This window comes from Amphiprion ocellaris, chromosome 12 (genome assembly GCF_022539595.1).
Source record: "Amphiprion ocellaris isolate individual 3 ecotype Okinawa chromosome 12, ASM2253959v1, whole genome shotgun sequence".
Classification (NCBI taxonomy): domain Eukaryota; kingdom Metazoa; phylum Chordata; class Actinopteri; family Pomacentridae; genus Amphiprion; species Amphiprion ocellaris.
In genome coordinates this window covers 5,494,194-5,557,902 of record NC_072777.1, presented here as the reverse complement: position 1 = coordinate 5,557,902, position 63,709 = coordinate 5,494,194, and the positions used below count along the sequence as shown (strand labels likewise).

General features: G+C 39.9%; 2 protein-coding genes across 2 annotated transcripts; both read right to left on the bottom strand.

Annotated features, from left to right (window-relative positions):
* Positions 1 to 4,153: 4,153 nt before the first annotated feature.
* Positions 4,154 to 28,053, bottom strand: chrna2b (cholinergic receptor, nicotinic, alpha 2b (neuronal)). The gene is made up of 6 exons (XM_023296987.3): positions 27,361 to 28,053; positions 15,884 to 16,035; positions 15,325 to 15,369; positions 15,046 to 15,155; positions 10,653 to 11,817; positions 4,154 to 9,646 (listed from the first exon to the last, which is right to left on the bottom strand). Exons 1-6 carry the CDS (start codon positions 27,425 to 27,427, stop codon positions 9,521 to 9,523), a joined length of 1,665 nt encoding a protein of 554 aa, XP_023152755.1. The 5' UTR covers positions 27,428 to 28,053; the 3' UTR covers positions 4,154 to 9,520.
* A 399-nt stretch (positions 28,054 to 28,452) lies between these two features.
* Positions 28,453 to 39,706, bottom strand: si:ch211-142k18.1 (uncharacterized). The gene is made up of 3 exons (XM_035942341.2): positions 39,506 to 39,706; positions 32,643 to 33,175; positions 28,453 to 29,434 (listed from the first exon to the last, which is right to left on the bottom strand). Exons 2-3 carry the CDS (start codon positions 33,167 to 33,169, stop codon positions 29,296 to 29,298), a joined length of 666 nt encoding a protein of 221 aa, XP_035798234.2. The 5' UTR covers positions 33,170 to 33,175; positions 39,506 to 39,706; the 3' UTR covers positions 28,453 to 29,295.
* Between the last annotated feature and the right edge of the window lie 24,003 nt (positions 39,707 to 63,709).

The following is a 63,709-nucleotide window of genomic DNA, read 5'->3' as shown; positions in this document are numbered from 1 at the left end:
GCTGATTCAAGATGGCCGACTTCCTGTTGGGTTTAGGGCGTGGTCATGATTGACTTTTTCGTGGGTCCTGATGTGCTGCATATGCATACACATTTTTGTAGCTGTGGATGAAACACGCTGCCAGTTGGCCTAATGACAACTTTTTGCAACTTTGTAGGGGGCGCTATGGAGCGATTTTGCCAGACACATGTGCAACTCCCACAAAAAATCAAATTTTTCGCCAGTCCTAATGTGCATGCCAAGTCTCACGTGTTTTGGGGTATGATAAGGCCACCAAAAATGCAATTCAAAAGTTCGCCAAAGAATAATAATAAACTAGAGAGGCGACACATTCACATAGAAAATCCAACAATTCCTTCTGTTTTTACAGTTTGTGACTCTGGTAAATGGTGTCATTTTTCAAAGCTGGTGGGTTTTGGGCTTCACAGATTGAACCTAAATGCTTTTCTTAAACAAACTGCTGAGCTGCTGCACAGTGAAATGTTTGAGTGGAGCTCAGGATGAAAGCATCAGAGCTGTTTTACATGTTTTTATGTTCAGCTAATATCATTTCCTCTGGACAATGTTTGTGGTGTTAGAAGTGGACGTTTGTAGGGAGTTTTCAGTTGTGATACTTTAATGCATAAATATTTGCAGTGGTGGTTTCACTGCAAGCATTTACTGATGTCACCAGGGAAGTAAATAAAAAAAGAACTTTGCGCTCTTTGCGCTCTTTGCGCTCTTTGCGCTCTTTGCGCTCTTTGCGCTCTTTGCGCTCTTTGCGCTCTTTGCGCTCTTTGCGCTCTTTGCGCGCTCTTTGCCTTTTTCAGGCAACTTCTGGGTTTTGCCAGGAACCACCCTTCAACTCCAATCCACTGACACTCCACACCACAGACCACAACCTTTCCACTCCGCTATCATCCTCCGCAAGGTTCCCAGTGGGGATTCGAACCATGACCCTCCACATGACAGACACACAACCTATGTGTGAGCTATCTTTCACACAAGATCCTTCATGGACTTTGTTGTAATGATGGTTGAAAGAGGTTGTCATACAGCCAAAGTATGTATATATTGTAAATAAAGCTGCTGTAACAATGTAAATTTCCCCTGGAGTGGGGAGAAATAAAGAACTTTATCTTATCTTTATCTTATCTTATAAAGTGTCAAAAGAGCCCTGGGCTGGATTCGAACCAAAAACCTCCTGGATGAGAGGCAGCTAACTTACCACTGCGCTATCCTTCCTACTGGGTGTAACTGTTAGTTTTCGTAAATGATGGTACACAAAACTATTAAGGAGGTGAAGATAATAAAGGTACTAAGGTGGATTTCAACCGGGGACCTTCAACATGCCAGGCAAAAAACTTACCTCTACACCACCTGTCCTACAAGATGCTGCTCTAACTTTGCTTAAATGATGCTAGCAATTAGTACTGGAGCATCCAAAGGACACATAAAAAGTGTGAGTGGGGATTTGAACCATGGACCTTCAACATGTGAGGCACAGAACTTACCTCTGCACCACATTTCCTACAACATGTTGTTGTAAATTGGCTTAAATGATGGCATCAATCAGTACTGGAGCAATCAAAGGACAAATAAAAGGTGTGAGTGGAAATTTGAATCATGTGAGGTACAGAACTTACATTGTAGGTTTGTTTCTGAGACTGAATACACCCAATCTCATCTGATCTGCAAAGCTAAGCAGGGTTGGGCCTGGTTAGTATTTGGATGGGAGACTACCTGGGAATACCAGCTGCTGTAAGCTTTTTACTTCTCCTCACAATCTGAACAAGACACTGCTGGTCATTCACTAGAGACAGCTATCAACTAAAACCTCTTGGTTTCTTTATTATACACTCTATGAGGTGGATAAGCTGCAGCTCATGCTGATTTATTGCTGGTTCTGGTTGGAGCCAAAGAACAAAGGCGTCACCTGTTGGAGCAGCTGATGTCCTGCAGCCTCTTCACCACAGAAAGCCTCTGACAGCTTCAATTCTTTACACTCTGACTGCAAGACACCAATCACATAGGAACATATACATGTGTGGAACAAAGAGCTGAACTGACACTCAACATGTGTTTGACCATTTATTGATAAAGACATTCAAACATGTCTAGAGATAGAACACCAACGCACGGTGTAAGAAAGGTCAGAACAGACTTCACCTGCTCAGGAAACTGAGGTCCTTCGGGGTGCAGGGAGCAATTCTGAGGACCTTTTATGGTTGTGTGGTGGTATCAGCCATCCTGTATGGAGTGGTCTGCTGGAGCAGCAGCATCACGGCTGCAGACAGGAAGAGACTAAAGAAACTGGTTAAGAAAGCAAGCTCTGTCCTGGGCTGGTGTTAGACAGGAGGATGATGACAAAGCTGTTGTCTATCATGGAGGACATCTCCCACCCCCTGCAGGAAACAGGACCATCACCGGCAGCTCCTTCAGGGACAGACTGCTTCACCCACAATGTTTGAAGGAGGTCCTTCCTTCCTGCAGCAGTCAGACTGTGTTCAATCAAGCCTGCTCCCAGTAGTTCAGATCACCCATGAAGTAACTGCAATAAAATGTAAATAAGTCAATATGTGCAATTTCACAAGGTTTTTTTTTTTACAAGCATTTCTATTTCTTCTCTAAGGAGAAAGCATCTATTTATATCTGTGCACTGAGTGCTGCTTTTCTTTTTACTTTTTTTCCTATCTGCTACTGCCACACTGAAAATTTCCCCACTGCAGAATCTACCTATCTATGGTCCATCTACCTCCCTACCTATCTATCCATCCATCCATCCATCCATCCATCCATCTCTCTCACAGGTGTGGGGGTTGATTCACCTGTTCTCAATCACCTTAATCCACGAAGGCCCGGTTCTTCATTCTTCCGCTCTCTGCCAGACCAGAGACTTTGAAACCAGAACCTTTCTCCTACAATTAGTCTGGTTTCCCCTTTTTGTTTTCACCTTGGTTTAGTTATCCTTTCTGTGTTGGTTTTAGTTTCATTCGTTAAATAAACTCCTTGTAATCTTTGACCTGTGTCTGCAGATGTCCTGTGACACCAATGATCCCATCTGATATTTAGCATGTTTTCAATTATTGGTCCCATTTCTTAAAAAAAAAAAAAAAAAAAAAAAAAAAGCCCCCTGAAATCTGATCAGATAAATGAATGTGAAACTACTTTGGGTCTGCTGCAGCTGCCTCCCTCTGATCTTGTTCCTGCCCACAGCACAATCTGATCAGTGAAACACTGAAGGACAACTTCAGCATGTAAAACATAAATAAGCAAAGGCTGCAACTCGTGATTATTTTAATTTTAACTTAACTTTATGTGCTGTTCAAAAACTTTATTTTTTCTGCAAATGTGTAGTGATTCCAAATCTTGGTTATTGATCTCCTTGATTACAAAAAAAAATCTGTATCGACCCGGAAAAAAAACAAACATGTCAGGCACCCTATGATGTTAACTGTTTGCCTGAATGTTTTTGTTTAAAATCCTCAGTAATAACCTTTGACTGGTTGCTCTTAACCCTGTAAAACTCACTGCTGCAAAAATACAACATCAGCTTATTTTTTAATTACTATTTTCTATTATATATATCTGAAATAAACCCTAATCTGGGGTCTGACAGCAGCGTGAGGTCAAAGAAGCTGCCATCAGCTGCTGCACTTCTGTCCGTCCAGCAGATGGAGCCATGGAGCTGCAGTGAAGTGAAGAGCAGCACAAGGCAACCACCACTTCCATCCACTGACGCATTCAATTTGACTGACGCTAATGTTTTATTGACTTCCAACCACTAAACCAATAAAAGCTGCAAGCAGCGTTGGACGGGTCCTCGCATCCGAGCGGCCCGACTGGCCCACGCATATCCACCAGGAGGCGCTGCAACTGAGAGAGTAAAGTTTCAGGCAGATTGGAGCATGTACAGGCTACTTACACAGCACTTCCTGTTTCATGGCGAGAAATTCAAAATGGCCGCCAAGTGGTGCAAAGATGTGATTAGGGCCGGACTCTGATCATACATGTAAAATTTCAGGCAGATTGGAGCATGTACAGGCTGGTTACACAGCACTTCCTGTTTCATGGCGAGAAATCCAAAATGGCCGCCAAGTGGCACAAAGATGTGATTAGGGCTGGACTCTGATCATACATGTAAAATTTCAGACAAATTGGAGCATGTACAGGCTAGTAAGACAGCACTTCCTGTTTAATGGCGAGGAATCCAAAATGGCCACCAAGTGCCACAAAGATGTGATTAGGGCCGGACTCTGATCATACATGTAAAATTTCAGACAAATTGGAGCATGTACAGGCTAGTTAGACATGACTTCCTGTTTCATGGCGAGAAATTCAAAATGGCCGCCAGGTGGTGCTATGACAGTGAGTCTATATCGACCTATGGATGTGATTAGGGCTGGACTCTGATCACACATGTAAAGTTTGAGGCAGATTGATGCATGTCCAGGCTAGTTAGACAGCACTTCCTGTTTCATGGCGAGACATCCAAAATGGCGGCATTCTGCTGGTCACCATGGCCACACCGTCAGACTGTTGCAGAGTATTTTGATAACCTTTGATCAACCATGACTGGTGTCCATCCTGACTAAATTTGAGCTCTCTCGTGGTTACGGTGTTTGAGTTAATAGCTTTTTAAAATGTCCAAAAATGACAAAATGTCCAAAATATGAATCATATTTCAAAATGGCCGCATTCCGTGGCTCGCCATTTCCACGCCTTCAGACTTTTGCAGAGCATTTTGATAACTTTTTATCACGTTGGGCTGTTGCATATACTGGCCAAATTTGGCGTCTCTCAGACTTACCCCTGCTGAGTTATTAATATCAAAAAAATTTACAGCTAATTCAAGATGGCCGACTTCCTGTTGGATTTACAGTATGGCCGTGATTGACTTTTTTGGGTTTCCTGATGTGCTGAATATGCATGCCAAATTTTGTAGCTGTAGATGAAACGTCGTGCAAGTTGGCCTAATGACCAAATTTTCAATTTTCCAGGGGGCGCTATGGAGCCATTTTGCCACACACATGCGCAACTTTCCTAAAATATCAAATTTTTCGCCAGTCCTGATGAGCATGCCAAGTTTCAAGCGTTTTGGGGTATGATAAGGCCGCCAAAAGTGCAATTCTTTTGGTCGGAGAAAAAATAAAAATAATAATAATAAACCCACGGGTTTCAATAGGGTCTTCGCACCATTCGGTGCTCGGACCCTAATGAAAGCTGCAAGCAGCGTTGGTCAGGTCCTCGCATCTTTGCTGGTCGCTGCAACTGAGAGTGTATTTTGGCCCATGGCTTATTTTGATGGTGACCTATCAAAACCGTCCACCAGGTGGCGCTGTCACTGTGAATGTATATCGGCCTATGTGTGGCTGGAGTCTAATCACACGTAAAGTTTGAGGCAGACTGGAGCATGTACAGGCCAGTTACACAGCACTTCCTGTTTCATGGCGAAACATCAAAATTCCGGGAGCTTCCGTTTCCACGCCCTCAGGCTTTTGCGGAGCATTTTGATAACTTTTGATCATCCATGCCTGCTGTACATCCTTGCCAAATTTGAGCTCTGTTGGGGTTACCCTGTTTGAGTTTATAGCTTTTGAAAATGTGCAAAAATTGGTCCAAAATTGTCCAAAATATGATACATAATTCAAAATGGCCGACTTCCTGTTGGATTTTGGGTATTTGTGCATGACGCTTTTTTGTGTGTCTTGATGTGCTACAGATGTGTACCAAATTTTGTAGCTGTAGGTAAAAAGTGGTTCAGGGGCTGAATTTTCATAGTATTGCAGAGGAGGCTAATGAGCCACTTTGCCACATACGTGTCTATTCCCCTTAACCCTTTGATGCATAACCTGGGTCAAAAGTCACCCAAATCCAATGGAAAATGGGTATCTCCTCATGTGGTCTATGCATCAAAGGGTTAAAACTAAAATAAAATGTTTTTTGCCGGTCCTGATGTGTTTGCAAATTTTCACGCATTTTCAAGTATTTTTCCGTCCAAAAGAGAAAGTATAAGGAAAAACCCATGCATTACAAGAGGTTCCTTGCCTCGTTGGTGCTCGGACCCTAAATATACTTCAGCTGACATATAAAACAGCCCATGGTCTCTATAATGAGGTAAGCTTAAAGCAGAGGGAAACATGAACGTGTCCAGTGTTGTCATTCCTACATTCCAATCTAGTTTGTTTATCTTTGCAAAATTAAACTGTTCATGTGAATGCCTTTAGGTCATTTTCACACATCAATAAATACCATATTGATAGGGTTTTCAAAGTTTTTTCCATGAGGGGATTTATTACATAGTACAATCATTCAAAAATAAGTGTAATCACCGCAGCATCGCCAGAAAGAAAAGCCTGTACAAACGCAACTTCCGTCCAAACCAAATGACTTCAGTTAGTACATCCAGTGTGTTCTACCATAATGCGGTAAAAGCCATCCCATCAAAAGCAGATGTCCAGATCTGTCGAAGCTTTTCCACCTGGCACAAACACAGGAAATGACTGCAGTTTTTCCACATTGGTGAGGTTTTTGCCACTGAGTCATTCACAGCATCATGAATTTGGTGCCTTCTTCAGCTCCAGAATCCTTCAGATAACTTTCTGACACCAACAGACTGAAATTTCCACTTGTGCAACATTCCGTTTCATGACCGATACCTCTGAAAGAACCAAATGAACTTCTGTCACTGACCAGTGTTGAGCTACATGGGAAACGTCTTTTGGATTTTGACTAAACTCTAAAGCTGCCTGTGTGGACCCAGGAGTCCCGTCTTCAAAGACTTATTCACAACCCCACATTTCTATAAAGTCATGTGGAAAAAGAAAAAAAATTCTTTGGGAACGGATAAATAATATTGGTATTAAAGCATTAAATAGCATGTGATCAAGATGTTCAGTCAGCTACAGTAGATGCTTTACGGGTGTCTGTTGACAGAATTAAGGTCAGGAAGATGAATCTTGTCAATCCAGCAGTCCATGCTCTTGGTTTGCTAATTTCAAGGTTTGGTTTATTAAGTCACACTCATATGAACAAACAACATGTAGAGAAGATAAATGTAAAGCTACAATAAAGTTGCTTCTCTCCAGGTTCAATTCAAAGTCATATAGGCAAGTCTCGCCACTTGGCAGTTATTTTGGGCAAACAGGACCAGAGGCATAAATAAAATGAATGGGGAGAGAGCCAAAACTGCAATTTCAATGTTTACCGGGGCACAAAAACTGCCTGTCTGGAATCACCAGTCAAATCTGATAAAAAACACTTTAGAAGTTTGGTGACTTTGCTCCAAAATAAGGTTAAAAAAAGCGTATTTTCAGACAGACTTATGCTTCACTGCGCATAAGACACAATTTGTTGGATATTTTGTAGTTTGGCTGTTACTGAGCAGATAATTGGCTTTTTGGAGGGGCTGGTCATGTGCTATACAGCTACCCTTAGATTTCTACTCAGGATTCTTTAAGTGGTGAGTCTTTCCCTTACACCTTCCCTGTTTAGGTCTCTTACAACAAGCTAACATCTGGATGACACTGATGTCCCACTATTATAGCAAGATCACAGTCACTACTAATCAGACTGCTACTAATAAATGTCATTTATTGGGTTTCTGATGTTTAAGTGGTAATCTCTGAAACCACAGAAACAGTAACTACTTCACTCCAACACCTCGGCCCACACCAGCGTTGGCACCACATCGTTTAACTGTCCTCAAAGTTTCATTTGGAAAGCAGCTTGACTTCTCTTTTTGGTTCTTTAAGATGTTCCAACATTTAGGGACGGCCTCTTCGTGTCTAACTGACTAGTGGGGAGTCTCAGAAATATATTCTCACCGCCAACTTACATGACTCACATGCCTTGAGGTGTGAAAAGTTGTTAAAGTCCCTATGGAGGGGTGATTCAAGGTGTTAATATTAGTAAACTGTTTGTGAGAGCTCTCAAGACTGCATTAGAAGTACCTGATAAGTGGTGTCATAGATCTATCTTAAACCATTGGTCTTCTCCGTCTACCATGTGGACTTTGCTGTCCACAAAGGAGTGTTTCTTTTCCTTGTCCTGAAGAGCTGCTCTCCTGTTTTAAGCCATGTGAAGCAGTTGTTGAGTTTCTCCAGTTGTTACAGCTTGGCTCAAAAACTGTAACAGGGAGACAGCAACTGTGTGGTGACTAAAACGGATTTATTTTAACACAAAAACAACCAAAACTACGCACTAAAGAACCCCAAACAGAAACACAAAACCATGCTGCTGGTGTTCCTGGAGAAAGCAGCTCCTGTCAGACAGAGCTTGAATGGAAAATGAGGGAGCTGAGCCATTGGATCCCAGGTGTGGCTCAATCAGCTGATGAAGCTCCCTCAGCTCTGGAAAAGAAAAGACAGGGACACCTAGTGTCCAGGTGGAGGTTCGTCACACTGTATGTGGGTCTATGCACTCCTTGCTGCAGTGAACTGCAAATATAACATTGCTTGGCTTTTGTTTGGCTATCTTTAACTTAGATTGAACCTGTTTTTGTCTGGTTCTGGGTCTGAAGTGCCCTGATAGGTCGTCTTCGGAAAAGATCCTTCTAAGTTCACACATCTGGCACTCCCCACCAGTCAGGTAGAGCTGAAGAAGCCTCTTGGATGCTGCTTTGTGGTAAAACACCTTCAAAAACCAAGGACAAAAGTCCTGCTGTCTTCTTCTGAAGCTCTTAGAATTACCTCAACATGGATGACTGAGAATCTGCATGAACTAATTGAAAATATCTAACTAGCATGTTATGCTAACTAACACACCAAAAAGATCATATAATTAACCCTGGCATGCTAGCATACTGGGGCTGGACAGTGGCTTGGTGGTCAGCACTTTCACCTTGAGGCTAGACGATCCCATCTGTCCTGGGATCTTTCTGTGTGGAGTTTCCATGTTCTCCCTGTGCATGGTTTTCTCCAGGTAGTCCGGCCTTCTCCCACAGTCCAAAAACATGCTCAGGTTAATTGGGGATTTTAAATTGTCCATAGGTATGAATGCGAGTGTGATTGTTTGTCTGTCTGTGTAGCCCTGCGATAGACTGGTGACCTGTCCATGGTGTCCCCTGCCTTCACCCTAAGTCAGCTGAGATAGACTCCAGGCCCCCCGAAAACCTAATGAGGATTAAGCGGTGTATGGATGGATGGATGTTAGCATACTAGCACACTAACATGTCAAATGTTACATCCAGTGGATGTTAACTTCCTTGTTAACTTGCTCAATCTGTGAATGTTAGCATGTAAATGTTAGCATTCAGATCAAGTACAACCTGAGCACAGGTGCAGTCTCGATAGCTGAGCCTGACATAAAATTACCACTCTTGCTACAAAGAAAAAATGAAGAATCTGAAAATAGCAATGTTCTCTTCAGTAGTCATAATTTTGGCTTGGCGACCGCGGCTTTTTGTGAGGCCACATGGGTTGTACTGTGTTACACAAACTTGAGTCACGCTGCCAGTTTTGAAGTTCAGCTACACTTTAAATGCCAAACAGCAAACTTGAGTTGAGGTGGGTGTGAATTTCTTAGTATTTTCCCACAAGCATTAAATCATGCCAGCGAGCCACGGGGGCAAGAAGAGGCCAATAGTCCCAAGCAGGCACACAATAATGAACATCCACAGGAAGATGCGGTCAATCACCATGGCGACATACTTCCAGTCCTCTTTCACCTGGGTGAAATGAAGAGCAACAGAGAGGAAAAAAGAGAAAAGAAAGAAGTCACAGTTATGAAATTCATACTATGAGAGGTATTGTTTGCTCTGCAGAAAACTTTCTCACACATGCTCTGTAATACTGTATATTCGTGCACATCTGTCAGATTGGTGTGATGTGCTAGAACCTGTCTGCAGCCAATCATTTAACTTTAGCCAAACTTAAGAAAAGTTCTGTCTGGGCGGCTCCCAACTGTAATTTCAATGCTACGTTAGGTGCATCATCTGACTCGGCCACAAAATGGGATTTGACTCCATGGATCACTGCTTCATTTTAAGATCTGTCTCCACAAAAAGCTTTCTTCAGTCACTTTATTGCCAAAGACTCTTTTTTTATATCTCCTCAGTAACTCCAAATGTATAAACATCAACAGATCAAAATAAAAAAAAAAAAATTCATTTTATGAATTATTGATCAGCAGATTGTTAGTCATTTCAGTGTAAAAAAAAAAAAAAAGGAAATTGCAAGAGCCCAAGGAGACAATTTCAAGTTGCTTGTTAAAGATTTGGTTGAGTAACTTCAGTACAAAGCAAAATCATAAAGCTGTTCTTCACTGCAGGAATTTTCAGATCGTTCTATGGCAACTTGAACTTTAGCTTGTGTTCTAATCACAAGAAGAAACAGTTTCGGGGCCATTTTCAGAGGATAAAGAAGTACTTACACTGGTGTAGGTACTCTTAAGCATCTATGAAATACTGCTGTGTGGATCTTGATGCTAATTATTTAATATAGTAGATGTCTTATTTTATTGATACTGAGGTCTACACTCCCTCCCAGTCACTACGCTTGGCCAACAAAAGGCGCCTGATCCAACTACCACAACATAAACTGCTCTTCTTTCAAAAATAAAGACATTAAGTGACGCCAAACTTTTGAAAGTTGAATAGTGTATCTGCTCTCTGATGTACTAAGCTTTGGATAGAAACATCTGCTAAATGAAATTGTAGAATTGTAGATACTCACACTGAAGTCAGCGTCCTCTGCCCTCAGGTGATCTGCTATGTAGTGCACCCCTTCCAGTGCACGTATAACACTGGGTGAAAGCAGGAACGACTGTGACACTGTATTGTCAACTTTAGCTGGCCGCTGAGTGGAATTAACTCTGGCTCCGGTTAACTGTCTGTTCGTCCCTGCAGTCCCTTCCTGTCGGTTCTGACTGTTTTGTGGAGTCTTTTGTTGAGGCGGAGGAGTCGACCCCGGAGGTCTGGGCGACGGAGGACGGAAGGAAAAATAAGACGTCAACGTTCCCAGCTCCAGATCCTCGTAACAGCTTCTCTCCGGGTCGTCCAACGTGGTCCCGTCTCTCAGCCAGGTGGCCGAGGTGCTGAGGCCGAAGCCAGATTTGTGGCCGACCATCCGGGCCTGCCGTCGCTCCGCCGCTGCCTCCTGCTGGAGCAGCAGCAGCCTGCGACGGCGGCCATCCGGAGCCGGCCGTCGCATGAACAGCCAGCGTGGGATCAAGTCCAGGAACACGGAGTGGACCCAGCGGGGCATCTTGTGAGTGCTGGGAGAGCGATGGTGCACATTGAGCACGAACACGGTGATGACGATGGACAGAGTGACAAAAATCATGGTGAAGAGGAGGTACTCGCCAATGAGGGGGATGACAAGGGATGTGGAGGGTATGATCTCCGTGATGAGGAGGAGGAAGACAGTGAGGGAAAGCAGCACAGAGATGCACAGAGTGATCTTCTCACCGCAGTCTGAGGGCAGATAGAAAACCAGAACGGTGAGACAGGAGATCAGCAGACAGGGGATGATGAGGTTGATGGTGTAAAACAAGGGAAGTCTGCGGATGATGAAGAAGTAGGTGATGTCTGGGTAGATCTCGTGGCAGCAGTCGTACTTCTTTGTGTTGTACGTTCCCACAGCGTTGATGATGGCCCATTCACCGCTCTCCCAGTAGTTGTTGAGGTCCACCGTGTTCTCAATTCGCTCCAGGTCGATCTTGGCCTTGTCGTAGGTCCAAGAGCCAAATTTCATCTTACAGTTCTGCTGATCGAAGGGGAAGAAGGTGACGTCGATGCTGCAGGAGCTCTTGTAGATGGCAGGTGGGACCCAGCGGATTTTACCCGTGTGGAAGAGGTGAGCTTTGGTCATGTGGGTCACAGCGAATTCACCGTCAGCACTGCAGAAGGACAAGATGTCATATATGGTGACACACGACATAAAACCTCACCTTTAAGTGATCTCAGAGCAAATGCTGCAGCAAATCAATCAAATCATGCACTGACAAAAGTTCTACTCCCCCCTTAGCTGAGGGAGATTTTCATTTTGGAAACCATGTACTGAAAAAGTGTTTTCTAATAATAATCACTGACAGATATCTCATATCTCTTTATCACGTTAATGGTTATAATAGCTTCTGCAGAAGGCATACTGGTAAGTCCTTATCATCTCATCAGCCTCACTTACAGATTGTGATTACAGAGATGATGGAGCAGAACTCAATCATCGCCTGCTCTGTTCAGTTTCCACGAGGTGATCATGTAAAGGGAGAGGTTTCTTTAAAACTGTGGATTTTATAGTCAATTTCATACTGAAGCAATATACACTCACTGGCCACTTTATTAGGTCCACCTTGCTGGTAAAAGGTTGGACCCACTTTTACCTTCAGAACTGCCTTCATTCTTGGTGTCATACTTTCAACAAGGTGCTGGAAACATTCCTCAGAGATTTTGCTCCATATTGACATGATGGCATCACACAGTTGCTGCAGATTTGTCAGCTGAACATCCATGATGCCCCATTCCACCATTATCCCAAAGGTTCTACTGCATTGAGATCTGGTGACTGTAGAGGCCTTTGGAGTACAGTGAACTCATTGTTATGTTCAAGAAACCAGTTTGAGGTCATAAAGGGATGGACATGGTCAGCAACAATACTCAGGTAGACTGTGGAGTTTAAACCATGATCAGTTGGTACTAAGGGGCCCAAAGTGTGTCAAGAAAATATCCCCCACACCATTACACCAGCAGCAGCCTGAACCGTTGATGTGATTGGCTGATTAGCTATTTGTGTGAACAAGCAATTGAACAGATGTACCTAATAATGTGGCCGATGAGTATGTATGAAGGTTGTCTTCATGTTGAAATATACAAATTCCACCAACAGATAACACAGAGCACATAAGGCTAAAGGACACAGCTTGTTGTTTGACACAGTAACGTGCACTGTAAGTGTAAAATCATTATTTGGCCAAAAGCTGTCTTCAAACATTAAAGTGTAAAAAACAGGACAGAGGATTAGACTATGTATTATTGTGTGCTATGTATTTTAGAAGTCCACTAGATGGCACCATCATCATATAATAAACCATCCAGTCAACAGGCATCAGTTTGAACCCAATCATCTTAAAATAATGTGCAGCTGTTGGACCTTTCTTTTATATTTTTATCTAGATCGGCCATAACAATCCACTCCAGTATGGACATAAAAACCTAAAGTTCATTTAGTTTCTTGCATGAGTACATATGAAATTTTTAAAAACTACGAATAGAAATGTAATTGATTGTTTACTGGAACCAAGCTCTAAATGTGCTGTGTTTTTTCACTGAATTTTTTGAGTACATAGATACATTTCCAGTTGCAGTGCTTGAATGTTTTCTGCAGCAGCATTTGCAATCATATCTCATCAGTTAAAAAAAAAAAAGACTCAGAATGAATTTAAAGAAAAAAGATTCTGAAAGTTTGGAACTGTTTTGGGTTTGGATTAGCTAGTGTGAATGTTTGGAGATGTTGGAGCTCTGGGGTGTTGCATGCATTCCATCTAGTATGATAAGTGGAAAGTATAATTGGTTTGCGAGATAGCATTTAGGGACTTCACTGAAATGTGTAAATAAGGTTAGGATTCATTTGCATTCAAAATACTCAGCCTAGAAAACACTGCGTTTCCTGTTTCAGAATACCACCAACACAGACAGGTCTTCTATTCAGTACAAAATGTGGCTGATGCTTTCCAAAACATGGATTTTAAGTATTTAGATGGCAATGACATTTTTAAAGTATTTCGGAGTGTAATTACAAAGGAAGCCTGGGGCTAAGATCAAATTCACCGTTTTATTTTATTTTTTCCCCTTTTTATCTGTCATTATTAATAAATGACTATTCATTAAGCAATGACTGTGTTTTGCAATTATTTTTCATGATATGTACAGTTATGGGGCTACAGCAATCAACTATGCAAATGAACCCTTTGTTGATCTGTGTATAACACAAACATATACACTACCGTTCAAAAGTTTGGGGTCACCCAGGCAATTTCATGTTTTCCATGAAAACTCACTCTTTTATTCATGTGCCTAAATAATTGCACAAGGGTTTTCTAATCATCAATTAGCCTTTCAACACCATTAGCTAACACAATGTAGCATTAGAACATAGGAGTGATGGTTGCTGGAAATGTTCCTCTGTACCTCTATGGAGATATTCCATTAAAAATCAGCCGTTTCCAGCTAGAATAATCATTTACCACATTAACTATGTCTAGACTGGATTTCTGATTAAGTTAATGTTATCTTCATTGCCATCATCTCTGATTTTAACTAATTAGCCTCAAGATCCACAGGGGTACAGAGGAACATTTCCAGCAACCATCACTCCTGTGTTCTAATGCTACATTGTGTTAACTAATGGTGTTGAAAGGCTCATTGATAATTAGAAAACCCTTGTGCAATTAATGTTAGCACATGGATAAAAGTGTAAGTCTTCATGGAAAACATGAAATTGCCTGGGTGTATTTCTGACTAATTTAATGTCATCTTCATTTAAAAAAAAAAAAAAAATGCTTTTCTTTCAAAAATAAGGACATTTCTAAGTGACTCCAAACTTTTGAACAGTAGTGTAGGTCATAATGTCCATGGAACTGTGATCTGTGAAAGGTAAAGAACACCAATGCACTGAATAGTGATTGGAATAGAGTTAACAATGAGATACAAACAGGGCTTATTGGGATTTTTTCTTTGGTTTCTGCCATTTTTTGACAATTCACTGACCCAGGAACATCATTGCCGTTCCTGAGAAACGAACCTAACAGGAGGGTTAATATCTCTAAGGTTTGTACCTTTCACCAGCATTATATTCAGTGATGAACTAGTTAGTGAAAAAAATAATGGGCAGATCAAATGTTGTGCTCCCTTTTTTGCTTGTTACTGCTGTGTTACTTTTATCTCACAATATTACCATTTTGCGTGTTTGTCTTTCTTGTATATTATTTGTATTTTTTGTATTATTTGTAGTTTATATTTTTACCTATTTTAACATTTTATATTTAAATAGCCTGGTGGACAGTCACTGCATATCGCTGCCATACTGTAAGTGCATGTGATGAATAAAAAAAAATCTAATCTAATCTTACTTGTTATAGAGGACGATGTCTGGAACCCAGATGAGCTCCGACGGCACTCTGATGGACGTCACGTTGTCGTAGTCAGACGGTCTCCAGCGAAGCTTGTAATCATTCCACTCCTGAGAGAAAACAACAAAACAGATGTTTTGTTCGTCATATGAGTCATTCACATCTTTAAAAACTTCTAATCAGGTTGCTTCTTGTATTCCCAACATTCTACGTCACCACATCCCCTCTTGTCAGGAAGAATCTCAACAATAAATCAACGCTGACACAAATACTTCTAACCTGTTTGAGCCACACATTGGTCGTCATCATCTGGTTCTTCTCATCCTGACAGACAGAAAAAAGGAGAGACAGTGATGGAGGAAGAGTTAAAGCTGTCAGCTGTGGATTCAAGCCAGACGAATATATGTGGGAGTCTCAGGGAGGTTTGTCAAAGCGAACCCAGATATAGCTTTCAGCAACTTCACTTCAATAACTCGGTGAATGTGAAGTTTTATGCAGCAGCTCTTGCAGTGACGGGGCAGAGGGGAGGTATTCTAGATTTCCAAAGACTGTTTTTGCTTCTGTATGTAAATATGCACACATAGACAGCTGGAAAAACTCAACCAAGTACAACCTTGAAACCAAACCCAAGCCCATATATAAGAATTGACATATTTAGTAAATGGTTTTAAAGCTTTTCTTCAAAGAAAAATGAACAATAATAACTGTTATGAAGATATTTGCTGCTAAAACATTCAACGTGTTTGTTAGAATCAAGCATAAAACATTAGATACCAACTGTAATAGAACTTTTATTTGTGTCAGATGTGCTGCAAATAGTCCACGTCTGAGGTCTCACCACGTCTATGAGCTGTGCTATGGAGAGTCCAAACTTGACGATGACCACGTCGGAGATGTTGGGCACGGGTCTGGACCACTTGTTGTAACCAGCAAACAGCGTCTTGAAGAGCTCATCTTCAGCGTGGGAGTGGGTCTTCTCATGACAAAGAACTGTGGAGAAACGATTGCTTTTAATGTTAACAGTTTCCATCCAACATTTATGGAAGACAGAAGCGATAAGTGGGGTACCTGGATGTCACATTTATATTCTAGATTCACTCGTACTCTTAAAGAGTCAAATATGCAGTTATAAGATTTGTTAAATATTTAGCAAAACCATCTCTCTGGATGTGCAATATGGAATTTTTTAACATTTAAATAAGCTAGTGTGACCCTGGTGTTCATCTGGACAGTTTTAATCCTTGCTTTTCTCTGCACTCAGTAGATAATATTAACCAGCGTACAAAAACAGAGATGCATCTATGATATTTGCATCATCTGCATCAGCAAGTAAAAGTTTTAGAATGAAATATCAGCACTGGCCTAAAATGAGATAAGATTTTTTTACATTATGACCACCTCCTAATATTGTGTTGGTCCTACTTGTGCTGCTAAAACAGCCCTGACCCATCAAGGCATGGTCCTGTTGCTGGTTCTCCACTGTTCCTTCCTTGGACCACTTCTGATAGATCCTGACCACTGCAGACCAGGAACACCCCACAAGAGCTGCAGGTCTGGAGATGCTCTGACCCAGTCGTCTTGTCAAACTGGCTCAAATCCTTACACTTGCCCATTTTTCCTGCTTCTAACATCAACTCTGAGGACAAAATGTTCCCTTGCTGCCTAATATATCCCACCCACTAACAGGAGCCATGATGAAGAGATAATCAGTGTTATTCACTTCACCTGTTGGTGGTAATAATGTCATGCCTGACTGGTGTATATTGTGTGGGGGTTTCTTCAAGAAGATCAGGACGTCATGGACAAACATCCCACAGCTGTTCTCTCTTATGTCACGTTATGATTAATATGTCTTGAGAAACGTCCTTTCGCCTGAACTTTTAATAAATCAATGCAGAAGTGATATATGAATTGACCTTTTTTCCAATAGACTGGGATTTGATTCTCTACACCACAAAGGAGACCAGTCAAGTGGCATGTGTCTCCTGCTACACATTACCACCTGCCAATGAGCCGTCACGTTAAAAGCAGGCATAAAAATAATATGTTAATTCCACTACAGGGGAGACCTGAAGTTCAGTGTAATTAGCTGGAAAACATATGTGCATATATCGGTAGTTAAAAAGAAAAAAATTGGCATATCGTCAAAAAAGTCAAACATCGTGCCTCCCTGTAAAGACAGAAATAATCAAATATGAGCAGAGGCAGTTGAGCAGTATATTTAGAGATGATGTCCATGTTCTGTCACCCATGTCTCCTCTTATCCCCACTTAACAAACAGCAGTAAATCTGGCTTCACATCGTGGCTTTTGGGAGTAAAGGGTGGAAGCTGTGAACGCGTCATGTTTCATCACCTGCTTTAACCATCTAAGACTTTTTCTCAGCCAAGTCTTATCGACTTGTGCACATCTTAGCGGATCTTCTGATCTCTTGATCTGAGTGTGAGCCTGCTGCAGGAGACTGAGGAAGCATCTCGACCCTATCACCACCCCCGCCATGCCATCAGTGAAGTGTTATTATTATGTACGCGTGGCTTCACACTGAGACGTGACTTAATTAAATTGATTCTGAATAAGCAGTCTAGACAGATTTGCGTACGAGCTCAGGCTGAGTCACTGTATTATTTTTCAGCAGAATGGAAAGCGTGGAAACAGACAGGAATCCGGTCCCTTGGGGATTACAGCCTCCACCTTCATCAGTGTAGTCAGAGTCAATTACACACATCATTACTCGCTAGTGTTAAGTGGAGGTGAGCTAATTTCTCACTACTGAAGGGCGTTTATTGTTGAGCTGTCTGTCACTCCCTGTTACAACTGATGCATGAAACAATTAACTGATGGTTTCACTTGAAGCAGAGGCTAACAGCAGTGTGTGTTTACATCTGTGTCGACTAGACCCTGATTAATACTAGATTTTTGAAGGCATTAGGCAAATTTCAGCATATTTGTCAGTCAGGATTTAGTTTACACATTATGTTTGGGCCAGCATCTCCTCTTTGAACATTAAAGGAATTGATTATTGAGTCACCTGTCAATATAGATTGATATATCGCTCTTGAATCTACACTCAAAAGTCTGCTGTCATTAGCTGGTTAGCTTTGCAACAAGACTGGAAACAGGCAGTCACTCTGCCAAAGGTCACAAAATTCACCTGTTTCACCTGCAGGTGAAAAAATGACGACAATGTGCCGTTCTGTAGGGTGTAATGTGCTGCTGAGCAGTTAAGTAGGGATGCACGATATTGAATTTTTGTTGATATGCAATATTCCAGTACGTATATATCCATATATGCACATATTTTTTGACCAATTGCAGAGAACATCAGCTTTCTCTTGCAGGGGAATTAACATCTTATTATTTCTACACTTATCAATACCCCACTGGGGCAGGTTTTGAACATAAAGTACAATGTAAATGTGCACATTTACTAGGAAAGAAAACTACTTCAATTGACATAAAATATGCCATATTTATAATATCTAAGTACAATTTTAGTGCAAACTTTTAACCTTTATCCTGGCATTATCTGCCTTTGGTGTTCACTTTGGGCCAATATTTAATTTGAAAGGCTTTAACGGAAAATACTGATGATGATGCCGACACCGTGCCCATCACTGCAGCCAAGAATTATCTCAATGAAAGATTTTTAAAACTCTTGTATTTTTTGTCTCATATTCACGCCAAAATATCAACAATAAAAAAATAATCCCTGGCATATATCTTATTTAGAGTTTGTCTTGAAAGGTATTTAAGGTCATTTTAATCTGAAGCGTCAAACCAAACATCTCGAAAGTCAATAATAAAATTAAAGCTGCAAGCAGCGTTGGACGGGTCCTCGCATCCTTGCTGGTCGGCGAATCCAGGCACGTCCACCAGGCGGCGCTGCGACCGAGAGTGCATGTCGGCCTATGGATGTGATCAAGACTGGACTCTGATCACACCTATAAAGTTTGAGGCAGATTGGAGCATGTTTAGGGCAGTTACACAGCAGTTGATGTTTCATGGCGAAGCACCAAAATTCACGAGGCCGCCATGGCCACGGCCTCAGACTTAAGGGGAGCATTTTGATAACTTTTGATCACCCATGCCTGGAGTACATCCTGGCCGAATTTCATCTCTGTCGGTGTTACCCTGTTTGAGTTTATAGCTTTTGAAAATGTACAAAAATGACCCAAAATCGTCAAAATGTATGACATATAATTCAAAATGGCCAACTTCCTGTTGGGTTTTGGGCATGGGTGTCAATTACATTTTTGTGTGTCTTGACGAGTTACATAAGCCTACCAAGTTTCATGATTCTAGGTAACACGTACTGGCCGTAGTAACTGTTTGAAAATTTCCAGGTGGCGCTATGGAGCCATTTTGCAACAGTCATGTGCAGTTCATCTAAAATATCAAATATCTCAGCAGTCCTGATGTGTGTGGCAATTTTGGCGAGCATATGACCATTTTTAACCTGTCAAAAAGTACTTTGTTTATTCTGGCAACGATACGTTGCCACGGCAACAGCGTTTTATGAATCGTCAAAATCTTCACACTGTGGCATCGTCTAGGTGTAACCAGTCAGCTGACCAATTTTCTGAATGATATGACAAAGTTTCTGGCAATGGCATGTGCAAATGTAATGACAATTTCTTCCTTTTGCCAATAGGTGGCGCTATGAGTATTTCTAAATTTATGAATGTGGATGTGTTCAGAACCTGACTGGTGTCCATCACATCAAGTTTGGTCCAGATTGGATCATTTCCAGCTGAGATATTAATAATTCAATTTTCATGGGGAGAAATCGAAATTCGCCGCGCCGCCAGACACGCCCCTTGACAACGAGTCGCCATTTTCTCTGGTGATAATCATCAATGTGTTCAGGCTTATGTCAGCACATTTGAAGTGATTCTGGTCAACGTGCTAAGAATAGTACATCAAAATGTAAAAAATGTCTATTTCTTGCTACCACAAGGTGGCGCCAGGGCTGGACTGGGATCAAAATATGGCCCTGGCATTTTTGGTCATGGTGGCCCACCATGATTATTTATACAATATGCCAAGCCATACGACATACCAGAGGATATATGTGCACATTGTATTGTTTAAAAAAAAAAATTTAAAAAAAAAATGCAGCAGCCTACGTGGAAGAGAGTAACCATGTAAAAAAAAAAAAAAAAGATACACTCTGTCACTTCTCACAGGGACTTTATTTAAAATTTTATTACAAACTGTCAAAATTAGCAACTTGAATTTAAAGTGGAGCTCTTCACCAAAATGGAACCTTAAAGTATGAAGAGAGAGATTGAGAGAGAGAAAGATAGAGAGAGAGATGCATAGATGATCAAGAAAAGAAAAAGAGCTGGAATCAGTTAAGGTATAGTTTTAAAGCTAATGTGAGCTCGTCGATGTGTCCCTGCTGTGTCACGTCTCTCCCTCCGTCCTCCTCCTCCTCCTTCTCCTACTCCTTTTCCTCCGACTCCCTCTGAACTTCGGCTTCTTTTTCTATCATGGCAGCAGCAGTCGCTGCCGCAGGTGAAGTAGTGGAAGCAACGGCAAACATGTCACTTATTTAGCAGCATTTTGCTGCATCGACTTGCAGGCTTTTAAGCGTTTATTCGCGCAATTTTTCAGCGCCCCCCTTTCGTTTGGGCCGTTTCTCCATCTTTGCTCTTCTCCACTTCCGGCCAACTCAAAGGGCAAAATTTGATGACTTTGGTCAAGAGGCCGGGGAGGGGCGGGCCGAGGAGGGCTGAGAGATTTCATTGGATTAGTCCAATGTCCTTCAAGAAAATCAACCAATGGGCCGTCGCGATCGACAAAAAGGATGTATATTTATATATGATGGTGAAATTATGACACCCCCTGTGCCGGCCCAAAAATGTGCTTCGGCCCACCGGGCATCGCCCGGTACGCCAGATGGCCAATCAACCCCTGGTTGGGGTTAAAATGTTGTCAGAAGAAGAAGAATCAAGAAAGAAACGACATAACAAAATGCCATTAAATCAAAGGGAAAAAGTTGAGACAAGAAAACATTTATAAAGTAGGAAAATATAAAAGTCGAAGTAATTTAAGAAGTTTATTTAATAAGTAAAGATGTAACTTTGTAAATAAGTGTTGTAGTCTATTTCACTTATTTGATCGATAGGTGTAGTGAGAGACAGGCAGACAATGGGGTAGAAATAAGAACGAGGGCAACTCATACAGCACGGGGTTGCGATCGGGAATCGAACCCGAGCCTCAGCGTCGGAGATCTAGTACATACGTCAGTAGTTTAACCCGTTGAGCTATATGAGCACACATGGGATGTGCTTCAAAATATGTATAAATGCAATAGAATGTCTAGGGGTAGGGTTAGGGTTACAGAGCAAGGTCCTGACAGTAGCAATGTACAAAAATGGGTATTAAATTTTACATATTTTAATAATTTAATATTAAGTCAAACTAGCCAAAAAATTCTTAAAAAGAAGTTGGGGTTTTCCCGGTGGATTTTGGCCGTGCTATATGATATGATATAGACCGGCCAAAAACCAACGGGAAAACCGGGGATTAATTTCTCTTAATATTCGGCTGCTTCGTTTGTACATTAAAAATAAATTTGTCGACATATTTTTTAACCCTATTTTTGTACTACAACTGTAAGGACCTGGCTCTGTAACCCTAACCCTACCCCTAGACATTCTATTGCATTTATACATGTTTTGAAGCACATCACATGCGTGCTCATATGGCTCAACGGGTTAAACCACTGATGTATGTACTAGATCTCCGACGCTGAGGCCCTGGTTCGATTCCCGGTCGCAACCCCGTGCTGTATGAGTTGCCCTCATTCTTAGTTCTACACCGTTGTCTAGCGGTCTCTCACTACGCCTATCCAAACAAAAAGTAAAAGACACTAGTACACTTATTTAAATAGTTAAATGTTTCTTTACAAATAAACACCTTAAAGACAATAACACTTTTACTAGGAATTAAACACAATTTACTATGAAAACTTTAAATATACAATTACACATTAAAATCTACTACAAGTTCTTAAAATTACAAACTACAACTGTTTATCTAAACATTTAATATTGAAAATAAGATTTTAACTCATCACATCCAATAATACTTTTCACTCAACAATTACACATGAAAAAGACAAAACATTTGGACATCTAATCTAATATTATTAAATCATCAAGAATGACAAAAGACCAAGACTAAACTTTTAAGATGAATCTAAATACAGACAAAAAAAACTGAAAAACACCAGTGACACTTTTGAATATCTAATTACACAGAAGACACAATAACAAAATCAAAAAAAACAAATAAATTTACATATCTTAAAACGTTTTCTATTCTGAAACAAAAACATCTGGTGGTTTCTTCAAACACTTCCTCTTTCAATGTTCTGGGTTGCACTATGAACTGATTTACTAATAACTCTTTTCTCAAAACTGCTTCCCTCATAAAGTCTACTAATAGTTGAAATCATTGATCAAACTAATGTTACCTTCTGATCATCACGTACTATACTTTTCAGTGAATACAATCAAAGTTGCTGGACCATTTCTAAATAGCACACAGGTGAACGTCTCACCAAAACTCAAATGGATACTCTAAATGTGAAATCAAGACTCATGGTCACAACTTTTACGGCTTCGATTAAACAGAAATTTCTAACTAACAGAGAAGTACTAACACACTTTGCACATTTCAGTCCTCACACTATCTGACATTTCAAACTAACAGACAACTACACATGGACATAGAAGACACAAGTCCTTGGACTATCTGAAGGTTCTAGTTTACAACTACTGTGAAACTTCAAAAATTTCAGCCCTCACACTGTGTGAAAGCTCATCTCCTCAGGACTCAAGAGGTCTGTACACTTTGAAAATCTTGGAAATCAGGGTTCAACCCTCCAGCACAAAGCCTAAAGTCCAACCTCCTCACAAAAACTGTTGAGTCAAAACTCAAGTGAAAAATTAAAGCTGCAACCAGCGTTGGACGGGTCGTCGCATCCTTGCTGGTCGGCAAATCCACGCACGTCCACGAGGTGATGCTGCGACCGAGAGTTTATGTCGGCCTATGGATGTGATCAGGACTGGACTCTGATCACACATGTAAAATTTCAGGCAGATCGGACCATGTCCAGGCTAGTTATAGAGCTAAAACGTACTGGCCGTAGTAACTGTTTGAAATTTTCCAGGTGGCGCTATGGAGCCATTTTGCCACACACATGTGCAGTTTCCCTAAAATATCAAATGGGTTGCCGGTCCAGATATGTGTGGTAATTTTGGCGAGCATTTGAGCATTTTTAACCTGTCAAAAAGTACTTTGTTTATTACGGCAACGATGCCTTGCCACGGCAACAGTGTTTTATGAATCGTCAAAATCTTCACACTGTGGCATCGTCTTTGCGTGACCACTCAGCTGACCAATTTTCAAGATGATATGACAAAGTTTCCGGCAATGGTAGGTGCAAATGTAATGACAATTTCTTCCTGTGGCCAATAGGTGGCGCTATGAGTATTTCTAAATTTATGAGTGTGGATGTGTTCAGACTCGGACCGGTGTCCACCATATCAAGTTTGGTCCAGATTGGACCATTTCCAGCTGAGATATTAATAATTCAATTTTCAGGGCGAGAAATCGAAATTCGCCGCGCCGCCACAGACACGCCCTTTGATGACGAGTCGCCATTTTCTCTGGGAATCATCATCAATGTGTTCTGGCTTATGTCACCAAATTTGAGGTGAATCTGATCAATGTGCTAAGAATAGTACATCAAAGTGTGAAAAATGTCTATTTCCTGCTACCACAAGGTGGCGCTATGACTGTGGATGTATATAAGCACATGGATGTTGTCAGGGCTGGACATTGATCACACGTAAAATTTCAGGCAGATTGGAGCATGTACAGCTGAGTTAGACACCACTTCCTGCTTCATGGCGAAGGATCCATTTTTTTGGGAGTCGCCATGGCCACGCCCTTTGAAATGAGATGAACATTTTGATAACTTTTCATCAGGTCGCATGTTTGCATATGTTGGCCAAATTTGACGTCTCTCGGACTTATCCCCAATGAGTTATTAATTTTGAAAAATTTACAGCTAATTCAAGATGGCCGACTTCCTGTTGGGGTTAGGGCGTGGTCATGATTGACTCTTTTGGGTTTCCTGATGTGCTGAATATGCATACAAAATTTTGTAGCTGTACATGAAACATCGTGCAAGTTGGCCTAATGACCAAATTTTCAATTTTCCAGGGGGCGCTATGGAGCCATTTTGCCACACACATGCGCAACTCCCATAAAATATCCAATTTTTCGCGAGGCCTGATGAGCATGCCAAGTTTGACGTGTTTTGGGGTATGATAAGGCCGCCAAAAAGGCAATTCAAAAGTCTGGAAAAGAATAATAATAATAATAATAATAATAATAATAATAATAATAAATAATTCCTTGCATTCCAATAGGGTCTTCGCACCGTTGGTGCTCGGACCCTAATAATAAATAATTCCTTGCATTCCAATAGGGTCTTCGCACCATTTGGTGCTCGGACCCTAAAAATCTATTGAGATGCCACTTTGTTTAAAGTGTGTAACTGTCCATTTAAATAAACTTTCTTCTTCTTAAAGACAGTCCCTGGTTTCACCTAGAATGAAAAATTTCTGTGACTACGAGGCTTTTAAAACAAACAAAAAATAATCACATTTTGCAGCAAAACAAATTAAGGTCTACATTCAGCTGAAAAAGACAGAAAACTAAATTCCCTGCTTGAATCGTTTGTTCCTCACACAGCTTTAAACTCTGCAAGTAAAACACTGTCAGTCAAGTCAGAGATCCAGTGTAAATACATCTAATATATTTTATCAATTAATAATAAATTATTGAATCTAAAATGCCAATCAGAAGTTCTCAGAGCCTAAAGTGACCCTCAAACTAATTTCCAAGTTGGATTATCAGTTTCAAACCAAAAGATGAACCTGAGAAATATAGCAAGTTATCACATCTGATGATGTAAAATGAGATTAAGCTTGGCTGCTTGCTTGATAAATTAATGAAACTATCCAAAATGCCTGATCAGAAGTCTCTCTAAATGTCTGACGGCTCTCGTACTTCGAACCAATGAAGTGTGCTACCATGAAGAACCATCAGACGAGAGCTTCATCTGGCAGCAGTCATGGCTGCTTGGCCAAGGCCACATCATCGCATGTCCACGGGTGAGTTGTAGTTCTGTCGACAGTGTTACCGCGTCTTTACAACTTACAGCTGCAGGATAGTCAAGAGAACGCTAACCAGCCGAATGCTGCACAGAGATAACCAGAGGAACACATGAATTTGCTGCAATGATTTAATGCCCATTCTAAAGGCTCGGCTTGGCTCTACTTGCAAAAAACTGCAACAATATGCACAAAAAAACGTTTTTCTGGCATTGTTTTCTTTAAAAAATGAGCCCTGTCTAGTGCCTTTTTGGACAAAAACAAACAGAGGTGGTAATCAGTATGTGAATTCACTGTTAATTTGCTCGCGGTGCACTTGGGCTCATCTCCTGCCATCGTGAACTCATTGCAATCTGGCAAACAAGCATGCACCACAGACTTCTTATCTCCTCTTTGACAGTCAGGCCAGCACTCGTTCATCTGCTCATGCATCTGGGAAGGACCAGATGAGGGGACTTGAAAATGGGCTCCTGCGTGTCGTAGATCAAAGCCTCCTGCCGGCAGAGTCTTGAAATGCGATGACACCTGCAGCATCCAGCACACTGGGCTGAGGATCGCTGCCAGGCCTCTTGGCGAGGCGTCTGAAACACTGACCAGTTTAGATGATCGAGTCAGCAGCTTCTCCGGCCAGAGGCGCTCTTGGTGAAATTGGACTGTCAAATACTTACAGTAAGAAAGTTCACTAAAAAAATAAGCAACTTTTTTTTGTGGGAAATTGCAGAGCTAGAGTCAGAAAACTGAATTACTTCTGTGTCATAATGAGAAATAAACTGGCACGAGATCAAGTAGCTGCACATTTGACTGCTGTAGCATGTAGAGACGGAGGGAGGAGACAAACCTTCTGTCACATATGTCACAAGAACATGTTATCTCAGCCGTGTGACGACTAGTTTGTATGTTTGTGTTGAAGGACGCAGCTCCTGAATCATCTTCTAAGTCAAGCAGCTCTGACTTCCACTGTCAAGCCATCAAAATTAACTCTGACAAATCTGACCAAAATGTGGACTTCTGAACTGTGATTTAACACCGTTATACAGTATTGAATTTGTTGTACACACATCTATTTGAAGAATTAACTGGAATTTGCTGCTGAAACCAAATTCTGACCATAAATATGTATATTTGTTTTTGGTATTTTGCTGCTTTTGAACTGATCTGCAATCCTGAACCACAGCAAATCGTATTATTTGCCGTTTTCATTCTGTCCTGTGGACTTTTAGTGAAATGCTCTGCTTTTCTTGGACAGTTTCAGCATTTGCACAGAAAGAACGAGTTCAAAACAGTCCTGCACAAACGGATTTGTTTCCATCAATGTAAGATATGCACCCCATGTTGGATGGATACTGAGAATTACATAAGAATGGAAACCAACTCTAGGATGAAGACATTCTGATATGTAAATAAGACAAGGAGAATGCTTTTTCTAAAAGTTATTTTAGCTGGTTAAATTTAAACAGATTTAATTAGATTTTTGGCAGTTTTGTGAGAACAGCATCAATATGGCACCACTATAGGAGACCTTAAAGGCAGGAAAACAATCAAGCTCATTATATTTTCAACAAATTTGTAATGCAATGATGACATTTAATTCAGAATTATTTGATGTAAAATGTGTATAACATGTTTGTTTGTACATTCTGTTGATGCACATGTAAAACAATGTTTAAAAAGAAAAAGAAAATGAATAAAAGAAGCTTGCTGACCCTTTATTTATTTATTTTTTTGGTGTTTTTGTCCAATCCTTAGCTGCTTTTCCTGAACTAGTGACCACTGCTGCTGAGAAAGTGAAAGTAGTGTCTCTTCTAGAGATCATTTCAGATTTCAGATTGACGTTTCCGCTAATTTGAAATGTGTGACAGGCACAATCCAAACATTTTGGGAAACTGTAACGAGGCATTTATGTAAATGTAAAAAGAAAACTGCGAGACTTTTGAGTGAAAAGGCACACGACTATATTTTCTCACTTTTGAGCTTTGTAGCCCCCTTATAACTGTTTTATCTGTTTCTGCTATAGCAATTTTAGTAGGACGCTCATCTCGTACAGTTTTCTGGCTCAAACATAATACTTTGGTTTTGGACTTTCATTCGCTTTTCCTACACGACGAGAAAGTACTTCTTACCTGACTGAGTGAAGAGCAGCGCCCAGGAAATCGCCGTCCCCACAAAGAACAGGTGGTTGTATCCCATGTTGCACTCTGGAAGTGAAGAGCTTCACCGGAGCAGGTTCCGTCCACCGTCAAAACGTTATCTTGAAGCCGCGACGCGTGAGCAACATCTGTCATCTTCGCAGCTGGGAGGCATATCAGGGCAACTTCGCCACTGCTGTCACAATAACTGCTGCTCTGTCTGGGGGCGGGGAGTGACGGCGACAGTGACAGAACCAGTGGTTTCCCTAAAGCTCCTTCTGCTCGCAGTCAGCGCTGCTCGCACCGGATGAGAGCACCGGACCTTCCGTTTCCGCGCAGTGAGCCGGAGAGCTATCCATCACTCGGTGCTGTCTTGCCTCTGGTATAATTGCTCATTTAAGTACCGGTATATAACTTATATACTGATATCTGAGCAGAAGAAATAAAGTCGCGGAAAATAGTCCAGTTTGCTTCTGCGCCGTATCCAAGCGACTGTGCGCTTTTACGCACGGTGCCAAAAATTTAGCGTCCTCGGTGACCTGACCTCTGACTGTTTTCCATGTTAATTTTGAAACTAGTAATTTCTAATGATAAGGAACAACTGAATTAGAAACTTTGGAGTGTTAGATCCGCACCACGACGCCATCCACCCCAGTGAGACTGGACACATCTGAGCGCTTCCGTCTTTATCTGCTACCTATAACAGAGTAACAGTCCCTCCTCCTCTCCTTTCCCCTTCACTCTCTCTCTCTCTCTCACACACACACACACACACACACACACACACACACACTAGCATATTGTAATTGTAAATGATTTCCCACACATTAAAAAACTACATCTTTTTTTCTTTAAATGTACCAAAAACCTGACAAATTACAGCATTTATTCCATTAAAGCATAAGTGACAAATGACACGTGCAGATGAACAAACCTCTCCGGGCTATTTCTGTGAAAAACAGCTAGAGGGCAGACTAGGTGAATGAATGTGTTGAGTGAAGTTTTGATTCCCCCAAAACATATTGATGAGCTTAGAAGCTGTGAAAACATGACAGTGAATACAGAGCACGTGCAAAATGCAAAACATTAAAAAAGGAGAAGGTTTTACTTTATTGTCAGCTACTGTTTTCTGGATCATATACAGTACATGGCCCAGATTTATATAGTGATACACATTATAATTGCAAATATCAAAGCAGCCCGTTAGGATTAAAGGTAGACACAATTAATGTATAATTCTCACGTTAAATAGGTAAATTCAGCTCCTGTTTTGAATATTTCTTGTACAGTTTCACAGTTTTTTTTAAATTTCTTCCAAACTGCAGGAAATATCTGATTTTTTATACAGTTTCTTGTCCTCACAGACAGTTTTCTCCAAACAGCAGACGTCCCTTCGTAACAAAGCTGTCCCATTGGCAGTTTTCTCTTCTTTTTTACTGTTGTAGAAACAAACTCTCCAGTCTGCCACACTAGTCATTGTAAGTGTATCCTGGCCTCCATCCTTACCCTGGAACCAGATGGCCAAACCATAGCTTCCTCTGGAGGAGACTAACAGAGTCATTATGAGTGCTCTCCGAAGGCCCATCTAGTTTGATCCATAAACATTCGGCTTGGCTGCAGCCTGCGCCGCACACTGTTGCCATGTTTGACCTCACAAAATTCCATGAATAACGCCTGGATGGAAATTTAGTGGGTTACGACGTTATGATTTTCTACCCAGCATTTTTCTTTGCTTGCTGTGCGTCTGTGTTGATTACTAAAAGCTGACCTTGACACGTTGTTGAATAACACATATACATAAAAATGTGAACATACATTTGTAGAAAAGTTGTTTTTCCATCTCTATCCCTTTCGGGGCCTCACACAGGATGTCAAATACAAGTTCAAGGATGGCATGTGAGCACTTTTTAAACAGGCCTCAGCACGTTCTTAGCGGTGGATTTTGCCAATGTCTTTCAGCTGCTTGGTGAATGAAGCATGCAGCGCCTGTGATGAGCTCTCCAGCCGGCTGGCGATGTCGGCTGCAGCACGAAGCATGTCATCAAAGGCCAAGGACTCTTCTCTGATTCTGCTCCGGAAGACGAACAATCCGGATCACGAGTAGGGTGACAAGCAGGAGTAAACACCAACACACAGGACGAGGGGGCTGGCAGATGTGGAGAGAGAGTGAGTTAGTGAAAGAAGAGCTGAGGTACATTATAATGAGGTAATACATCTGTCACTCCAAGCTCTAGACCACCTCTTAAACCTCATTAGGGTTAAGGGGGTGCTGGAGGCAGGGGACATCCTGGACAGGTCACCAGTCTATCACAGGGCTACTTACAGAAACAAACAATCACACTCGCATCCACACCTACAGACAATTTAGAATCACCAATGAACCTCAGCTAAGCCCAGGATGCAGCGACAGTGATACTACAACAAAGCGACAAGGGGATTGTTTTGGAGGAACATTTGCATGCATGAAAATGATGCAGGAAACTGTCTAATTCACCAAAACATTCAAGCATGGCTCTCTGATTACACACTTCAAATCTTTACGTTTTTAGAGTGTAGGCTGCTGCTAGAAGGTTGTTGTTGTTTCCTACAGTGACGGGGATTTTGAAAAACAGATAAGTGAGGTAAAAGGTGCATGAAATGTGTGGGAGAAATGACGGGCTTATACTTGAAGTCTACATCCGGTGAGTCAGACTATTGTCAGATTAACAGAAGGGAGTGGATGTCTGAAAAGAGCTTTAGATACCTCGGCCTTCTTTAAAGTACGTGCTGCTGCATATTGGATGAACCACAAAATTCAGATTTATTTCCTTCCCCGGCTGCATCTAATCTGAGGAAATGCCTAGTTAATGAAATCAGAAATTAGGGACTAATGGCATTACTATTTCCCAGAGATCCCAGTGAATCCTTCACAATGATTGTATTATCCAATCAGGAGTCCAGGCCCCAAATTTACGATTAAACCAGAGAAGAACCAACATTTCAGATACAGGAACCAGGAGTTGTTTGGTATTTTTGATAGATAAATGACTTAAACAAATTTAATGACTGTCGATTGCTATATCCTGATGGTCATTGTGGTTAATAAACTATTCCACTAATTTAAAAACTGTTTAGGTACCATCTACCTTCACTAAACACTAAATTCATGTTGGTTGTTGGAGCTAGGAATGGCTGCATAATCTCAGACCACACACAGAAGATGGTCACCAGATAATACGGATCCTGGAGGCTGGTTTGTGAATGCAGGCAGTGAGGTCAAATGTCAGTCCTTTGTATTCATATAATAAATCCTTTTCACATGAGCTGACTGACTGAAAGAAGGAAAAAATGCTGTTAGTGTCTGAGCAAAATATCAATTCGCTTCCTTCACTTCAACAGAAATTCCCTCATGAGATGCTTAATTTACAGTGGATGTAAACAGTCTGTTTAAATTGCAGGATTTTGTGATGTAAAACACTGAGACACAGATGCACAACTCAGTAAAAATAAAAAAATAAAATAATGTGGTTGTAAAAACACATTTGAAGTCTCTCAAAAGCATGTGGGGAAAATGTGTTATGGTCTGATGAAACCAAGGTTCATAATTAAACAGAACACCAAAAGAACAGCATACCCACAGTGAAGCACGGTGGTGGCAGCATCATACTTTGGGGCTGTTTTTCTCCAGTCAAGGAGGAGGGAATTATGAACAGTTCCAAATATCAGCCAATGCTGGCACAAAACCTTCAGACTTCTGCTAGAAAGCTGAAGATGAAGAGGTGTCAATCTAATTTTAGTTCAGAGGCCACCTACAGCCCAGTTTGAATCAAGCGACCAGTAAAATCACAACATAATAACCCATAAATAACAACAACTGTAAATTTCTCCCTTTGTTTTAGTGCAAAAAAGTACATCCTAAAAATGTTCACACTTAATGAGCTATCTTTGTACAAAACATTATAAACAGCATGAAATTTCTTAAGAAAAATAAGTGCAATTTCAACAATATGATGCCTCAGTTTATCATTTACACATTAAAAGTAAAAGATCACTGAGTATCTACAAAGGCACAAACCATTCAGTCACAGGTATCTGGAACTGCACAATCAAGTATTTTACTATATGATCAAAACAACTTGTCTAGATCTAGAAACTTTTAAATTTACATACATTTCTATATCTGTTTAGTAATCCAAACTACCACACAAACTAAAGTGGGAACTATTAAGGAAGAAGGTTAAGTAATCCACCTGCCTTGTAAATGTATAAGATTTATACATAAAAAAAATACATAAGTTGTGGCAGTGCAGTGGGCAAATTCAAAATAGCAGTTACTTGTATTGAAAAATTGCAGTTGATGTCTCTGTAATTTTTACACTTTGCAAAGTCGTCTCGCGGGCCGGACTGGACCCTCTGGTGGGCTGGTTTTGGCTGGCGGGCCATATATTTGACACCCCTGCTGAAGATGAATAGGAACTTCATCTTTCTGCATGATGACCCAAAGCATACACTACCATTCAAAAGTTTGGAGTCACTTAGAAAAGTCCTTATTTTTGAAAGAAACACATTTTTTCTTCAATGAAGGTCACATTAAATGAATCATAAATGCAGTGTAGACATTATTAATGTGGTAAATGACTATTCTAGCTGGAAACAGCTGATTTTTAATGGAATATCTCCATAGAGGTACAGAGGAACATTTCCAGCAACCATCACTCCTGTGTTCTAATGCTACATTGTGTTAGCTAATGGTGTTGAAAGGCTCATCGATGATTAGAAGTATTACTTTTTAACCCTCCAAACCTACACAGCAGTCTCACCACCAATAACCTCAGTCCATTATCCACCAATGTAAAGCGCGTTGCCAGAAACTTCAGCATTTTATTTGATCCTGACCTCAGTTTTGCTCCTCATGTCAAAAAAGTTATCCAGCCTTGCTTCTTCCAAATCAGAACAATCTCCAAGATTAAGTCGATGCTCTCACACTCAGAGCTGGCCAAATTTGTACATACACTCATCTTTTCCCATCTCAATTATTGTAACTCCCTCCTTTCTGTCGTTCCTCCATCAGGACCCTCGACTTTGAAACGACCTGCCTGAGGAAATAGGCCTTGCGGAGTCAGTAACTTCTTTTAAATCACTTCTTAAAACCCACTTTTATAGACTTGCTTTTATGTGTAGTTTACTTTTAGCTTTAATTAGTTAGTTAGTCTTAAGGGTGCCATATAAATAAAGTTATTATTATTATATTAACTTTATGAAGCTCCACACAAACACGTTTGGTTTACTGCACTCACTTCTGCATCCCAGCGAGGGAGGACAGCACATCCCCCTCCAGCTGCTTCTCCAGATCTTCCTCAGCCTTCTCCACCACCTCATGGCAGCTCTTGTGGTCCTCTTGGGTTCCCATGACGTTTTCCTTGATCACGTCTTCGTAGCTCTGGTCGCCTAGCTCCGCCCCCACATACTGCACCAGGTTCTCCATCACCGCCTTGTTTCCGTGCTGTATGGCCCTCAGGTAGTCCAGCTCCTCCCTCTGGGCCTTCAGCCTCCGAGCTGACGCTGCGTTAGTGTTGAAATAGACGGAGCACTTGTCCGGTTGGGGCTCAAAGTGGAGGACGGGCGACGGCGACGGAGCTAATGGGGTCCAGTCACGGCTGGTTTTTACCGGCTCGTCACCGACCGCCTGCAACGTGTCATTGGTGGCCATTATTGTGGAGGAGATGTCAAATCCTGAACCCCAATCACCGTCTCCACTTTGGCAGAGTGTCGGGGTTGCCATGGATACCCAGGCCAAGATGAAGTTCATCCAGCAGCGCCACATGGCAACCTGGAAAGAGATGGAGTGACGGGGAATTTTAGGGGCCTGGTTCAGAAGTATGGCTGCAATGTTAATTAATTTGTTGATTATTTTCTCAATTAAAATCTTAGAAAATTGGGGAAAAAAAGTGTCAATCGGTGTTTCTTAAAGCCCAAAATGAAACATATTCAGTTTACTGTCATAGAGAAGAGAAGAAAGCAGAAAATAGAAACATTTAAGAACAATACCACTACTACTACTATTATTAATAATAATAATAACATAAACAATAATGACAATACTACTACTACTATTACAACTACTACTACTACTACTAATAATAATAATAATAATAACTGGCTGAATGATTCAAATAAAGGAGAAAGTAGGGTTACGGCACATTTTACAATCTGGACACTGGACACCCAGAACAGCTTGATTTTAACAAATTAATTATTTTAATTACTTCAGTTATCATTGGTTGTCAGTGTCAATAATGGCAGAAAAATGGGGAAAAGTTGTCAGAATTTCCTAAAGTACAAGACTTCAACTCGCTTCTAGTGTAACAGACAAATCTACATTATGTATGATTATTTTTAAAGCTCGAAATGATTGAAACAGTTAATTGATTGTCAAAATAGTTAAAATGATTTAGGGAGCGACTCTTTAAATCTGCATGACAATAAAGGCTTTCTATTATATTCTATTCTCTTAAGATTGTTAGTCCATTATTCAAAGTCATCTCATTTACAGAACACATTATCAAATAAGCTAAGATTATAAAGGAGCCTACATTTAAATCAAAAACATCCATTGAAATGTGAAGATCTCTACAAACCCCCACAGACGTGAGTGCAGACCCTCATTTGTCCACTATCTTATTAAAATCGAAGCTAATCTAGTTCTGCTCCCTCACATATCAGGGATTCACACGTTCATTTTAACATGATTCAGCTGTGAATCCTAATCACCACAGGCTGTTTCATTAGGTACATTAGTGGAGCCCAAATCTAATCTGATGCTTTCCCTCGGTACTTCCTGCATTTCTCTCCTTTAAGCAGCTCCATATAAATGAATGAAAGGTTTGTTATCATGCCGAAAGAAAAAGGCGTCCCGGTGGCTTCAAAGGCTAAACTGAATAAATGGGGCTTAAATCTGCTTTATTCTATTTAGACATTTATTGTATGCATTTCCCAGTAGTCCTTCCTTCTGTCACACCTCCTGCAATATAGAAATGGCTTCTGTTTAATCTTTGATACATCAGGGGCTCAGAAACCTCTGAATGTCACACTGCATATTTCAGCAGTGGTCATTTTTATACCATGTATAGTTTAACAGGTAACATTTCCTTTTTCTTGAACTTTAGTGAAATGTCACCTGGGTCTTATATAATGTTACCTGTTAAAATGCAATATGTAGTATTTCGTTAGAAGAAGCAGGTAGTAGTGATTGATTCTCTGCCAAGGTTGCTCTGATGAAATCTTTAAAAAATTCCTGGTCCAGTGATGGAATTGTAGTAGGATCGCAATCATGTAGTGTTCACTTGTTGTCATGGTTACAGTGACGCTGTGCTGCTATCTGGCAGTGATACAGAAATCTTTAACAAATGGATCCAGACTATAAGCTGCATCACTGCCAACATCGAATCACTTGGTCCTTGTGTCATTTCTGATCTTCCCTGAAAGTTTCATCCAAATTCATTTGTCCGTTTTTGGGTAATGTTGCTAACAGACATACAGACAGATCTCCCGTTCCTTTCAAAGGTAATGGAAAAAGTTGTTGCCACCCAACTTCAGGACCATTTACATCAACACAATCTCTTTGAAAAATTCCAGTCGGGTTTCCATACCGGCCACTCGAATTCTTCAAATCAAGTTTCTGATGTTGAGTGAAATTGGTTTAAAACATGTCAACAAAGCCAAAGTGCTCAAACTGTACCTATTTAGGTTGTTTACATTTTATAAAAATATTGTTCAAATTACATTTGATCATTTAATGCCTTTAAATTTTACCAATAGGCTTTCCAAAGATTCTCTAATTACGACATTGAATTGCATCCACAGCGATCCAAATGACCTCATCTCTGTTTGTGTTTGTTAAAAGAAAATAAAGGCCTTTCCTGGTGGAATTTTACTGTTTATTTGTGCCTTTTCTGCTGTTTTCTGTCGCCTGTGCTGTAAAAAAGTTTTGCGTTGCTAAGCTGAGGTTTCACATTCTGCCGCTGGACCGTGACCTAACCGACACATGTGACGTTAGGCCTGTAACAGCTGACTTAGCCCTTTGCAGCAGTGTTATTTTTGGTAACTAGCGGTTGTGTGGGGATCTTTCATGGCATCTATTCACCCTGTAAATCCTGACAACATGTGCAGAGTGAAGGGTGAGCTACTTTTGCAAAAATTTCACAACACAAAAGGGCCGTTTGTTGTCTCAAACCGCCTGTTCCTGCTTTAAAAGTCTTCCAAGTGTGCAGCGAAACAGCAACGGAGTCACTTTATCATTGCTGACGAGCATCTGAGCTTCTCTCCTCTCCATCTGGAAACATGCTTAAAAAAACACTGAACCCGTTTCTGTGAAGGTTGCGGCGATGTAGAGCTCTTTCTGCAGTCGGAGCGCATTTGGAGTTTACAGCAGAAGAGGAACTGTTTCATCTCCTCACAGCTGAAGTGGAAATCTGAGTTAGCACGTCTTGTTGGGGAGCATGAATGCCTGGTCACGCCTGCTGCTGCTGGAGCGGACGCCGTAAAATTGTCTATTTATTTTAAGATGAGTTGTGGTTTGGCCCGAACCCATAAAACAACCAACTGTTGGCGGCTTCTGTTTGTGATTACTTTAAACTGTGACCTCATGTATGTTGCAGCAGCTGTGAACTGAAACCTTCAAACCAATCTGCAGGAACAGATACAATCAGTCAGTAGTCAGATTACTTTCTTTTGACTGACGTGTACATTGTGTAGCAGCAGACAGACTTAATGAGTTTCACCAGAGCTGACACCAGACTGGTATCAATAAATATCTCACAGCGAATGAATGGGGTTTATTATTCTGGACAGATATTCTTTACTCATGAGTGCTTACAAACAGCCGTGGACCAGAATAGATATTGTCAGTCACTCTCCCTAAACCAACACACGGAGGTCGAAAATTAGTTTTTTAACTTCTGTAATTCTGTTAACATTGTCAAGTTTGAAAGCTGTATTATCTTTTTAAAAAATCCCCCAAAGTTACACTATTTCTCAGAGGCAGAAATAGTAAAAATGTCAAAGACTTTCTGATGGTTCATGTTTAAAATTGTGATCTTTCATCAAAATCAATCATTCCTCTGCCAAGGAACACGGTGGACTTATGTGACGATTGGTGTACGTTTGTCCATCTGTCTGTCCGTCTGTTAGCAACATTACTCATAAACAGACCAACGGATCTGGATGAAATTTTCAGGGAAGGTCAGAAATGACACAAGGACTAAGAGATTAGATTTTGCCAGTGATGCAGCTTGTAGTATTGATCCACGGATTAGTCAAAGATTTCTGTATCATTGCGAGATAGCAGCAAATTGTCACTGTAACTATGACAACAAGTGAACGCTACATCAGCTGCCTGCTGACGATCACATAATTGTGATCCTACTACAAATCGAACTTATCGGGACTTTTCCATCCGAAATGATACAAGGAACAATCGATTAAATTGTGGAGGTGTTTCTGAGTCCCTACATATTTAGGTCACGTGATTCAGCATCTGTACATAACGTACACATGCATAACACATGCCTGTGCTCAGAGCAAGGTCATATTGTTTGTGGGTACATCTATATTAAGGATTTTTATTTTCTGTGAAAAATGAGTAAAAACGTGGCAGAAAGCATCTAGAAACTGCTTGGATTTGAACAAGATTCAAAAAACACACTTTTACGTGAACCTCGTCATGAGGTCAGAGCAGAAAACAGTGAAATGCTAAACAGGATCTCGTGTTCCAAGACATTTATTGTCATTTATGAGTGCGATAGAGAGCAGCGTGTCCAAAACTTTTTATTACTGTGAACTTTTACTGCTCTCGTTTGGAAGTAAATAAATCAAAACCTCATGGCTCAGAGTGGAATAATGACACAATACAGCCACATGGAAATGTAATTCATGCTTAAATATAACTCTGTTGTCTCTGCGTTCAATCACCATTGCAGCAGTAAAAGACATGAGTCAAAGGACATTTAGTGACATTAATGCAGTCTCTAGAACCAGAAACCTCTCTGTATCACAGACTGGCAGGAGCAGCAGCCTTTGTCTTTGGAAAATGTCTGCACAATTCCCACGCTGGCGTCTCCTGATTCGGTTGAAGCTGAGTTTGTGTTCGACTCTCTGTGGCCTTCAGTGACCTTTTTTGGCGTCGCTGTGAAGGATCTGTCACTGTGAGGCGGCTTTTAGAGGCTGACTTTTCTTTTGGCTTAAAATAGCAGAAGTCTAGTCTGCAGAAGGAAAGTAGCCATGAGCTCGCACCGACGTTAGGATACTTTGGCTTGTGATCTCACATACAAAAAAACTAAACAAAGAGGCTAAATCCTTCTTCAGTCATTAAAATGAAATAAAATTAAAACAGCTACAATAATAATAACATTAATAATGAAAATTTCAACAATAATAATTTTAACAATAATAGCAATACTACTATCACCACCAAGTAGTGGTGTAATAATAGTAGTAGTAGACTACTATTACTTCTACTACTATTACTACCACTAAACTAAAATAACAACAATAATAGGCCAAACAATTAAAACAAAGGAGAAAGTAAGGTAAAGGTACTACTACTACCAAAAAAAATAATAATAATAACATAAACAAGAACGGCAGTACTATTACTATTATTACTACTACTACTACTACTTCTACTACTACGACTAATAATAATAACATTAACAATACTACCACTGCTACTAATACTACTACTGCTGCTGCTACTACTACTGATATTATTATTATTATTATTATTATCAATAATAATAATAATAATAATAATAATAATAACAATAATAATAATAATAATAATAATAATAATAATAATAATAATTATTATTATTATTATTATTATTATTATTATTATTATTATTATTATTAGTAGTAGTAGTAGTAGTAGTAGTAGTAGTAGTAGTAGGGTTAAAGTACATTTCACAATCTGGACACTGGACACCCAGAACAGCCTGATTTTAACTAATTAATTATTTTAATTACTTAATTTAACAAAATCATTGTCAGCATCATAAAAATGCAAATAAAAAAAGGGAAAAAGTCCTAATAATTCACTTCTTGTGTAACAGACAAATCTACATAAATCAGAAGCAGGAGGAGGGAAATGCTTGATTATTTTTAAAGCTTGAAATGACTGAAGCAGTTAATTCAATTGTTAAGTTTCTGCTTTCCGTTAAATGACGATCTCTCAAACGAGTGGGATGAAGCGAAAAATGAGGTCATTTGTAGAGATGTATTTACCGGTGGGATCTCTGAACGTTAACCCTTTACATGTAAGTACAGACCTTGTAGAGTCTCATTCCATTTTTTATATGTATGTATATATTTATTTTAGTTGTGTTTAAGCGCTAATCTGAGTGTTTGCAGAGCAGCTGCAGGTCAGAGTGTGAACAGGTGTGTTCCACAGGTGGCACATTTACTGTTTTTGGCAGTGAGGCAGCACAGTAGAAAAAGACTCTACCGATTCAGTGTTTATAAAAAAAGTTCTGTGAAGTGCTCCTCAATGACTTATTTCATGAACCGGTGCTATATAAATAAACTGGATTAAATGATAGGGGATGATTTTACAGACTTTTTGGATGTTTATGAAAACACACAAAAATATTACTAATATTATCACATAACATTATATCCAATGTTAAATAACATTAAATACCTATAACTGTGACAACCTATTATTTTTTAAAAAGAAAACTGAAATAAAAGCTTTTTTCTTTGTTTTTTTAATAGATGATATTAGTAAATGTAAGTTTAATGCCATAAATGTATTTCTAAAATTACAATAAATTAGTGAAAATTAACAGAAAATGAAGTTCTTTCATTTCACATGAATTATTTAAAAAATGTATTAAAATATTAAGCTGCATGTGTTTTCATCGGTATATAATATCTATAAGCATTCTATGTATAATGTAATATATCTACATGGAAAAACAGCACTTTTTAGAGTCAAAAGCAACCATTTATATCAACAACCATATTTTACAACCAGACAACAATTTAAAGAATTATAATAATGAAAATAAATACTATTAGATCAACAATGGGCCATGCAATTGTATTTCTGTACACGTTGAGAAACTCTCAGTGTAACAAAACTTTTCATGAATCCAAAACTTACCAAACTATAGTAATTTCTCCCAGCTAGATTCAGTCCCTTCCACTTTCTTTTTTTCAGTCAAACAAATCCACTCCAAAGGTCCACAACTTCCATTTACACCCTGAGAGAACAAATGCTCGCTGAAGCTTCCTTCTTCATGTCAAGTGGGGGGAAAAAAATGCAGACACACGAACACACAATTAGGGTTTGGCTGCAGAGTTCAGTCATCTGCGAGCCCCGGTCTGCTGCTATAGGGGAGGGGGAGGTCTGCAGGAAAAAAAAAACAGCTGAAACTGAATGATTTCTTTCTTTTGCGGTGGAAACAGGGGCTGGCAAAGGGAGGGGAAAAGAAGGGGTGTAATCTACTTCACATCTGGGGACTCTGGTGGGGAGCAGGAGGGTCCACAGCATGAGGGGAAATGCTTCTTTTTTTTTTAAACCGCCATACTGGATATACATTTACCATTTGTTTCCAGGAAAAGTTGCATTAAAGTGCATCTGTGCTTTGAATTTAAAATATAACGAATGTATTTTTTTTAATGTGCAATACAGTTTGTATATGGGTCATTCCAGAATTGGAGGATATTTGGGCTTAAAATTTTTGAAAAATAAACCTTTTCTTTTACAAATTTTCTGCTCCATATTAATCAATAATAGGTAATAAACTATCAAAGGCTCAGCTTCCACATCAATGGTAGCATTTTTATTCCATGTTTTCTGTGTTGTTTGCTAACCCTACTCTAATCACAGTAACAGGGTTGCTAATCCATGCTAATGTGATCTTTTTCTCAGCAGTAGAAGCTAGATATTTAGCTGCTGTTACTGCTGACCAAGAGGACAAACTGACTGATGGAAAACAGTCCAAAGAATTAGTCTGATCCTGATAATATGAGGTAGAGTGAGACATTCAATCAAGGCTGACAATGTTCTGAAAATATGAAAAATAGAAGAGAGGACATAGCTTTGTTCTACACATTCTTTAGGAAAACTGTTTGATGATGTTAATTCCAGCGTTTCATGTGATTCACTGTTTTCTTCTTCTAGCAGATAAAAAGGTTATGCTAACAGGGTTGTTGTGGGACACACATTCCATGCAGAATAGTTATTATTTAAAATATTATGTTGATTTAAAAAAATGTTCCCACAATTACAAGAGATGTCAATGAAAAAAATAACATCAAAAAAGGAGGTTTTAACTGTTTTATTTGAGGTTCGATTTGGTCATCAGGGGGTTGGGACAAGAGAAAAATGGTATTTTCGGGGAAAATCCAGATTTATTTGGTATTTTAAAAATATTTTCAAACATTCTTTTTTCCTAGCTTTTTTTTAGGTTTGGTCCCAGGACAAGTAAATTCACACAACAGCTGCCTGTTTTAGTATTTTGTACATGGATTATTTGCAATGTGATGGGTGGGATGTAAAATGTCGTCCAATTCTGGAATGACCCACGTTTTTTTGTTTAATTTCAGAACATTTTTTTTACTTGATGCAAAAGTGACCTGTAATACTAAACAGTGATTCTGTAAAAACTGTGTCTGAATTCCAAAACCAATTTGTTCATTATGGTCATGCCAGACTATCCAGTCGGTTTAGTCAGAGCTGCACAAAATCTAATTATAGCGTCAGGACTGACAGTGATATAATGCAGAGTTCCATATTTTCTGTTTCTGTTGTTAGATTTCAGAGCTGTTGTGAGGTTCAGCCATAAATAGTCTGTCAGAGGATCATTGTCTGACAAAATGAACAAAAATATTAAAGTTCATGAGAGCAGCTGTGAAATCTGCTAAAATGACAGAGATGAACAAATTGTTGTCATATTCAGGTACAGTTACAGAGTGTAAATGAGATGCTACTGTGTGTTCATTATGCTAGGAGTGTAAAACTCACGGTTCTGATTGTATTACGGCTTCTGCGTCATCAATCGGTTCATGATTCAGATTAGAGGAAGAGAAAACAAATCAAAAAACAAAGAAAAGTGGTAGACAAATACAGCTGTTGTTGGATAACATCTGTTTGATGTTTGTTCAGGATTATTCAGAAATCACTGGGTAGAATTCCATGAAACTTGGTGAAAAAGGTGGAACACTGCCATTTACTTTTGTTATTAAATTGGGAAATAGAGCATTGGTTTCTGCTCTCTGAGTGTCCCTAAAAAGTAATGGCAACAGTAAAACTGCATTTCACACCATGATGGTTAAACATCGCAGTTAATCCACGGGTGTGGATGCTGCGTCCGTATGGATTATGGATACAGCATCCCATAAAACATGAAAAATGCCAGCAAAACAATCAGATATTTGGCTGCTGAATGAATGACTACTCCTCTCTTCAAACATTTCCAGTGGACATTTAAACAGTGACGCTGCCGCAAGCGATCTGGAGCAAAGATTATTTGTTCTACTGTGGATATTTGCCGTAATTACTTATGAGTGATCTGAAGGTCCCATGTGGTGAAAATCGGTTTTATTGGATCTGTTAACTTGGAGATATAACGTAAAAAGTTGTTAAGATATGAAGACTTTTACTGCTGTCATTCCTCAAACTTGTCCACAACTAGATACCCTCCCAGACTTATACTGAGGAACCAATAGGCATTAAGCTTAATCCGGGTCCCTTTACATCTACATTTCCATGTAAAAAATGTCAAAACAATTGCTCAGACAGAAAGTTAGAAACCGTAGAAAGTTCTGGTTTCACACACTAATTCATGTCTGCATCAGGTGATGTTACTGTCAATCAGTGATGCAGAGAGAGTCTTCTTCCTGAAGGGGGCATGAACAACAGGAGCTCAGTTAGATTTACAGCTACAGACAATGAAACAGCCTGTTTAGTATTTTCTTTGTGCTATTTTGAGCTGGAAAAATGAAAGATCCTTTATGGGGACATGTGAGATTTTGCATTATTGTACTGAAAGACTCACAAAGTGGGACTTTTAAATCTTACTGTGGAACTGTCTGCTCATAACGCTGTTTTTGTTCACTGAGCTTCCTCATTGACCCTCGTTGTTATGTCCCTTCATCCGTGGTGATGGAGTCTCATAACTGCAGCTGCACAACAGAGTTAGAAAATGAAATGACCCTGATTTCTCATACAAAAGTGTCATAAAAGAGTGTTCTGACAATGATGCAGCTAACGACCAAGCCGTGTTTGTTTTGTTGACGTCATGACTCCCACAGGCTCCATTTTAATACCAGGTACAAACAGAAGCTTTCTAATGCACTCTCCCCCTCCCATCAGCGATGTTCTGGTTTTCTCAGTGTAACAGACAACAGAAGTGCTAAGAAAGAGCACGAACATATCTCTGGAGTAACGCCACAGGAAGATGGGTTCACTGACGGAAACTCAGCTCTTAATCTTGGAGGTAGAAAATCCCCAACAGCTGCTGATGATGACGACCAATAATCCAGATCAGTTATGGTTTGAAAGAAAGATTCACGACACCGACTGCAAGACAGTGTTTCACCTGAGGGTGTTTTTTAAAAGGGCATGGAAGAGATCTATGATTTTTATCGACATCTAATCTACAGCCGTGACATAACATCGACAGGTCCCTTGCTCTGTATAACTTACCCAAGAGAAGGATAAGCACATCTGAAGTCATAGATAATCAAATATCTGATGCAGCATTACAGCTTTAATACTGTTGTGCTCTTCTAGGGAGCTGAAATAACCACATAAATCACACTTTGATGCAGGTTTGGTGATGCTAGAATACAAAAAAATGCATTTGTTGATGAGCTCTTTCCTTGTCTCACCTTGCATTTGCTGTGCTTTCACATCTGCAGTTGATCTGGTCCAAAGCAGGAAAAAAATGCAATTTTTTTGTCACTGTCAGCCTTATTCACTGGATAGTTTTGGCTATAGATGACATGATGACAGACTTCAGTAAAGCACCACTTAACAGAACCTTAGGAGTACATACATGAATTGTCTTTAGTCATTAGTCAAGACTGCAACTTGACCTCGTTAGATGAATAACAAAAAGAAGAAAAAGTATCTGAAAAAAGAGGCATTTTCCTTCTTAATAGTGGGATCTTTTCCTTTGAAGAATCAGAAAATGGATTTAATAGTGACTTATATAGTGCTTTTGAGAGCTGAACATACTGAAGAAACTTAAAACTCAAGGAAGGCACACAGACAAACGGAAAAAGCACACTAAGAAATCAACTCCTCATCTAAGTTTAGCTTTTAAGTTCATGCAGCGTTTGGTTGTACCACACTGATATCATATTCAAACAAAAAAAGCACTCAGAGAGCGCAGTGCTCAGTCATTATATAACTTCCGACGGTTGAAATCTTGAAAAAATTCATGGTAGAAATCATGAAATCCAGAATGTGTCCATTTAATATAGATGTACCCACTAACAAAATGACCTTGCACTGAGCACAGGCGTGTGTTATGCATGATACCAAACCGCGTGACCTAAATATGTAGCGGGAATTGATGGGACTCGGAAACACCCCCACAATTTAATCAATTGTTCCTTGTTTCATTTCTGATGGATAAGTCCTGATAAGTCCACAGCAGTGGATTTATAGTAGGATCGTAATCATGTGATCATCAGCAGGCAGCTGATGTAGTGTTCACTTGTTGTCATAGTTACAGTGACGCCGTGCTGCTATCTTGCAACGATACAAACATTTTTAACAAATCCGTGGATCCAGACTATAAGCTGCATCACTGCTGAAATCTAATCACTTGGTCCTTGTGTCATTTCTGACCTTCCCTGAAAATTTCATCCAAATCCATTAGTTCTTTTTTGAGTAATGTTGCTAACAGACAGACAAACAGACAAACGTATGCCGATCATCACATCACTCCACCGTGTTCTGTGGCGGAGTAATTACAACAATTATAGTTTAAATCTGGTTTCTTAAACCTGTGAGCTCCTCTAAAAAGCAGCTGTTCTTGAAGATGTTTCAAATCTCTTCCAAGAGGCTTCTTCACTTTCACAAAAGAATCTAAGAGAAGCCCCGTTGCTTTTCACAGAATTTCCTAAGACCTGGATGAGTGAGAAATTACACAGACACTTTATTTCTTAAACCACTACTCGATTTTTATGTGCCAGAATAACACCTTTCACTAAAAAAAAAAAATCCTCTACACTTTCCTGTTTTTTTGTCGCATCTCTGTCTAACCCTGGAAAATTCAGCAGCAACACCTCAGAGCCACACATGTTCTCCTCGCTGCACAGGGCCAGATGGTCTTTGTCAAACAGCATGGTGTTAAAAGCCCTCAGCCATGTTTGGACATGCATGTAGCATGTCCAAGATGCTCTGTTGTTTTTTTCCCCCAAAGGACAGGAAGGCACCATATGGGAGCTGGTTCTCATCCTCAATGTAAACTATGTCAAATAAGTGTCTGCAGAATCCTTGACAGCTGCAATGAACGTTACATGATGTGGCAATGAAATGCAGCAGCTTCCATTACATTTGTAGGAAATGTGTTTTTGGAGGGAGCTGTTTAAATTGTATGGCGGGTAGCGAGCCTAGCCATCCATAACGGAGTAAGGAGTTTTTAAGGGGAGAAAGTGGAATTTTAAACTTTATGTGCTTGGAAATCTCTGATGTGAACAAACTCATCATAACATAGATTATCATTTGAGTTATTGGCTAAATAAAAACACAGATACATGGTTTTTCTGATGTGATAAATGCTGTTTTATTAAAGCTTGTCGAAGAGATGATTTTAAAAATGACTCATTTTATATCTGATATTAAAGAAATGTATAGTTTTCATGAATAAATTCACATTAACACTGCGTATTGCTGTTCAGCCACATTTTCCCATGTTAAAATCATAAACTAAGAATTCAGTTTCAGATGGAAAAGCACAATATGAATTTACGAGACGCGATCCGTTGAGGTTTTCACAAAATACATCGCCGATTAGACTGCGACCGTGAATATATTGACCGAGAAACTGTTTCAGCGTTTTCTAATTGACCAGCACCTCGCGCACCCCGAGGGCTGTTATTGACCAAGGCCAAGGACTCGGTGCTCTCTGCAGCCATTTATCCACAGCAGTGTGGAGGCAGCGAGTGCCACAGTGTGCTGGCGCTGATAAACTCTGCTAATCCACTCTGGGACCCAAACACAGTTCAGGCTTTTCTTAGCGCTCACAAACCAGCGTGCTCTGCCACTTTATCCCTGCTCCCTTGTACAGCGCAGATTGTGGAAGCAGTGGGAGCAACGGGCAGGAGGTTTGTGATAACGTTCGCTTTTTAATCTATAACATGCCAAATTACCACAATTAATAAATGTGTCAGTGGAAGTATGTGACATTTTGCCGGCGGATATTCGACAACAGTCGTTTTTAGGGTCCTGACACACCAGACTGACCTCAAATAACTAACACCGGAAAAGCCTATTAATAAAGTTGCACTTCAACAACACCAACAAAGAACAACCATCTGACAATCATGTACACTCTGGTATGTGGTGACATTTCTGTTGCTCTGTTAAAGGGAATACAAAAGGGAACAAAGCACTATTTGAGTCCAAAAATCACTGGGGAAAGTTAAATATTTCAGCTGGTAGTGTTTCAGTCTGCTAAACATCTGGCTATTCTTGACATGAAAATGTGTCCAAAGTCTGTGTGATAAAGAAAGAACAAAAGCACAGATCTTCATGAATCAGTGGTATTTCAAATTAATTCTTCATTATTTAACCAGTGGGAAGATCTGCATTGACAGGCAACAAAATGTTTTGACTGGCTTCCGTGTGCTACACCTTCTTGAAGGTTCCTACAACCATTTAACAGATAAACCCCAACTGAAGTGCAACACGAAATTATACTTTCCATATCCACTGCCTTTCCCTGAAAAAATCTTATGCATCCAGCTCCAGGATGTTATAAAACAACCTCACAAACTTATCTGTGTTTTTATTTCACACAGTTTCTGCAAAACTTGTGTGATAGGTGGTGACATCCCTGAGTTAATTAAAATTACAAGAACAGAAGCCACATCAAATTGGAAGGGTCTCAGGCTCCACCCCCAATAAACATTCTCTACATACTCCAGTAATGCAATGAAATAAGTCCCTCCTCTGTATCTGTGATGTTCATTCTTTCCTCTATAGTGTAATGTGTAATCGTATCCACTAGAACTGTGTTATTGGGGTAATACTTTAAGTTGCAGGTTTATTTCCATGCATGCATCAGGTTGTACCCATACAGTGCAAATATTTCGTTGTAAAATACACTCACCAGCCACTTTATTAGGTACACCTGTTCAATTGCTTGTCAACACAAATAGCTAATCAGCCAATCACATGGCTGCAACTCAATGCATTTAGACACGTAGATGTGGTCAAAACAACTTGCTGAAGTTCAAAGTGAGCATCAGAATGGAGAAGAAAGGGGATTTAAGTGACTTTGAATGTGGCATGGTTGTTGGTCTGAGTGTTTCACCAACTGCTGATCTACTGGGATTTTCACACACAACCATCTCTAGGGTTTACAGAGAATGATCCCAAAAAGAGAAAATATCCAGTGAGCAGCAGTTGTGTGGAACAAAATGCCTTGTTGATGTGAGAGGTCAGAGGAGAATGGACAGACTGGTTGGAGATGATAGAAAGGCAACAGGAACTCACATAACCAAGGAATGCAGAATACCATCTCTGAACACACAACACATCCAACCTTGAAGAAGATGGACTACAGCAGCAGAAGACCACACCAGGTGTCACTCCTGTCAGCTAAGAACAGGAAACTGAGGATAGAATTGACACAGATTCACCAAACTGGTTTCCTGAACATGACAATGAGTTCACTGTACTCCAACGGCCTCCACAGTCACCAGATCTCAATACAATAGAACCTTTAGGATGTGGTGGAACGGGAGATTGGCATCATGGATGTTCAGCTGACAAATCTGCAGCAACTGTGTGATGCTATCATGTCAATATGGAGCAGAATCTCTGAGGAATGTTTCCAACGCCTTGTTGAAAGTATGACACCAAGAATGAAGGCAGTTCTGAAGGTAAAAGGGGTCCAACCTTTTACTAGCAAGGTGGACCTAATAAAGTGGCCACTGAGTGTAATGAATGTAATCAATTTTATAACTGATGATTCTCATGTTCTATATGATATTTATGTGGAATTCATTCATTGGTGGCAGAGTCAGAGCCACTTCCTATCCAAGATGGCTTCTTTCTTTGTATTATATGATTAAATCTTTTGGATGGGCTCATTCCTCTCCTACGCACCTGCCTCATGAAATAGATGTGTGAAAGCTTCCTTTGGTTTAAACCAGATGACATGCAAATGTTAAATAGTCTGGAAATTTTGTTTATCATCAGACACGGGTCGAAATGCTTTTGGACAAAGTTGGCTGGAGCTCCAACCAATCAGAGCAACACAACATGTTACAAGTGGCTCAGCGTTGCTCCTCTGTACAGTCATCACATCAAACCCACCCCACATTAGATAAATGATTGTGATTGGCCCAGTGCAGGCAGAGTTTGAACACCAGACGTATTCTGCCAGAGCAAATGAAACATGAGCTCTCAAAATGGTCTGGCTGTTATGATTACATTGCACGTCCTGAAAAAATAATTCCGTTTGCTCTTTGGAAAGGTTATGCAGGACTCTGCAGACACTGCGTTACTAAGTAAACAGTATGTCACAGTGGCAACAGCAGTGCTTTTACAGGACTGTCTGTGATTGGCTGTGATTGACAAAGCCCAAACACTTCCACTGATATTCTAAGATCCAAGAGGGTCAAAGACACCCTGTGTGCCGTCGTTCCCTCTGCGCCCTTCGCATTTAACCTCTCTTAAAGCTGCTTTCACACAAACAGGAATCCAAACCTTCGATGGCATTTAAGTGGAAACTAAAAGGCTGTAAGTTGCAGCCAAAGGGGGCACTTTGCTCTGCACGAGCCGTCGTTGATACGTTTCACAGCAGATGCCACCCTGGAAAAAAGAAAACACAGACCTCCATCCAGACCTCATTATATAAGTCAAGCAGCAGGAAATGAGACAGCCTGAGGAAACTGTGAACACTGATCAATCAGACTGACACTGACTTGGACCAATGGAACTACAAGTGTGTGCACGTATCGGGGGCCAGTGTTCTTTAACATCCCCGTCCTCTTAGCCTATGCCTAATGTAATTAAATATCCCTGGATAAATATAAGATAAATGGTTGGAAGGAGAGCCAAAATTTAATCAGGCAAACATAATTAGCCAGTTTGTATGCTTCCTGGAGACCATGACAGAATAGATGACTGCGTAATGGAAGTCATTGCTTGACGCCATCGTCTTACGGCTACACTTACCAGAAAGGCTGTGAAACCAAATTACATGTGAATTTAATGACACTGTAGCATCACTGGGGGATATGAAGCATAAATGTACAGAAAGACATTATTCATGGTTAAATATGATCTGCTGCAAAATTCACACATTTTTCTAACTGATGTAATGTGAAGAGGTGCTCTGAATGCAGACAACTCTTCACATTTTGAAGTGCTGTTGATAATTTCTCATTAAAAGCTTGGGCGTCTTCCACTGCGCTGCTCGCCGTCATTAAATTCAATGAAGATAATGCACTGTTGACTCCTTGCTCACATATTTTTTCCTGTGGTTCTTTTTATTGATTTGCGTGGCTTAGCAGAGATGTTCCGGCAGGAGGGGGATACGCTGCTGGAAAGAGACCAGAAGGAGCTTTGATCACCTCGGCATGACTCAGAGGTGTAAAGTAAATGGGGTGTCGGATGTTACAGATAACAGATTTCAAAGGAGCTTGTTTTTCATGTCAGTGAATCTTAAGTAGGTTTGTTAGTGACACTGTGATGGTCATATGGTGCAGTTTAGGCTTTAGTGTCGAGTTATTGCGGTCGCGTCTGCAGTTTTACTCACTGGGGTTCAGACTAAGGTGACATGGTCGGCAACGCAAAGTTTAAACAGGTTTTTTGTTATTAAATAGAACCTCTGACCCATTTAAAAATAAAACTACAGTTTAGATCATGAAAGAACTTAAAATGGAAACAGACTTGTTGCCTACAGCACATATTTTAGGTTTATTCAATAATAACTATTATTGCTTTGACATTTTAAGCTGTTTGTTCAGCAGAAATAATGCATTTACATTCTAGATAATTCAGTTTTCTTACAATTAAGTGTAAGATAGAGCAGAGATGTTGCTTTGCTTGCACTAAGAATATGCAAACCCAGTTACCTGCCATGGACTGAAATTAAAAAATAGGCTTCATCATGTAAGAAAAAACAAAGAGAGCTAGAGGCTTGAATTTTAATTATGTTCACCAGCACACTGTACTGCTGTGAAACACAAGAAAGCAGAGTCTAGTTAGATATTATGAATGTTTTGATGTTTAATAACAGTATTACCAGCAATACTCCCTAAAGCAAGATACATGCATGAAGCAAGGAAAATGTTGTAACACTGTTGGAATATAATACACTCTAATACAACAGCACCATGATAAGTGTACTTAGGAAAAGGGAAGCAGCTTTTCCTTGCCGTATTTGACAGCCATATCCTTGCATGTAAATGTGCATCTTGGCCAACTTTAAGAACAGCACTGATTAGACGAGTGACAACTGAATGTTTCTCTAATATATTATTTACTTCTCTGGTAATTAAAGCATCGTATCCATACATACAGATGCTCTGGATGCTACCTGGGAGGTTATTTCATTTCATCTCTGTATTTATAAGGACAACACACAGAGTTAGCCAGATGGCAAATATCACTGTCATTTGGCAAGATGTTCTCAAAGCAAAGAAGTGACGGGTGCAAAATAGCTCCTTGTGTAAAACAGCTAGAAAGTGGGACTATTATTCATTAAGATCAATTAAGACTGAAGTTTCATTTACATTAGTTGTTTACTTTTGGTTCAGTTTAGGTACCAAAATCCCTTGTTGAGTTTAGGACAATATTATAGTTTGGGGTAAAATATGACCTTTTCAACACATATTTAAAGCTTCTCCTCCATTTTCTGGATTACCTGAGTGATTGATAAGTTTCAAGCCCATCTCATCAAGCTAACAAGAAGGGATAGTAAAGCAGTAAAATCAATGGCAAAGTTGTGGTGATATAAAATATATGTGTGATGCGTCACCAACAACTGTAATCCAGTAGAAAACACATTGCAGTTCAGCTGTATAGGAAAGTTTGTGAACACTGAGTTGCATCCAAACACCTGCCAAGCTACTCAGAACTGCTTTTGTGGTGGTTCCTTCTGCAGAGTGTGTCTCCAGAACACACACACAGACTCACAGGCTGGAAACAATAGCAGCTATGCTATCGTAGCGAGTGAGAATTTATCATGTACAACACAATGCATAAACCAATTCAGAGCCACAGGAGGAGGTAAACTGCTGCAACAATAAATGACCACATTCACTATTCAGTAGATGCAACCATGCAAAACAACACAAAGCAGCAGAACACAAGCGACAAATACTAAATACTGCCGTGCTGCGCTCTGCCTTTGTTGCAGGTTTTGGCCTGGTTTCACTAAAAGGCTCCTTCACAGGTTTAATGGAGAAAGTTGAGCTTGTTCATTGACATCTTGTTTCCAGTCACTGGCAGAGGTTTAAACTTCCACTGAGTGACCTCTTGTCAGGACCGTTCATTTGTTTGATGTATTAGTGTCAGAAATACAGGCCCAAGGCTACTTCGTTTGCTGTAGCCTTGAAGTGAGCAGCAGAAATCAAAGCAGGACAGGAAACAACTTTAAGAAAACAGCATCTGAGGACCTGTGGTGATCATTCGACACGGTCAAGCCTAACAAATCTGAAATAACAAAGAGAAAATCTTCAGTTGCAGCAAGTTTTTCACTTCTCTGGTATTTTTTTCTTCTTTCTAAAGTCTCCTACATGCTAATCCCCATTTTTGGCCCAATTTTTTTAACATCCTATTTTCTATCCTCCCTTTCTCTTGCAAATATCCATGAAGTTAAGAACATTGTTAGAAAAGCGATAAGGGACCTTCAGGCAACAATTTACTCAATATAGCAAGTAAAGAAGTGAGTCTGTTCCACCATGTAAATCACAGCTGGAGGTTCACTTGCTGACGTTGTCTGATTAAGGGTGGACACATTGATCTTTTTTAAGCTCCAGATATGTTTGATCTTTTCCATACATCTACTGTACATGAACTGAACTGGATAACTGTGCCAGATTTTAACGTGGACATGAATGTGTTTGATTCCGTCTCATAAAAAGTTAACTCACGGAACAAAGAATATTTTACATCTGTGATTTACATCTGGGCTGCACAGTGGCTTGGTGGTTAACACTGTCACCTCACAGCTAGAAGGTTCGTGTCCCGACCTGGGATCTTTCTGCATGGAGTTTGCATGTTCTCCCTGTGCAGCGTGGGTTCTCTGTGGGTTCTCTGCTAATGAGGATTAAGCAGTGTATAGATAATGGGTGGATGGATGATTTACATTTGTGTATCAGGAGATGAAGGGTGCTCCTTCCACTGGTTCCTGGCCTTTTTGGCTTGTGACCCCTGAAAATTACACTAAGTATCTGTGGCCGCTGGTCACATTGATTGTTGTCTGTCTGTTCTCTTTGATATCGAATGTGCTGCAGTCCCTGAGTCTGGTTCTGTGTATAAACGAGGGACATAACCTGAAAAGTGAAACGAGCATGACAGTGCCTTAAACTTGATTCTTTCTGCCGTCCAGCAGGGGGCAAGTCCTTTGATTGCAAAAATATGTCTGATGGTATAGAAGTCAATAAGAAAACCACCCTACTTCTTCCTTGATCTGTTACCTCAATAAATATTTTCCCAATGAGTTTATGGTCTCAGTTTATAGATTCCGGACTTTTTGAATACAAGTTAGTAGTAATTTTGTGAATTATGGTCTCATTTAGAGTGAAATAGGTGATGAATTAATGATTGTGATTGACAAGTTGCTACTGAATCACCGTGGTTGGTTATTGCATTTGCTTTTAGAGGTACAAAATGGCTTCAACCAATGTTTCAAACCTTTGGCCCTAAAACTGCAAACCAACAGGTGACGTCTATCTCTTATGGTTTGAAAGCAGTTCTTTGCAAACTCTGTGACCAAATGCCTGCTCAAAGGGAATTGTTGGATTTGTTCTTTTCCTCTATATGATACACTCTTGCATTGCAGAGTCTTGACCTTTTCTGTGTGAAGTGCGCTGAGATGAATTTGCTCTATGTAAATAGCATTGAATTGAGGTTCTGCCTCTGGTGTGGACAGAAGTAATGAGCTATTTTATTTTCAGCCTTCAACAAAAAAGAAAGAAAGCAAAGCTAAATGAGAAATAAAGCTACATTATTCACTGTTTCCTGATATTTCCTTTTGCAACCTTTGATCATCAACTAAAAAATATTATTGTGATTATAAATATAATACGGTCCTAGGAATTATATTTTTTCATTTTGCACAGATGAAAATAAAGCAGGTACTGTGTGTTTCCAATAGCTTTCAACTTGTTTCAAGAAAATTTCTACAAATTAATAAGACAGAAGACATCCAACTGCCGAAGGGAAATAAAACTCAAAGGCCTTGATTTATATTGGAAAAACCTAGTTGTTCATATTCTTCTAGAAAAGGGCATTTTTACAACCACAGTAAGAAATATTCTCACCTGTATCCACTGCATCCTCTCTGGTACGTAACGGAAGAAGGTCAGCGCGAAGAAAGTGAGAATCGAGACCCCAGCTGTGTCCTCAGCCAAGCAGGGACTCCCAATCAATGCCAAGCATCCAAAAAAAGAGGCATGTTGAGAGTAGTGAGGGTCAGGGTCACAAATATCCAGCCAGCCTTATGTGCCAAATTGAACACTGGGATTCCAGGGTCTTCGGGTGTTGACCTGAGAATCAAGACAAAGAATAGAAAGAATGTATTTTATTTCTCTCCTATACCTCGGCACGGCTTGGCTTCGAGTTTCAGCAGGAGGAAGTCATCAAAGAAGTTTGTTCTTTTACCTTCATTCTCTCCACACCTCAAAAGTCAAAAGTTAAATTTGACTGGAAAGAGCAGACCTATAAAGTCGCTCATTTCTGCTCTTCCTTTTCTTGATGTCGGTTTTCAAACGCTGCTCTGCTGCCTTGCATTGGCATTCAGGTCACAGCGGTGCCAAACGCACTCAAGATAGCACTCCAAAGGAATCAGGCTGTCCTTCAGGCTCTCGTCAAGTCTGCCTTAATAATGGGATTTCCACACATTACATGCAAACTCACTGGGCACTAATGTGGGAGAATAATATTTCCAGGAAAAGGTGCACTCGAGGCCCAAATTGAATTTAAAATGTTACATTGGCTTTTAAAAAAGGGTGCTGTGGCACGTGTAATGCCCAGGAAATAATAGTTTGCTCCACTGGGCAGCCAAGCACCATGCAGGGGATTAAATGATGGTGCTGCTCTGGATTTGCTGCACACCGGGAGAGTCTCAGTACAGTTCAAACATTAACACTGACTTGAACAGATCTGCTTACTGTACCCAGGTTGCAGTGGAACCCTTATAGCGCTAATATCCAGGAGCATGCAGGGTCTGGAATGTCTCTTGTTTTGGCTTCTTGCTTCTCATTTCCTTTGTGTTTCCTGGTCTCTCACCTTTACACAAACACACAGACCCCAACACAATCATTCCTGACACGATATTGCATAAAATCTGGCTGAATGTGCTCAGCGATCACCTTAACGCACGGGCATTACCTGCCTACAAAGCTCCGTCCGAAACATCACGCAAACGTGCTGCAGAAAATGTATGTGCTACATTCTAATGAGGCGGAAGGAGCTGCTTCCAGGATTGTTGAGTGTGAAATTAATCGGCATAGATATCGCACGGTTCAAATAATAAAGAACCCCCTGCTTATCCGAGCAATTTCTCAATGCAGCTTCTGCAGCGTTGTTTCAGGATAATGGACAGTTTCACTCATGCATCTTTCATGTCTTTATGCTGGATTCCAGTGCAGCTTTCCTGCTAGAATCCTGAATGTTATTGCATATTATTCCACTACGAGCAGATGGGCCGAACACCTCCACCTGGTCTTCACCTTTGTTGAGGAAAAGGAAAAAACACTTCACTAAGTGGTTTTCTTCCAAACTTTGGAGGCAGAGCAGATAAAGGGAGCAAACAGGAGACACACAGACACCAAAATGTTTTTTTTACAGGAAATATAAGTGAAACAAAACTACGGAAAGAGACACTTTATATTGATGATGTAAGTACATTTCTGTGTGTGTGTGTTTGTATCCTGAACTGCTGAGTTATCACTCTGCAGCTTATTACTGGATGTTGAGACGCTTTTTCTGCCAATAATAGTTTTAACTCTGCTGAAAGTAACTGTACACGCTTGTCTGAGTCAGTACGTTTTATGGATGAATCAATCAAACTTTATTTCCATAGCACCTTATATACAGGTTGGGGCAACTCAGAGTATCTCAAAAATGATTGACAAGCTGATAATAAGAAACCACAGACGTAAGCTAAGGAACAATGTGACACTTATGCACACAAAAATACAAATGGGGGTGAAATATGATAAAACTAGATAATATAGACAATGACAAATAAAATCAATGAAAGTATTAAAAGTAGATCTATTACTTTAAAGACATCATCGCTTTCAGACGTTTGTTCGGATGCTTAAAGCTGCCTCACCAAAACTTTTGTCCTGTCAGACAAGCAGACCGCCGCAAGATCAATGGACAAGCAAAAGATTTTATAAAAGCTATTTTTCAAAATCGACAGGCAGCCGATATGAGTGTAGGAGTGATGTGTTCTCTGCTTCTGGTCCTAGTCAGCAGAGTTCTGAATCTACTTTCCCTGATAGATCAAATAGGAGAGGATTACAGAAGTCGAGGCTGCTGCATGTGTCACTCAGAGTAGAAGTCATAATGTGACGGCGTTATCGCTGTTCTGAAATACAATGTCACACGGTAAACAGAAACAGTCCTTGAATAAACTCTGTTACCTTGAATGTGAATGTTGGGGTTCAGCGACTTTATTAAATATACTCAAGCCACTGAAAAACCCTGTAAGTTGATGAATGATTGTATGACTCAAAACATGTTGAAATTAGCTGTTTCTCTGAGTGACTGGCCTGATAGTGGATCCATGGAGTTCATTTCTTTATTCAGCAGCACAGTTTTTCAATTCCAGAGCATTATTCCTGCATTTTATGTTCAGATCTTGTGCCTCAAAGGCCTCAAAATCTGCATGGTTTCTGCTCAAAGCTCACTCACACACACTCCACATTATTAGGTACACCTGTTCAGCTGCTCGTTAACACTAAGAGCTAATCAGCCAAACACATGGCTGCAACTCAATGCATTTAGGCATGTAGATGTGGTCAAGATAACTTTCTGAAGTTCAAAGTGAGCATCAGAATGGGGAATAAAGGGGATTTAAGTGACTTTGAACGTGGCATGGTTGCTGGTCTGAGTATTTCACAAACTGCTGATCTACTGGGATTTTCACACACAACCATCTCTAGGGTTTACAGAGAATGATCCCAAAAAGAGAAAATAACCAGTGAGTGGCAGCCCAATACTTTGATTTATGACCAAACATCAACAAAACTAATTCAGTTTCAGCTGACATCTGTGTAACGAATTAAATGTTATTACAACAATTGGACTAATCACAAAGTATTTGATGATCAGTGAATCGATAAAAGTATTTTTTTCAGTCAAAATCCCAGCACTTGACATTTAGACATTTTTCTCAACTTTTTTTTGATGTTTTACAGACTAAATAATTGATTCATCAAGAAAATAAGTAAAACAAATCAGCTTACAGTGGGATTAATAGTTGTAATGCTACCAGGCAGATTAATAGGACCTGTTACATATCATCATATTGTCATTATAATCATGGCAGTGCGCTGATTTTAGTGTCGAGTTTATAGGACTGTCCTGCAGACTCTGATTATATCATAATCAAAAGTGAACATTCTAGCTCAACTTAAAAATGTTCCATCCAAGAGTTTTGTACTGGGTGTTGTGAAAATTGCAGCCTTGAGCGCGACAATTTTATCTCATTGCGATGCCAAGTTTTGGTGTGTTTGTCGTTGCTGGAATTGGAAGTTGCAGCTACCAGGGGAATCACTGAGGACACCAGCATAGTTTACTGCTGTCATCAGCAACATGTGAAAAAAAAAGATAAAATTCATTACATATCCCCACATACAAAAAACTCTTTTATTTTTAACCATATCTCCTGGCTTGTGCTTTGATAGTTGTATTCCTCAGCTGTAGTTCCAGCAGTGTTTACTAGCAAACCTTTTTCAGTCTCCCGAGGTTAACAGCCCCCTTTTAACCTGCTGTAAAACCATCTCCAAAGATTGGACACGTTTTATGGTCTATGTGATTACTAAGTTGAAGCACTGCAGCTACACCGTTAATTGGAGACATGATATACTGGAACACTGCAAAGCCCTGTGATCTGCTGCAAGAAGTGAACCAAAGGGCCAGAATTTTAGAGGTCAGCTTTGTCAATGTTCTTCTGTTCCCTGTCAAGGTGTTCAATATTACGTTGGAGATACGTAGAGTATAATACATCAGTCAGTTTCCAATCAAAAAAGACAAACTGATTTGATTCAGGCAGACACTCTCGACCTTTGGAGAGTTTTATTCTTGCTTACTAGATATTTTCCTCTGCAGCTGTCTCTCTGCACAAAGACATGAGTCTCAGGAGAAGCTTTCTGTGAATCAGTTTTTTCTGATTCAAGGACTTCTTTCCACTTCATCATCCTTGCACTGAAAGAGCCGTGTTTTCTCTGATACCTTTGCCCACTGATGGCAGTTATGCAGCGTATGGTCTGTCTGTGTATGCTGTTCTGGGGCAAGGGCTCGGTTCAGGACAATGCTGCCTTGTTCCTCTCACATTACTGTGCTTAGTTACAAAACAAGCTGATGGCATGGCTTTAGTCAGGGTCAAACACTGTCGTCCATCTCTATATATCAAATTCCGTGTTGACTGCAGAGAACTATGATTTAGCTCTCATAATGGCTCAGAGCTGGTGGAGAATGCATGTACAGGACAAGGCACCTATCCAGCAGTCAGTGACCATCATCTGATAGCTTTGAATTTGTGCCATATTGTGTTTTTTTGTACTCCTGCCTGACTTCTAATTCCAGAAAGACAGATACTGTGAGACTATTAAACTCACATATCGCAGGTAATGGCAGATAAGGAGTAAGTCTACGTGTCAGCATCGTGTCTCGGTATCTTTTTTTGAATGTAAGTACTCATTGGTATGCTAAGAGTTACTCAGAGACGGTTTGATAATTGTCAGAGCTTTCTGTTTACAATCCCCACACTGGCAGATTATAGCCTCTAATGGCTCCTGCTGGACACTCAGTGTCTAGACCCACCACTCTATTAGAGTGATTATTGCGACTGGGAGTCCTGACAGGCTTCGGTTTGGTAAATGACATATCAGATTCAATTTGCTATATTTAGTCATCTCACAAATTATTCTCTTTTTTTCACACTCTAAAACAGCAGAAGAGATTCTTTAGGTGTTGTTTCTTCATACTGATTTGTGTGATCATAAGAAGCTATACTATTATCCACATCTTTCACCCTGATGAAGGTAGTCTGTTTCAGCTGTACTTGTAGAGCTTCAGTATTTTTATAAAATGTTATGAATATACACTGCCGTTCAAAAGTTTGGGGTCACTTAGAAATGTCATGAAGAAAACATTAATCAGAAATTCAATCAAGACATTATTAATGTGGAAAAGGAATGATTTTTAATGGAATATCTCCATAGAGGTACAGAGGAACATTTCCAGCAACCATCACTCCTGTGTTCTAATGTTACATTGTGTTAGCTAATGGTGTTGAAAGGCTCACTGATGATTAGAAAACCCTTGTACAGTGTGAGTTTTCATGGAAAACATGAAGTGCCTGGGTGACCCCGAACTTCTGAACAGTAGTGTATATAAAGTATGTATGCATGAAAATTATTGATCTGCCGTTAAAGCAAAAGAACTCTTTGCACATCTATTTCATGAGAAAAGTGTGTAGGAGAAAGTTTTATACCCCGACACACTGTTTAACTTGCAAAATGACATTTATTAGCACGGTGTTTGAGTACGAGACCTTCAGCTGGTAAATGGTTTGTTACAAAGAGAAAAGCAGTCTTAAACAGGAAGTGGATGTGATTCTGTTCTCACTGAATATACTCAAGATACCGTAGGGAAGTCCGAAAACAAACAAACAAACAAAAAATAAGAATTATGAATATTTAAAAAAAAAAAAAAAAAAATGACGTGCATAGCATGGGGAACATCCTAGGATATGAATGCATAAGGCCTGCTGCATTCTCAAAGAAAAAAGTCTTACAGGTTGCATATGGAGATAAATCTGCAATTGCAGTAGAAAAAATACCCAGAAAAGACAGAATACTAGTTAGGAACTAAATGTGCTGCGAATAATAAATGAATTTTTGCAAACTGGACAGTATGCAGGAGTCTGTTTGAAATGTGAAAAGTATGAAAAGTAACCAAATTCCTTCTTGCACGATGTGAGCACTGATGGTTAAATTACTGAACAACCATGTTCAAAACCAAACAGCACAAAAACACTAATGCAAAAGGAACAGCAATGATTAAATGACTCCATTTTGGTTTGTGTTTAAAATCTTGGGAGATTGGTGTTAAGCCTTGCGAGATACTTTGTTCCAGTGTCATATCTGTTTGCATATTTTTTGTTTTCCATTGTTTTGAATTCAAAGTTGGAGCCTCTAATTATGCAAATAAGACACAAGCTTATTAGTTTTGAAGGGTAAGAACTGGGTTTGTTTACGGAATATCAAATACACAGACAATGTACTTGTAAAAGGACTTTAAGTTTGCTGACAATTAGTTTTTTGAAACAAAAATGACCCATTCTATTAAAGGTGGGAGAAGCCTGCCATTTATTTTCTGCCTGCAAAGGCCAAGAGGTAAAATGTGATCAAAGTGATGTGAAAAAATTGGTGACAGCAGGAAAGAAGTGACTGAAGCCCACTTAGATTCCTGCTGAGCTATTGCTGCCAAAAGTTTTTTAATGGAGGAATCTTCTCTCCCCAACTTCTCGGGAGGTTTATGGTGCTGGCACTCCCAGTTCTTTTCACCATGTCCAGTCAGTGGTAGAGGCTCGAAATGAAAAACAGTGTTCTCACAGAACTCTTCCAGCTTTAAAAATAAATCACAGAACAGTGTGAATATTGAAGATAAAGGCAGAAATTGTAGCTACAGGAAACAAAGCACTTTGGATCTTAATGTGGAGGAACTAATCTGGCAGGTAGGGAGTAAAATTTTCACAAAGTGCAGCAAAAGTGTGGGAACAGGTGGCAACAATTAGGATTTTCTACTTTTAAACTTGTAATTTTGATTGGTTAACTGCAACAACTAACTAACCTGAACTTAAGAAAATTATTCATTCTTCTGTAGGCATAGTGCTTCTGAAAATGGCTGACAGCAGTTCAACATAATTGATATGAAATGACATTTGCCTTTCATTGGAGATCCTGTACTTCCAATTGGCAAGTACTTCGACACTTCAACATTTTATGGAAGACTTTCAGGAAGTACTCTGCTGCTCTGTGCAATTCCCTAATTCACTTTCATCACAGTAAGTGAAAGCGAGGAGACATTTGAGTCCCTTAAAGGGAGTGTCAATTAAAGAACTCCAGATGATTTATTGTTTACTGCAAATACATTTTTTTTGCTTCCCATCTGACACCAGTGTAACAACTTTCAATTAAGTCTATAGGTTTTATCATAAGTGCCCCTGCAGCTCTGTACTGCTGTCAGACTCACAGTCTTCACCAAAACACAATTTGTAATTCCATTTCAGTCTCACAAAATACAAATCATCAATCTCATTTGTCTCTGGCGAAGAAAACAACTGGATCATATCAAAATAAGAATTAATCAATTTGGCAAATGAGCTTTTGATAAACAAAGCATGACACTTGTCTAACGTGGACCAAATAATTACTGTTCTCGTATGCAGATTAATTCTGCTTGTGGCAAACATTTTAATGTTGTGGTCTGGGAGTCTGGGAATCCCTCTGGATGTACACCTGCATCACCCAGTCTAAAACTCCATAAAATCAAGAGAAAATTAGTATGGCCTATGCACAGCAGCAAAAGATATTAAATAGATGGAACACTTTATTTTAAAAATCAACAAAATGCAGCTGTGTCATCTTGGCAGGATAAAAGAAGAATAAGCACACTGCACAGTCAGTATGTGAGACACTAACATGGCAGCATCACTTGTATCTGATGTAAAGAAGCATTTTAGATCAAAACAGTACCAGATGAATTTTCTTCAGAGGGACAATCAACAACATATAATGATATTTGTGCATCCCAGATCTGACACCACGACAAAAGCTGTAACGGCTGAGGCTACGCTTTTCAGATTCACTTCTAAACAAGACTCAGCAAACTGAATGCATCTAAAGGAAAGGGGTCCCTTCTTTCAGGACAGAAATGAAAACAACAGAAATAAAAATTAATGTTATGTAAAACTGCTGTATTTTATCTGTAAGTCTTTCCAATGCACATGTAACCCTTTGATGCGTAGACCACATCAGGAGATACCCATTTTCCATTGGATTTGGGTCACTTTTGACCCAGATTATGCATCAAAGGGTTAAAAAAAAGTCGCATTTAAAAAAAAATAAAAAATGAATGAATTATCCTCATTGAACCATGATCTGTGAGAGGTAATGAGCACCATTACACTAAATAGTGACAGAAATAGTTAGTAATGCAATTAGCAAAGAGATAGAAACAAAGTTTATTGTGATTTTTTGGTTTGTGACACTTGTGGATAATTAAACATGCCAACAGGTAAAATGGGCCCAGGAACATTACTGCTATTCCTGAGTAATGAACATAACAGGAGGGCTAAGTACATGTCTGTAATCAATTTAAATGCAGGGCAATATCAAAAATTTATGGACACTCCATATGTGTTCACTTAAAAACTGCTAGTGTTAAAAACCTATAGACACTTCACGTAAACTGAATGTGCAGCGTTCAAGCTGCTTGACATTTTTGACATCTGCTCCAATATACTCTTTACTGTATAGTGTACATGGTACCTACCCAATGCAAAATTCTGTGTTACCGTATGGCCACCAAAACTCTTGCTCAGAAAGATACATTCCCATGTGCAACACAGCTGCTTCATGTTCCCTACATGCTGAGAAACCACCTACAGTGTCACCACTGCTGTTTTATCTCAACAAGCACAACAATGTAACCTTTGGTGTCATCGTAATTTCCATTTAGATTGTGCAAAAGCATACGTTCAAAAGGGAGATGTTCTGTTTTCAACAGGAATGATTAGATTGTAACGTGTCCCCTAGTGGATGTACTTCATAATCTTCCAGATGCACACAAGGTTGCAGAGCAGGTACGTGAACAATGATGCTGGCATTGCAGCCATGGTCTACATGTACATGTAGGTACATGTAGCTCGTTTATACTGAATTGTAATTCTTATAAACATTGCACATTGCACTTACATGGACAAATGGCCTAACAAGAAACAATGGCTCACCCAGATCATGATGTTATTTTTTTAAAACATATTTGCCAGTTGGTAAGTGATAATTTATCATTCCATCAAATCTCAGAACAAATGTAGACCACAAAGAACTAACAGTTGCTATTTTAAAACAGATTAATCATAATGTATCAAAGGTCTCCACACTTGTGCAGTGTGACAAATGGGCCTATTAGGTGTTAATTAGGCTTAGATTAAGTTGAAGGCAGGCAGTGACAGAGTGAAGGATGTACTTCTTCTGTGAGGAGAAACAGGGGGCATGACTAATAATGTTTTTAGCCCTTAAGTCTTGTTCGTGTCGAAGAGTTTTGATAGCCTCCAGTGTTTATCATCAATATAGATGTTCCCCAACACCCCGAGGAGGTAATTTCTTCCACAACGGAGGAATGAGTGAAAGTCAGAAAGGGCCTCATAACGGCGTTACCCACACACATAAACGCATCAACACACAACGGTGGATCCATGACTTCAGAGGACATTACATTGTGTAACTGTCCAAAAGACAGTAATTTTTGAGATTTCTAGTTTCAAGTTAGTTGTTGCTTTCTGTCATCATTTCATAAATGTTTGAATTCATACAGTCATTAAAACTAATCAAAAGCACATTAATGTGATGTTAAGAAACGTATCTTTGACAATGTGCACCTTTAAAACTGATGTTTAGTTTAAAATGTAATGCTGTTTTACAATGTTTATTTGATGGAGAACAAAACCAGTGACATGATAACAGTTTACTTACGGGTCGCACCTGTGGGATTGTGGGTAATGCAATACAACTGCAGAGGGATATGCTAACATTCCTAAAAAGGAAACTATATGGCCTAAACTATTCTGTATGATCTGAGAGGTACACACTGTAATTGTGACTTTTAAGTTTTATTTGTTTAATTTTTGTTGGCATTATTTGTTAAAGTGCTTTGTATGTACAGTTTTAATAAATTGTTATTGCAAGCTAGCATATTGGAGCCATCCAATGTCAGAAAACTAGCTTGAAAGACTTATTTTTGGAATCAGTCTAGTTAGAAACACTTTTTTTGAAATTTTGGGTATACAGGGGGTCCTCGGTTTATGACGTCCTCAATCTACGGCGTTTCATGGTTGCACTGGTTACGTTTACAGACAGGCTTAAGACAACAGCCTGACAAAGACTGAAGAATGAAGGTGCTGGTGCCCATTTTAATGAGAGCTCAGAATGTAATCAAGTTTCTCACAACACGTAATTATGTCGTACATGGCCTCACTCTGTTTCATTCTGTGAAAACTGAACACATCCTGATTTAATTGTCTACAATTACACTTTGATTGGTGACACAATAACTTTTCCTCCAGCACAACTGTTACTACTGGTTCTGGAGCTGCAGGTATGTTTGAGGGCTGCACAAGCTGCCAATCATAGGGAGACAGAAGTTGATGCTGTGTGACGGTGATGCTGATGAGGCTGTCAGCCTTTTTAGCTACCGGCAGGTTTAGCTAGTTATCTGATGCACTGGCTAGTGCACAAACCAGCTAACGAGCTAGTTGTCTTGTAATGATTTTTGGCTCAGTTTACAGTTTCCAATCACCCTGAAGTTTGTGTTTCTGGGATTGCTGGAGGAAACCAGAGCTGAATTGAATCAAACTGAACTGAATTGAAACTATTACAACTGAGGTGCACAGTGAAAAGACTGGGGAAGAGGTTTACATCTAAT

What these genes read in the sequence shown, in the direction of transcription:
- chrna2b (XM_023296987.3), bottom strand. Translation starts at nt 27,427, where the DNA reads ATGGGATACAACCACCTGTTCTTTGTGGGGACGGCGATTTCCTGGGCG. An exon ending in TAGCACAGCTCATAGACGTG is followed by an intron (nt 15,370 to 15,883) that starts GTGAGACCTCAG and finishes TCTGTCTGTCAG; the next exon opens with GATGAGAAGAACCAGATGAT. An exon ending in CAGAGGACGCTGACTTCAGT is followed by an intron (nt 9,647 to 10,652) that starts GTGAGTATCTAC and finishes CATTTCACCCAG; the next exon opens with GTGAAAGAGGACTGGAAGTA.
- si:ch211-142k18.1 (XM_035942341.2), bottom strand. Translation starts at nt 33,169, where the DNA reads ATGTGGCGCTGCTGGATGAACTTCATCTTGGCCTGGGTATCCATGGCA. An exon ending in TCCCTCGCTGGGATGCAGAA is followed by an intron (nt 29,435 to 32,642) that starts GTGAGTGCAGTA and finishes CTTCCGGAGCAG; the next exon opens with AATCAGAGAAGAGTCCTTGG.